We start from the raw sequence: 70,759 nt of genomic DNA on the forward strand, positions 1-70,759 counted from the left end.
TGTCTGCTTTTTCAGAGAATGTGCTTTTCCAAGTATAGGGTTTGTCCTGTTAAAGTAGGTGTCATCTAGAGTTCTCTTTTAACTTGGGGAAAGGGAATTCTAGTGCATTGCCATAACTTGGCAACCAGATTGTCATTCTGACTCTCACTTCTGTACCTTGAAGGTGCTTATTTAAAATACTGTGGGCGATGTGGGATAAACAGATCAACAGTTTAATAGCTCTGATCTGTGCAATGATCTTCATACTTACTGAACATGGAAAGGGTAAACAGAGAGAAATGTTACATTTGGTCTTGAATTTTTTCATTGGGAGTCAGTGAAGAGGATTATAAAACCTCACCAAATAAGAGTGACAAGAGCTTGCTTTCTCCAGGCAAGAAAATGAATACTTTCATCATGATATTCAAATGATTCAATAGCATACATAGTCTATGAGTCTTCTGAGTCTTCTTAGTAGATGAGAGGAAGGCTGTGGATGGGGGAAAAAACTGTCAGGATGGCCAGGCCCAGTGAATGATGGTGAAAGGAGTTAAATCCAGCCTGGTCACAAGTGATGTTTCCAGGGCTCAGGACTGGGGCCAGTCTTGTTTAATATCTTTATCAATGATCTGGAAGAGGGGACTGAGTGCACCCTCAGCCAATTTTCAGGTGACACCAAGCTGGGTGTGAGTGTTGATCTTCTGGAGGGTAGGGAGTCTCTACAAAGCGATCCAGACAGGTTAGATTGCTGGGCTAAGGCTGGCTGTATAGATTAAATAAAGTGAAGTGCCAGTCCTGCATTTGGGTCACATCAGGCATCACTGTAGGCTGGAGGCAGAGTGCCTGGAAACCTGCCTGGTGGAAAAGGACCTGGGCATACTGGTCAATAGTGGCTGAATGTGAGCTGGCAGTGTGCCCAGGTGGCCAAGAAAGCCAGGGGCATCCTGGCCTGGATCAGCCAGCGTGTGGCCAGCAGGAGCAGGGCAGAGATTGTCCCTCTGTGCTTGGCACTGGGGAGGCCACGCCTCAAAAGCTGTGTTGAGTTCTGTGACCCTCACTACAGGAAAACACTGAGGGGCTGGAGAGAGTCCAGAGAACAGCAGTGGAGCTGGGGGACAGTCTGGGCACACTTCTCTGATGGGGAGAGCTGAGGGAGATGGGGCTGTTCAGCCTGGAGGAAAGGAGGCTCAGGGGAAACCTTGCTATTCTTTACAACTACCTGAAAAAGAGGCTGTAGCCAGGCAGGGGTCAGTCTCTTTTCCTGACACAGGACAGGAGGAAATGGCCTCAAGTTGCACCAGGAATGTTTAGATTGGATGAATTTCTTTCAAGGAAAGGGTTGTCAAGCCCTGAAACACGTTGCCCAGGGAGGTGGTTGAATCACTATCCTTGAAGGTATTTAAAACATCTGTGGATGTGGCACTCAGAGCCATGGTTTAGTGATAGACTTGGCAGTGCTGGGTTAACAATTGGACTTGATGAGCTTGGAAGTCTTTTCCAACCTAAACAATTTTATGATTTGTAGTTGTAATTAGTCAGTCATATTTGTTTAGAAACTTTTTGTGTTGTGGGGAGCACTTGTAGAAGTACAGCAGGAACAATTTGCTGAAGTCATTTGTGGAGAATTTTTTAAAAATAGGAAGCTTACAGGAAATCTGTCATTTTCTTACCAGAATATAAATTGAAGGAAAAAAAAGTTATGTCATTAATTTATCCTAGTTTATCTAGATTATCAGATTTTGTATAATTTTTACAATGAGTAAATAGAATAAACAACTATTGTTGCATTGTCTTTTTTTTTTTGTTGAAGTTCAATATTAGTAATGCTGTGTGGCAGAATGTCAATGAGTAATTCACAAAATATTTTTTATTTTTTCCAGTGTAGGAGTTCCACATTTTAAATCTAATTTACATTATGCTATATCTATTTTCCCCATGTTTTCCATTTCATGTATAAAAACTAGAAGAGGCCTATTAGTTTGCTGAGGTGTATTCTGGCTGTCCCAATGTAGCATGTCTCAATTGCATAAATGGATTTTGTAATCTTTTGCTCTGTTGCTTGCACAATGTGGATTAAGTTAATTATTTACAGCTTGTCAGGGCAGCTTTTGAAGTGTCCTGTGCAGTGCAGAAGTTGTATTGCACAGGAAGCCATCCTACTCTGCCTTGTCAGTCTGAGCAGGGCCAGAAGACTTTTTAATTGATAGCTGAAATAATTTAGCCATCTTTTTCTTTTCCTCAAAGAATCTATTGTATTTGTCCCATCAAATAATTTTTCTTTGCTCACTTTTTTTTCTGAAATTTAATTATTTTTGTTAATTTTCCCTTTAAAAGTGTCTCTGGTATTTCCTAGCCATTTCTCTCTTTAGCCCCTGGTTGATTCAGCTTTTGGTGGTTATGTTACCTACATTTTTCTCATGGCCCTTGTTAGAAGAGCAGGTGCTCCCAGGCTGGACATGAGTCCATGGCAAGCTGGGAAGAGCAGCCACTAGACTGAGGTAGGGGTCACAGAGGCTCCATGGAGTGTTGGTCCTTGCTCACAATTATCCTTTATACCAGCAGTGGGATGCTTTTTGCAGGTGCTCTCTTCTTTTAATGTCTGCCTGTGAGAACATTCGCTGCATTTCAGCTGGTCTGCACCATGTCTTAGCCTGGAGCAGTGCTGGTAATCCCTATCCCAGTGCTGGTAATCCCTATCCCAGTGCTGGTGTCCCACTGAAGGCTGGGGAGTGACCAGAGCAGGGCAGGCAAGAAAAGCACCCTGCTGGTGCCCCATTAGCCATCGCTGCCTGCCCTCACTGGGAGCAGCACACAGGCACTGCCTGCCAGGCCCTTGACCTCCCCTCCAGTCCTGCCACTGACCAGCCCTGGGATCCTCTCCCTCTCCTCGCCCAATAGGGACCTGCTTTTTGTTAAGTCACTGCTGAGCCAAGCTTTTCATAAATAAGCAGACCCGGATCATGAAAGCTCTAAAATTGTTTTCCCCTTTTATTTATCCTGAACATCATGTCACCTTTCTGTATCCAAACCTCCCCTGATGTTAATGTAGGGAAGGGATCAGGGACAATTGTGGTTTTTTCTTACAAGGAATGCTGACATGAAACTGGTCAGGTTAGGAGATCTGAGAAACTCAAAGCATGGGAAAATCTAAAAACAAAGAGGTACCCCAAAACTGGTGGGTACTTAATTTTATCTGTGTATTTTTTATAAATTGTTTTATTTATCAATTGGTTTTTATTGAACCATTCCATTTATATCTTAGAAGACTGAAGCATTACTTGAGAGTCTGTACTAGAGCTCTTCTACCAAATAAGATATAACAGACATATTGGAGTTGTGATAAGAGAATATGCTTTGAACTCTCTAAACTGTCCTGCCCTTGGAAATTCACTGGATTATGCACTGTGGAATAAACTACTTTATAGTTGTTTCTTCTTCCAGAAAATGAAACAAAACACTCTTCCAGGAAAATCAGTAATTCTTTTGTTATTCTTCAAGCTTATGTTGTTTTTGTGCCTCTCAGGTCAGTGTGGAAAAACAGTCTAATATGTTTACTTTTGGTTAATTGATCTTACTTTGGCTTTGCATCATTTTTTTCTGGGGCATCAGTCCTGAGAACTGTAAACAAAGGGAAGATATGTACAGGTTCTGGGTCCAGATTCTAGTCTCAGTGAAAACAGTGGGTGGTTGCTCACTAGATGGAATTATTCAGAAAGCTTTTGATGTTTAAAAAAAAACCTTCTCTCCCACTGAGTGTAGTGAGAAAAGAGCTCAGCACTGAGTACTCTCAAACATTTCACCCTTAGTGTCATCACTGTTTGCCCTGCTGTTTGGGCAGGCTATCCAGATTTTGTACTGCAGTAATTTCTTTTCTGAGGTGGAACTAGCTTTTTTTATCTATATAGAATTGAGAAGTGTAATGTGTGTAAATAGGCTGGTTTTCTAAGAATCTTCCTTTTGTAAGGATGGCTTTGTACACTTGAAAGAATGTAAAAGGTAGATATAAAATAACAAGGTCTCTTTCCTTGTCTAAGTATTTGTTCTATTAATGGAAAAGTCAAGACTATTCAGCACGTAACTCCAGTAGATGGATCAAAGTGGGGGTCTGAAGGCCAGCTTGGTTAAGGTCTTCATTTTGTAAAGGAAGAGGCAAGTATAAGAAACAGCACCAGCCTTTGAAGAATAAAAAACAGGCTCAGGAGCAGTGTCTAGTGAAAACCTGTCTACCAGCACATTTAGCTGTTTCTAGAGTAATAATCATCACATCTCTAACTAGCTTCCACTCCTTGATCTTATGGGTCTTCTGCTAGTTTGTGGTTCTTCCCCTGTACTGCAGTTGCTCTGTCTAATGAGGTAGTGGCAGAGGAGGGAATAACAGACTGGGCCTTGTTCCTCATCTTTGCTCACCAGCGGTGTAAATGTGGCTGACAGCAATAACCTTCTGAATTAAGGAGATTAAATCAGAACAAGTAAATAGCAGGAACAAATATTTGCTGGCCAGGGCAACAGATCAATTCACTAAAATAAAGATCTGACTTTCTGACATCCACAGATGTGATTTGGGATGATGTGATGATGGAAAAAGAGAGGGTGTTTCAGATGACCATTGAAGTTCCTCAGGATGCGGGTATTTGGTATCAATAGCTTGGTGTTGATGATGCTGGATCCTGTCAGTTTTACATGTGGTATTTCAGCCCTCACTGCTGGCTACTGTTTACATCTTTGTGCTTAACATTCTGTAGGACATAGAATATGCAGGAGGTTGAATGTTACAGGCTCCACACTTGTCCCTTCTAAAAGCTATTATCTGCTGCAGTAATTACCACCATAAAAATAGTAAGAAAAGAACTAGGTCTTTCCTCTGGGCTATCTTAGCCCTTTATTTTCCTCAAGCTTTTGCTGTAGATCACAAGCTTTATGACACAGAAATTAAATTATCTCCCCTTATATCTCAAGTATTCTATTGTGGTGATAAACCAAATGATATTTTAGGACCAGCTCCTCTGGGACAGAAATGCTTTTATGTATGTAATTCAATTAGGATTGGAACCATTATGGTCTTCAAGGGGAGATGGATTTCAAGTTCTGAATTCCACTCCACTGTGTTTTTGTTTATATGGAATAGCTTATACTTTGTTCAAGGGAAGAAAATTTTTGAGTGTGTGTGTTGTCTTTAACAAAGTGAGTAATGTTGGCTCTTTTAACCACTTAAGTTGCTCTTGTAGAGCTGATTTATCTCTAGGAAGGATCACTGAAAAACTATTTCAAAGAAATCACAGGTTTGCTCAGCAGATGCCAGACAGGTGTGGTTGGATATTCCTGTATCGCTATCCTTAAGAAAACAGAACAGGAAACAACTAGCAGTCTGTTATCAATTTCTGCAGTCCCAACCTTGTTAACCCTTAGGACACGACTTCCCTTGTCCTTCTGGGAAAAGGAAAGCTGAGAATTTCTGTATATACACATCTTTATCTTTCTTTTTCACCATTTTTCTTGCGTATTTTTCTAAGATGTTTGGTTAAAGCCCATCTTGTCATCTTAATTTAACAAGGTTGTTAATATGTTTACATCAGCATACATCATCAGCATTCTCCCAAAAGTACAGGTATATCTGAACTCTAATGAGGTGTCTTCATTAGTCATGCTGGGTCTTTTATTGCAACAGCCTGTAATTATTTTGTCAGTAAATATCAAAACCTCACTGTGCCTACTTGAATGATGCAAAGTAGCATCCTGCCAAGACAAGAAAACTATCAGCCCTACCTTTTGTTCTCATATATAATAATATTGCATATAAAATGACAGAGGGGGAAGCCTTTTTTTATTAGAAAAGGAAGCCACTCCAATTCAGAAGGTAGATGAAAACTTTGTGATTAAAACTTTGTGATACCTGTCATCAGGTGGTATAAAGGGCAATCATGGTAAAGGACCAGAAATATTTGAGATCTGCAAGTTCATCAAGCAAGTATTTGAAGAAGCACAGTGAAAATAATCTATTAATCTCACATTTAACTGGTTTCTAATGGACTTCTTGAAAAGTGGAAGTAATTTCTTCTTCAATAATGAAAAAGCTTCAGGAATGATGGTATAATACTTTTGTTCAGTGCCCTTAAATGTTCATACTTGGGTATATCAATGAGTCTGACTATGAGGTGCTTCTGAAAATAATCCAGGCAATTAAAAATATATCTTCTGAGCAGTCAGGGATTCAAAGACATGTTTTAGATGTACATCATTACAGGCTTTCTACAGATAGTCAGCTTGCTTCCCTCTCCATTCTTAATAGACTACATTTGACGCTATGAAGGCTCTTTTACTTCAAGTTGAGACTGTAGGATATCAGGAACATGACTTGAGAAAATCTGTCTTGGGGACACTATGAAAAATTGGAGGAGAAACACAGGACTTGAAGTAATTTAAGCTTCAACTTCGGCAATATGTGCTTAAGGTATTATCCACTTTGTAGGCTGTTCAATTTTCAGTTTTTAAGCAATTCATCTTTTTTTCATGCGCTGCTTCTCTTGGAAGGGCATTCCTCAATGTTACTGCTATAATGTGTATGGCTTTTCTAATTTTCACCTTAAATGATGCATGCTGTGTTTATAGCAACTGCTCTTGAGCCAGAACTGTCTTTTTCTTTCCTGCCTGATGTTTATGGCCTGTTACTATTGCTTAGTGGAAAATTATTTAGAATGAATTTTTTTTTAAAGTAATCAAGAGGGTCTTGGGGATATGAGCTGACCATGATGGCTGCAGTATGAGACAACTGGCCTGTTTCAGTGATGAGGATGGCATCTGCTCTGCTGCACTGTGGTAATAACAAAACTCTCCTGAAAGTCTGTGTGGGACTGACTTGCCATGCTTGTCCAGTCTAGACAGGCCATCTTAATGGTGGGAATTAGGAGGAAATCACAGTACAAGGTGCTAAGATGTGCAGGTCCCTGTTTAGGCAGGTCTGTAGAGAGAGGCAGCCTGTTTCCTAGGCAGACTTACATAGTTGGGAGATGCTCACAAGCTTTTGGCATACAAATCCCTCCTAGATAGAACAGTCAAATATTTGGTTGGTTCAGGAAAACCTTTTTGGGTCTTTGTTAGCAGAAGCAGCTGTGGAGGATATCTTGTCTTTCAAATGAGCTGCCCATCAAAATACTGCATTCTGAAATGAGAAAAGGATTACCAGTGAGATACACAGGGCAGCCAGAGGATTTGTGCAGATGCCCAGGCAGGTTCAGGACCGTATATGAAATAGAAATTTACTTCATATAGCTGGTATCAGAGTTTTGACAATAAGCCATATGCCAGTCTGCATCCAGTGTATAGACAAGAGAGAAATAGGTATTACCATCTCCCAAACGAAATTAATTCATACCTTCACAAGGGCAGAACAAAACAAGCAAGGCTGACTTCTGTGTAGAGACCCTCTCCTGTGAAGAAAAGCAGTGGAAAGTTAGCTATGCATGGGTATGGTATGGCAACTAGTTTTTACCTAATCTGACCCAGAAGCTCCTGCTTGCCTATGCAAGAGATGCAGGGATCTTGGAATATCATGGGATTTTTACATGCCAGAGGCAGTGCTTTAGCAGCTGTTCAGAAGAATGAAGAGCCCCATGTGGTTCTTGCAGCTGCTTCCCTCCCCTTTTGTCCTTGAAACACCCGCTGGAGACAATGCTTCCACCTGTGACAGGGGCAGCAGCCAGTCTCTGCAAGTGAACTCTGCCTCTTTCTGGGACAGAGTTACAACATTTAAGTACAAAAGATGCTCCTAAAATGTCAACATATGAAGAGAAAGAAAGATGAAAGAGAAGGTATGATTTCATTGAGTTAGATTATCAGGAGAGGTATAGGAAGTTTCTCTCACATGGTACCTGGAAGCAGGTAAAAGACAACTGATAGGTGTCAAGTTTGGTGCTGCTGAAGACAAGGGACACACGTTAACAAGCCTGCTTGAAAAGAAGTTGCATTTCAGGTCAGATATCTGAAGCATCCTTTGTTTGGCCCACTGGAAGTAGGCAATGGAAGAAACACTGAATGAATTGAAACAAGTCATGCTTTGCTAGTTGTTGTGGAGAATAATGATAACCAGGACTCCTCAACAGAAGACTGAATCGGCTAACCTTGCTCATTTCTTGCTCTCATAAGAAGATAGGTGGTAGGACAAAGAAAAGACCTATAATTAAACTCCACCCATCTTCAAAAGGAGGTGAAGAGAACATAATTCATGCAATAAATCTGGACAATTAGACAATATTTGTACAATTAGAAGCTGAACACTGAATGATTAGTGATTCATGAATAATGAGGTAGCATCCACTCACAAACCTCAAAGAGGAAATCAAATTTATGTTTGCTTTGTGACAATGATCTTTTTCAAATCTCCATCTGTAACTAGAAAGGAATTTACATACCTCATAGGAAAGTGCATGAATATTTTTTTAGTTTCTGAGAAATGCCTTTGAAAAAATGTGCAGTACCTTACTTTTATAATCATATGGTGATTTTATGTGGAGATTCTTTGGGTTTTGGTGTTTGGTGGGGTTTTTCTTGGAGTGTTTTGTTATTGCAGAGTATTAAGCTTACTGTCTGTATTACAATCCCCAATGGTTTTGTTTCTTTAAGCTCTTTTTGGAGACTTTGGCAATAAAGTATGGATGTCCCTATCCAGTAAGATAAAAGGCCCACTTCTTTCAGGAACCTGTCTTCACCAGGAGCTGATAGGTGCTGCCAAAGAGAAGAACAAACATTCTCAGGCAACATACTCTGTCTTTACACTCAATCTTTAATCATTACTCTATGATGGTTTGGTTTTTTTAAACTCAAACAGAGCACAGTCAGAACAAAAACCACAACCACCAATAGCTGAGGCTCTAAAAAGCCATTTTTAAGAAGTAAGAGATGGTGTGTACAGCTCTAATTAACCTTGTATGCCCTCATGGCTGACCCTGATAACAGAAGGTGGAGACTTCCTGAGGAGTGTCCAGTGTGTACTTCCACAAAAAATACAATAGCCAACAGAAGAGGGATCACCAGCACTAAAACAAATAGGTTGTTTCCACTTCAGGGGAAAGATTCTGTCCACAGTGGTTCAGCAACAGTGGCTCCAGAGGAGCAGTGGGCACACAGAGTGAGTGCGCAGACACTGGAAGCTTGATGCACGTGGTATTGCATTCAAGCACTGACTTGGAACTCTGTTTTCTTTTGTATTTTCTTTAAAAATTGCTCCTCATAAATCCCTTCATAGAATTCTCTTCAGACCCACCTGTACTTTCTTGTTTCATGGAAGAGGAATATGAGAACAGAGCAATAAGTCTTCTCACTTCTGTTTGTTTTAAATCTTCTCCTTTATTACTCCTGGCATTGTTTCCTTGTTGTACTTTCATCCATTTATCTAATTCTGGCAGTAAACTCCTGGCAGGAAAGGTGTTTCCGTAAATTTCACTCTATTTATTGAGCTACATATGTGATCATCTGCAGAACAGATTATTATTATTATGATGGTGATGATGATTGCAACAGTCAGGTCTCCAGGATTAACTAGTCAGAATGAGGAAAGTCAGCTGCTTTTAAAAATATATATGTATTTTTGACTAATATCAACTGCTTTCTGAGCTGTTTAGTGAGTGAATGAGGCTGCAAGGAATTTTCAACTTCTAAAACTTTCTCATCTCAGAGTTATGAATGGGCAAAGGGATGATTTCTAAAATGGGAAACCTGCTAGACTTTATCTGACTGGTAAGTCAGAATACTTTGTCTCATAAGTATTTTTTGTTTGAGGAAAGTTTTCCATTTTAGCTCCATTAAAGGAGTTCTGTGTTGAGAGGTTTGTGAGTTGGCCTCTTTTAACTTTCTTTTCTCTGGTTCCTGGTAATCCTCTGTTCTGTTTCAGAGCAGGTGAGATTTCAAAAAATGGACAAGAGATTTCAGTAGCACGTGCTTTCATGCTCCAGAATTATTTAGAGCTCTAGGAAAATTCCTGTTCTGTATGTCTTGGTTCTCTGCCTTTGAAATGGGTATAGTAATTAGACTATCTCATCCGGGTGGTGAGAGAATGAGTGAATTTGGTGTTGTGTGACCAGTGACTCTGTTGAGATGAGGTCTGAAGTTTTAAAATACCATCTAATCTACATATAGAGATCATGATCATGGTTGTATTTATCTTTATTTTTGTCTTATGAGTATAGTAGGTTGATGGATCATAAATCAGTAGGTTGATGGACCAAATTCCTGTGATGGAATATCATAAGGTGCTGTTTACTGATTTAGCAGAAAGCAATAGCTTACCTATAATGTTATTACCAAGGCTATGCAAAAATTTGAGTATGGGCTTCTTTAAAAAAGTGATGACAAGACTGCAAACGTTCTTTAAACCCAAGAGCTGCATCATACATTATGGGAAACACAGATTAGGAAACTAAACAAGTTTGATTTTGGTGTTAATGCTGTAATGGCTAGTTGCTTTAAGATTGCTGTAATAACACGTTTGTTGTGGTTATATGTAGTAATTGTTATTTGAAATATTACAAAACTATTAATGAGTAGTAACCTTGTGTACACTAATTTTGAGATTGAAGCTTGCTACGTGAGGGTAGTGTTTATGTAAATTTTGCACATAAATATAAAGCAACAGAGCTTAAGATTACGTGGAGAAAAGTGTGTTTTTTTCTAGTAGTCTGATATTGCGAAGTGGGAGGTGCCTGACAATAGGTGTCAGCACTGGTTCAGCTATGCACAACTTCACTGAAAACGTAGATTAAGGCAGCTGGAGTTAAGCACAAGTTTGCTGTGAACTTTACGTTCAGCAAACTGGAATGTCAGTAAAGAAGGCTGAAACAGTGTTTGACACTTGTTATAAAATAGCTGTTTTAGGGTATAGGCTGGGAAACAGAATGAATGAGACAGAAGATGAAAGCTGGTAAAAAGGATATATGTTCTGTATTCACTGAGAAATGTTTCCATAATACTGAAGGAAAGACTGTTTCTGAAAATTGTAATTTTAATTAGGTTTTGTTATCTCATGAATTATTCAGAGAGGTTCCTGAGAAGAAGACTTTGATACATAGTGCTTTCCCAGGGGATTTCAAGAAATAATTAAAAAACCTAATCAAAACTAATTGAAACTCAAGAAGGAAAGCAAAATCACAAGAATCAGCATGGAGCAGACAAGATAAGGAACAGTGCTAGGAAACTTCCATGAGACTTTGGAACTGTGCTGTTTTGTGGTGGAATTTTAAACTGGATCTAGCAGTTTAGATATCTGGCTCATTAAACCAATGCATGTCATATGCAGGGGCCTGTGGATGACTCTGCCAACACCTTTGGAAGAACAAAACCAGGAAGACTTCATGGAAAATGTGTGGTTGTGTAATGGAGAAGCCAGAAGAAACCACCACCAGGGAAATGGAAGACAAAACATCCTTGATTTTCCTCTGTGTTTCACTGGCAACATGCACCTAGGAACCAGTGTGTAAGGATTAGGCCAAAACAGGTAAGACTAAAGGCTTTAAGAGCCCAGTGTAAACATTATGGTCTTAGTCCAGCACTTCTTTTGAGGTGCTGGACCAGAGTGCCAGTTCTCTAGAATTGCTTTTATGTGAACAAGCACATACCTGTTTAAATTATGTCCTCACAGGCAGAGGGTACTGTAGCTTTAAAACTGCGAGGAAAGACAGTGTCATAGTCTTGCAGTCAGTTTACCAGCAGATGTGCACATACCAAGGAGTTTTTAAAATAAGCAGGTGCTGTCATTAGAGATCTCTGTGTGGTGAATGCCAGGTGGATGGCTGTCCACAGAACAAGGTAAACAGCTTTTTCTTGTCAATATTTGGTGAGGGATAGCTGGGAGAACCACCCCCCACCCCGAAGTTTGCATTGCATTGCAAAACCCTGTGAATTCCCTGCTAGCAGCCGTGTCAGTGGCACACGGCAGTGCCCCAAGCCTGGCAGGATAATCTAAAGGGAATGCAGCTGAATTGTGATCCTCTGTATTAAAGGGGGCGGGTCACTGCGCTCCTTCCTGCTCCTTTTCTGTCATTAGGGCTGCAGAAGCACCAACCAAACGCAGCTGGCACGCCTCTTGGTGGCCTCTTATATAATATGGGGTTGCACGGGGCGCTGATGTAGAAATAAAGTCAAACGTTGAGGCAGACTCGTATTACTTGTGGTGTGGCTGGTGCTCACTCTGCTCTGGGGAGTGCTCTCACGGGGGTGGTGTGTGGCACTGCTTGGGTGAAGTTTGGGAGCTCTGCAGGATGGCTCCAAACGAGGCAGGGGATGAACTTGTTTTCTTTGTGAATGGTAAAAAGGTAAGGAAGATGCCAGTTTTCTGTCCAGCTTGCTCCTGGATTGTGGCTTGATTACTGACTTTCCTAGTCATCTTTTCCCTCCTCTGGAGTTTTCTGATAAGAACACGTATTCCATGGCTTTTAAATATTAGATTGTGAAGATTACATATTGCTTTGCTAAATGGCTTTTTCTCTTCTTTGACTTTACCTTGTGAATTATTCAAGGAGTAACACAATTACATAATATTCCTTTCACATTTTAGATTTATTGGCAATAATTTACTACAATTCTGAAGTAACTACTTTTAAATAAGTGCACTGCTTAATACAGGCATTTCTACTAGGAATAATTTCAGTACTTATCACTGATCTGGAAAATTTAACTCAAATGGAAGCATTCATATATAATTCATATGCTCAATAACTAATTCTAACATCTGGGTTTTGAAAGGGATTGAGAAAAATGTTTATTCCGTTTCCATTTAAGGAGCTAGAAAACGCTTCACAATGAATGCCCATTAACTCATACTGTTTCCTGACAATAACCTTAGAAGTGACTGTGTCTCACAGGAGGCTGGGGTGCTCATTGCACATGATGGACACATTTGAACAGTTTGTCCCAGGCCCCCCTTTCCTCAGTTTGGACTTTGCCTGGCTGTGAATGCAGCCTTGCCTCTTCAAAGGCTTGTAAACGGTCAAAGCTGACTCTTTGACCACCTACCGAGTTGATTCTGTTTCTGGGCTCAGCTCACTGCTGCCTTCCCCACCTTCCCCTTGCCTAGACACTTGGGCAAGGGAACTTCTGCCAAAGCAGCTTCCTGCTGGGAAGTCTGAGGAGGGGAGAGACTTGCATATCCATTTGTGTGGAACCAAAAGTTTGCAAACCTTTCCTGTGCACTACATAGGGGTAAATCATGTGGTATACTAAGTTTGGACTAGACAATAAAATTTTTTATGCCTTGAAGGATCACACAATACTCTCAGCTGGTTAAAAAGCTCTGTGCCCTGCCTTACAGACTGGCACAGGATTAGTATCCCTTTTGCTTTTGTTGGGCTTTCATAGTAATTTAATAAAGTGTAAATGTGGATGAGAGTCTGGCTACAATTAGGGATTTTAGTAATGAATTAGTATCCCAAATCGGATTGGAATTAGAACTTTCCAAGGTACTAGTGGATTTGATATTAATGTTTTGTTTTATTGATATAGTAACAGTTTACTGAAGAATTAATTTTATCTAGTATGGAGTGAAAGTTAATCATAGAGCTGTTGAATCTAATATTGATGTAGAGCCCAGGCTTGGTTCTGAGGTTTTATAGGGAAGGATGACATCTAAAGCTTTGCTCACACACATCAGTAGTGGTTCATTTGTGTTAATTGGCATATCAGCCATTCATTGTTTCTAGAAAGAGATGAAAACTTGAAACTCCAAGTTGATTGTGACTAGCTAATTGAGTCTGGTAATTGAAATTGTGGCACAGGATGATCTGTGAATTTTATCTGATGAATTTTCTGCTGTGGCAGGCAGCAGGTGGCACACCATGAACTTGTTGTCGTCATGCTCTGAAGGGTGAACTTGGAGCTCTTTAGATCTTGCATTAGAAGGTTGCCACAAACGTGTTGGGCAATCCAGACCCTGATACAAGCCAAGTGTCTTGTCTCATTTGATTTTTTTTTTCCTGGTATACCCTAATGAAAGAGAATTGTAGTTCTGGTGCCAGATCAGCTGAGGTTCAAAACCAATAGGCCTCTCATGGTAGGTATGAAGAGTTTATAAACAAATTCCTGCCTGCAGTTACAAGTGGTGCTTCAGCACTGGCTCGTGCTCAGTTATTACAAGAGCACTGCTCTGTGTAAACTTAGAAAAGTCCTTCCTGAAGAAAACTTTTTGGCTAACACATAAAAATGTCTGTTAGTCAAAGCCCAGATCTGGCCCTGTGGGACTCTCTTTTTGTGCACATGGGGTGAGGCAGAGAAGGGGAAAAATGGCAGCCTAGGCCCTGAAGGCCATCAGCAGAAGACAACTTGCTCATTTTGGGTCTTCTGTCTGTCCTTGCTGTGTCCTGCACATAATAAACCTGCTTTGAGTGACACTGGCCTTGTTGCATTTCAGCAATTTTTATGGAACTGCTGTTCCTGTTTACAAAAGTTATCTCTCAGAGCTCACAGTGTGCATGCGTAAAGGGGTTTATCATAGTGTGATCTTGGCAGCTTGGCTAAAAAAAAAAAACCCACCAAAGGATGATTTATATTACCAATGGCACCAACTCATTTAAACGTCAAAGCTCTCTCGGCATCCTTTCCCACTACCTCATGGAGCAGGCAGTGCCATTAAAGGAGCAGGTTTCACTTGCCTCCACCCAGAGCCTCCAGTGGCTTTATTTTTCTATTCCCTTCTTTGTATGTGTTGCTGAAGTGGCTCAAGTTACAACCCTGCCAAATGCAGGCTTAAGAGAGAGAATTGGACTCATGGGGCACTCCACTCAATGGCAGTCTGCGTGGAGTTTGTTGGGACACTGCTGCACGTGAAAGGTTTTGTCATGGAAGGAGTGAGTGATGGGAAGTGCCCGGAAGTGTAGTTCTGCTGGAAGAGCAGGTAGCCAGAGGGAAAGTCAAGAGGCAGGCATTAATATTTTTTCTCTGGTGGCCAGTGGCAGAACCTGAGGAAACAGCATCCATCAGGGGAGGTTAGGAAAAGGTTTTTCACCCAGAGGGTGGTTGGGCACTGGAAAAGGTTCCTCAGGGCAGTGGTCACAGCACCAAGCCTGACAGACTTCAGAAAGTATTTGGACAACACTCTCAGGCACCCGATGTAGTTCCTGGGGTGCCCTGTGCAGGCCCAGAAGTTGAGCTTTGATGGTTTTAGCGAGTCCCTTTCAAGAGTGTATATTCTATGATTCTAAGTTAGGATAAGGCTCTATCCGTCAGAGGCCCTGACTAAATGTTCCAGCTGGTTCACTGTGATAACATGGCCAGTGGGAAAGGTTACTGCTGTGTGGATTCATGACAGTTTGACATTGCAAATGGGCTGCTGATAATCTGTCACTCTACAAAACTACATGATAAGAGAGGGTTTGTAAGATAGGGACATGGATTGCAGCAAATTCTCTCTTGCATTAGCCCAGTCTGCACTGTTGTCAAGGGAGTTGCCTTGGAACAGCTGAGCATACTTTACATTCAGGACTGCTTATTTTAAACACTTGTTTACTTCACTGGGCATAAAGCTTGGCACACAACTAACTCAAAGTTACTTAATAGTCTGCCCAGACTAGAATGCAATTTAAAGCTAACAGTGGCAATTTTACTTTTTTTTTCTTGGCTGACAAGTCTTTCTCATTCATATGGAGCATGTAATTTTTGTTTAAACATGTGAAGTCAGTATTTCTATTCTCAATGCTGAGGGAGGATCTATGCTGGAAGCCACATTAGACCTCTTACCACTTCCAAAGTGTGTGGGTATTTGGTTGCTGATGGGACCAGCTAAAATACAGGATTTTTTCTGAGCTTTGTGGACCTCTGGGTTCTACATAAACAGTGACTTACAAGCTTTCAGTGTGCTGGTTTAAAGCAGAACAAAATGTTCTCAGGACCAATAGCAAATTTACATTGTGTGGTTAATATTCATACCCTAGGGGACCTTTACATGTGACTGGTCTGACTTGCTGTGTGGCAGTCTAGTTAAAGCCTTTCACTTTCTCTTCTTGCAACTTATTGAGTGACCAGGGATTAGTGATGGAATGGGAGCTTGTCCTTCAGGAAAGCATCTGCTTCTCATTTGTAGACCCCAACTGATGGAAAGCTTAGCACATTGTTTGTTTAACTAGAAAAGTCTGTTTTCTCTTTCCTTCTGTTCCTCTACTTACCTTGTTGAACAACTGTTCTCTTAAATGGAAAAATCTCTAACTTTTTGGGAATAATAATTTAAATAGGATGCTTTATGTTGTAAAGGCAAAGTTATCTGAATTAGTGAGAGGCAGGTAGAGAAGCTGGAAAAAAATATTGAAGTCAAAGTTTTGTACATAAAATTATGGGGAAATGAGCTTAACATTTCTCTGGACTAGTCCATGCTCTCTAAAGGTGTAAAGAACTGCTTCAGGACCTGCTCTGTGTGGTACTTAAAAGCACAAAGAACTGCAGGGGCAGACTAGGCTCCCTGCTGAGGTGGACCTGAGTATTTAAAATTCCTAGCGTCAGTAGGCAAACAGACATGTAGTACAAACACAGCAGTACAGAGTAAATTTGTTGAGAGTCATTGACTGTCTGTGCCATCCTAACGTTTTCAACTATGTTTCTTTCTGCATTTGATTAATAATTAAGCTACCAAATGCAGTAAAATCCAGTTTTAAATTGTCAAAATGTGGCTGCCAATGTGATATACCTGCAATGGGACATTTGATTTAAAAAACCAAAATAAAACAAATTATAGAACACTAAAACCCAGTAACTTATCAAGAGGGATATATTTCTTTAACTGTAGTACCTAAGTTTTCTGATCCTACAACCACTGAAGGCAATGGATGGAATTCAGTTTCTTTCTGTATAAGGACACTGGGGAAGGTGAGCAGGAGCTGTGATACTGAGCTGTGAATCATATTGTACTGGGCATCAGACAAGACATGTTATTCCCACCCACAGGGTTTTAAAATATTTTAAGAACAAATCACTGCAGGTGATTGCAACAAACCACTGGAGGAATGATATGTTGGAGGACAAACCAGCATCAACAAAAGTGAGCAAAAGGCAAGAGCAGCAAAAAATTCTTACTCTGTGCCCAGCAAGAGAGACTCATCAGCCAACATCCTCCCACCAGGAATCTGAAGTGAAGAGAAATGACTCTTTTGATCTCTGGTGTGTGAGATTTGTGTTAATCCAGAATGTTCTCCAAGCTCTTCGCCGTTATCTCCCTCAGATCCCCAGTCTCTGCCAGAATTGCAGACATACGGCTCTAGTGGAGTAGTTTCAAGTGACTGAAGTAGCAATCCAGGGCTGTTGGCTAGGACAGAGTGAGGGTGTGGATTGTCTGGGACATGGTGGGAGACACTTTCTGATAAGGTTGAGCAAAGCTTTGGGACTTCACTCTTTCTTACATCACTGAAAGTACATGGAGATGAGTGGTTAAGTGAAAAATGAAGGACTAGGCCTGTCTTGTATTTCCTGTTTCCTGAAAAGAGGCCAGTGGGCCAAACTTTATTTGCTTGGTTTGAGTACATAACTGAGCGCTTCTTGGACTCTTTCAAGAAAACCTCTGGAGATATTTTCTTTGCTATAAGCACAGAATAGTCTTTAACTGTTCTGAAGTTTCTTCTCTGTACCTGACTATCTTGGAAGCTGCTTTGGAAGGGTTTGCAATAGCCATTGGCACAGACATGAGGAAGAAACTCAGTGTGGCAGTGACAGTGGGAGTTGCTGAGGCAGGCTTTTTGCCTATGGAATGGCTCTGAAAGGCCATTTGTCCACTCACAGTCACAGGGATGTTTGGAATTTCCTACTTGTGTCTGTTTGCCAAGCTGCTGCAGAGGGACGCAACCAGATGGTCATGGAAGAGCCACTTCATACTTTTATTTGTTTCTATGCATCCAGGACGTGAGGGAATGGGGGCATTCTGCTCTGAGTCGCAGCAATGAGTGCTGCATCATCTACAGTATGACATTCCCTAACTAGAATTCCTGTAGATCATCCTCAGTGCAGGAATGTGATGTGCAAGAAGTGACCAGTTTTGTTTTGCAGCGGGAGTTTTATCAGTTCATTCTAAAAAGGTAAACTCGAACAGGAAGTATGAATCTCTTATCTCTGTAGAATAACCGTGTTACGTGTCAAAGGCATAAAACTGAAGAAGAACAGAGGTTGTAAAGATTTCTTATCAGTGGGAAAAAAAAGTTAAAAAATACTTGCACAAAGTATTCAATTTGCCCTTCAAACTAGGAGTGATTAATTTAAATAAACTGTAATTATTGTACTTAGGACTTGCATAAAAAAAGAGCCAGTAACGTGATTATATTCTAGCACACAGTGAATTTGGAAAAGTTTCTTGACACTTATTAATAACAGAAAAAGGGGCAGACAAGCCCTGTGGCCATTTGGAGGCAAAAGCACAACCTTGGTTTCTGACCACTGGGCAGAGGTTAAAGTATAACATTTACTGGCGATTTTATGTGTAATGGATAACTTCTAATAGTGTGGTTTACTAATAGGATGGAGGTGGCTCAAAATATGCCGCAACATTTTCTCCTTTCTTGTAATTTTGTATTCCCACATTTAGGATGGCTACTATTGTAATACTGATTGATTTAATGTTACAAGGGGAAAAGGAGAAACTTCAGAGGGTTGGTACTTGCTGTCCATCTTGCTGTGTCTGTGTTGTCACATTACAGTTTCCACTGCTGTGTTTTTCTCTCTGCAAAACACATTCCTGATGCTCTTTCTGTCATTCTGTTTATTTTCTGATTTTTTCTGTCTAATAGTGAAAGAAGGGACAGAGTTTGGTTATTCAGGGTCAGTAAAGATGAGACACCATTTAGTCATGTCAGGAACCCAAGATTTGAGTACAAAATGCAGTTCTTTCTCTTCTCACTGCTAAGTTTGTTTGCTGTTTTTAATGAAGGGTTTTTTTAGATTTGCTTCAGTGTGCCATGACTGAAAAACACCGATGTATGTAATGCATATACTTTGCTCTGACACAATAAATTCATGGAGATGTTGTGTCTGCATATATGACCAATGTTGCTGAAATAATCAGTCATTTTGGTCCCTGCTTTGGAAAAGAAGTTGCAGAAAGACCAAACTTACCCCTTGCAACTAACTTATCTGTATCGTATAACATTTTGTGTTTATCAATATCTTTCCTTTCTTGCAGGTGGTGGAAAAAGATGTGGACCCAGAAACAACTCTGCTAACTTATCTACGAAGAAAATGTATCCAGTGTCAGAAAAAACTGCAGCAGTCTTTAAGTGCCTACAGCATTTCATAATTGTTTACTGTTCTGTCACTTCAGTATTGGGCAGAGCTTTTGCACAGAGTACAAGCGAGGGGGGTGCTTTGCATTGTATGGTATTTCGTGCTAGCAAAGATTACAGCTGCCATTCCAGGCTTAAACAATAACGATTTTTAAATTATATACTTTAAGTTATTTACTCATACTTTAAAGGAAAAACATGTAATTCTGCAGAATTATATTTTGATGGAAAGGAAGGAATAATGAGATGGCAATAAAATTGAAGGAAATTGAAATTTGTTCCACATAAATCATAAAGAGTTTTCTTGCCAAAGCATCATATTGGCTAGCTAATATCCCATAAATTGATAATTCTGTGCTGTTTATCAGATGGCCTAGGGTGCCAGGTTCAGAGGTTCCCCTATGTACCCTGGGCATATTTACATGACCAGATGCAAGCAGTCATGTTTCACCCCTGTTTGAAACTGGTCAACAAGTGAGTCAGAACAGCTTCAGGAGCTGAGTAGCTATTGCTGTGATGACCAGGCTGGCTGTTCCAGGTCTGGTTCTGTAGGTAGTGTCATTCTGTGTTTTCTGACTTTTTGTCTGGCCAGCTGGGTGTGTACATCTGCCAAACTGTTCACAGCTATGTTGGTGTATCCATAACGTGCTGTCACGTTCCATTTGTCTGGGAGCTGAAGGAAGTACAGGGACATGAATCACACTCCTCTTTGAGGTTTCCAGCAGAATTATCAGCAACTCTGTTTATCTGAATATACCACAGATGGATAAAGGTCAAGAGGAAATGTAAGTGGCATGACTCTTGGGCCTAGGTGTGCCTGTCTTACCACTAGAACTTTAGAGTCTAAGCTTGTTGATAACTAATGCAAATAGCTTTGTAAATAGAGAATCTGAACTCTTCAAAACCTGCTGATGTTCAACATGAGAATTCTGGTTAACTTACTTTGTAGATGTCTGGTTAGGGTCAGACAAATACTTTGAGAAACATGCCTTATTGAGGCAGGTTAGCACTGTTTCAAGAGAAACATCAGCTGGCGTAGGAAAGCTGTATCTCAAGGAGGCACGTGGTTGTATGAAAAGCAGTGGTGGCTTTAAGGGCATAGTTTGACCATGGACTTGGCAGTATTATGTCTGCATTAAAGACATGGTTTAGTGGTGGACTTGGCAGCATTATGTTTATGGCTGGACTTGGTGATCTTGAAGATCTTTTCCAACCTAACAGATTCTATGATTCTCTAGAAATGGTCAGTGCCATACTGATTGCAGTGAAGTCAAGAAGAATTGAGATCCCTCTAGCAGGTCTCTTGCTTTTCCAAAGGCTCTGTGATATAGGGAAAGGCACTGATTATCTCAACTTCATGTGCCCATTGCCAATGAAATCAGCTGGTTTTTACCCCACCAAAAGTCTCTCAACACTGGCCAATCCTTTTTGCAATAAATAATAGTGTCTAATGACCTTCTAATGAGTGAAGGAACCTGCAGAAGTGACTCAAGGAATTCTCTCCTGAAGTCCCTTTGCAGAACATTTGATGTAATTCTTGATTTTACAGCATGGCCATGAGCTCAGCAGTCTTTGGAAGAATCTGCTTAGGCCAGGCCATACACTCTGTGAGCTCCCAGGTGTCTGTGCAGGGGTTCTGTGCATCTCCATGAGTTCTGGCTCTCAGTGTACCCCTCCTATGGTTTTATGGGACCCATGCTCCTGGGGAGTGTGCCTGGCTGGTTTTGTCACTGTCAGTTGGCAAGCCATTGGAAAAGAGATAGCCAGACCATGACTTTTGAGGTGCAAGTAGTTTGTGAACAGTTCAAATGCAGCTCCCAGCCAGTGTTAAACTGTGTAACTTGTAGCCCTGAGTGACTGGCTTGCCTTGGAGCCTTCTGGGTGTTAGGAGTCACCAGGTGTAGGAAGAAGTCAAGCCCCACCAGTAAGAGGTGATGACAAAGGATGTCACTGTGTGGTTCAGGGATGTAGCTGCATGCCTGAACAGCTCCTGCTCAGCAATTACCAATGCTTTGTCTCCCTTATGCCATTCCCTTTTCTGAGTAATGGAAAGTGGGCACTGTTGCAGTTGAGGATATTTGTTACATGTTTATTTCTAAGAGTCTGTTGGAGTGTGGGCTGTGTCCTTATGAGGGGTTTGGGTGTTGATCTCCATAGTCACATGCTAACTTTTGGAACTTTGCTTATGGTAAATTATTAAGCAGAAGAAATGAGTGCTTTGTTTCCAGCGAGAGCTTGTTGCTCACCCTTGATCGACAACTTGAGCAGGTTTCTGCCAACACTTTGTGTTTTCCTTAATTCCTGTTCTCTCAGTGGGTCTGTGTGGAACCAAACTAGGCTGTGGAGAAGGTGGATGTGGTGCTTGCACTGTTATGATATCCAAGTATGATCCCTTTCGGAAGAAAATCATGTATCCTTTGATCTGAACTCTGCAACAGAGAAATAAAATGGGGACAGATCCAGGTTCCTGACATACCAGACATGGTATTATTTTTTTTAAAAAGTTATATAATGAATGTTTCTGCCAAAACATGTTTTTTCACTTCGAGAACATAAGCTCAGAAGGATAAGATAAGAAAGTATTTTTCTTAAAGCATTGCACAATGCTGGTAGGGAACTATTTCCTTCTGCCCTGCAATATCTGCACTGATTCTAATGTAACTTTTTCCTGTGAGAATCCATATAATGATTATTGTGATAAAACCTTTATTGTTATTGTATCATGTCAATAATCTTGTTTCTGTAAGCCAGCAGATAGTAAATTTTTCTCTACTTGTATTTTAACCTTCGGAATTATTTCCTGAGACAAAATTTCCTCCTATTCTCACTTTAATTAATTGAAAAGGGAAACAATGGAATCAAACAAAATGGGGAATGCAGAGAGAGAGAGGATGAGATAGAGAGACAGTTTAGTTTTACTGTGGGGAACAGAAAGCATTGAAATCTTTAATATATTTGAAATAATGCTTGGTGATACTATAACTTGTATCCTCTGAATGGTTCTGCTTAATAGCATGGCCATGAGTAAGTTATCTGTAGGGTCATTATTTTGTCTTAATAGAAATAAGATAAAATAGCTAATTCTTATATGAGTTTTGGCAACATTATTCTCTTTTACCATCAGTCTAGACTTTCTCCCCATGTTTACCATCTAGAAGCAGCTTTCTAGCTGAAAGACTGAGGACTCCAGGCTCTTACGTAACTTTGCAAACATCCAGCTGCACAACATCTCGGTATTTGTAGTCTGCCCCTAAAATTATTTATATGGGTTCTGTAACTTAATGTGCAACAAAGATGTTTAAAGTTGCTATATCTAGGTGAAATCCTATGGTGTATGCCCAGATCAAACTGCAAGGGAAGTTGATTAGAACTTTGGATGACTGAGTGACGTAGGATTTGGCTTGTAATTAATTCTTGTATCACATCTTTTTACATGCTCCTATTGTGTCCACTGCTGGAGCTTCTGAGTACTCTTCACTGCTCCTGTCCCCTTTTTCCTTTGCTGAGTAGCACTGTCAAATGAAATTACCTTAATGTACTGTTTTAGCCACCATACTGCCAATGCTTGTCTCTTCCCTGTCTGTGCCCTGCATCACGTGGCTGTAACTACTGTTGAAGGCATAGGAAACACGAAATCCAGGCTGCACCCAGCCCAGGTAAGCTAATAATACTGGTAACTTTAAAACCCTCCATGCATGTTTTCTTATGCTAATTAAAGCTGTTCCAGGCCACTGGGACCTCCACCACAGTGCTATGCTAAAGCCACAAGGCTGAGCCTCCACACGAGCAATCCATACTTGCATGTATGGCTAAGTAACAGAATCAAACTCCTGAGGCAACAATACAGCTCTGTTCCGCCCCTAACAGGTTAACTGGTGCTGTCCTGGCTGAATTACCAATACTTTTTTCCTCGGGCTGCATGGCTGTATTTGGTCCACATCCTGGTCTGGGAAGGCTGATGTTGTGGGGAAAGCCAATATAATGACCTGGAGCTAGGAAATCTGAGATAGGTTTGGGCTCTCCTGTATGGCCTTCCATGAATGACTTTGTTTTTCTGATGTTGCATAGTTAGGAACTTTCCCTGCAGTAGTGAAGTGAGGTTTGGTTCAGCGATATTTCAGGAGTCTCAAAGTATTCTTGGTGAGAAGGAGTGGCAGGAACGTGCATCCTTGCTCTTCTAGCAAGGTGTTACAATGCAGCCTTGTCTCTCTTTGTCAGGGAGCTGCCCTTAAGGTAAACTGTGATTCATCCCAGATTGCACAGTGGGTAGGACTTGTGCCAGTATCTGAGGGAATAGACAACAAAGTGAGAAAAAGGTTTGATGTGTATGAATGGATTGCAGCCAGTCTGACTTTTGTTTGTCTTCTTTTCTCTCCTCCTATCTGAAGATTCTGACAGCTAAGTTTTGAAATTCAAACTCAGGTCTAGGCAGGTAGACCCAAACCTTCCTAGCATGATAAATCTGAAGAACTCCTGATCTCCTTGGAATCTTCTAGTGGCCTTCAGTCACATTTTCAGTTCTAAGCCGAGGTGCAAAATTTTTTGCCCTCCTCTTTGAAGGCTGTCTCACAGATTAATTGACAGAGAACATCTGATGATAATCTTAGCTCTTCTGTGATACTGGGTTTTGCTTTTAACAGAACTGTAATAGAAACAAGCACAACAATGAACTCACCTTGATATTATGGGCTAATAATGGTTTTTCCTTTCTCTCAGGAGAGAATAGCAAAAAGTCATGGGTCCCAATGTGGCTTTTGCACTCCAGGCATTGTCATGTCCATGTACACATTGCTTCGGAACAACCCCGAGCCCCACATGGAGGACATTGAAGATGCTTTCCAAGGTAATTCATAGACCTACAGGAGTGCAACTTGTTCTGCTTTTATTATATCTGCTTCACCCAGTGGGATGGAGGTGTGCCATTATTTAATGCATTTTGTTAAAGAGCTGATGGCTGGGAGGTGAAGAAGTAGCAGCTTTTCCACTCAGATTCTGGCCAGGTGCTATGAGGTGAACACTATAGTTCATAAGCAGGGCCAAGTGACCTCAGTCTGGGATTAGGAACCCACTAATCTTAACAACAGACCAAAAAGTAGCCTGTCCTTGAGGGGCTTAAAAGTGTCCTTGTTTATTCATTGCTGTCACAAAAACCTGCAGAGGTGACAGAGAACATGTCCTCCAGCCAAGGACCAACACAGAAACATGCAATGATGGAGTGGGGCAGAATCCAACTGTGTAAATCCTGTGAGAGGCTGCTGTTGTTGCTGAGGTTAGTCATTACTGTGCTTACAGCAGTGATCTGAGAGGAATGATGATGCTGGAGAAAGCATTCTCTTTGTAATTCAGGAGACAGACCAGTTGGTATACTGATTAGACTCACACAATTGAGATAAATGAATACTGAATAAGACTGAATTTGTTCTATATGAATTTCAGTTTAAATTTCAACAAAAAGGGATGGTAGGGTTATTGCAAGACTCCTAATGAAATTTTTCTCCTCCCAGTCTTTTCATTAGCTGTATCAAGATTTGACAAGCTTTTGTGAGAAACAATAGAATATTCTAAACGAAGAGAAGTTTTTAGCCAAATGACACTAAATCCTTATCCTTTTGCTCTGGCAATGCAGGGAACTTATGTCGGTGTACAGGCTACAGACCCATTCTGGAAGGATACAGGACATTTGCTAAAGTAAGTGGCTTCAGATGATGTTTTAAAAAACCTGGAAAGTTGTCTTTCTCTCTGTTGCTGAAATACACCATGAACTCAAATGGAGAGGAGGGAAATGTATATGCTCCAATAACCCAGCTCCAGCTCTTGACCTCTTTCTATATGATTCATGCATTAATTCAGATAGAGCAAACCCTTTACTCTCTCCACTTGCTGGGACACTTGAATAAGATCCATCTGATGGTCCCTTTTTGGATCTCAGGTAATCAGACTCTGTAACTCTTTTCTGTAAGTCTCAGAAAACTCACCCTCTCTGCATAACACAGCTTGCAGCTGGTCCTGGTGCAGATAAAGTGTAAAGGTATGGTGCACTGGTAGGGACACGTTGTAGAGGAATCTAGTGAGGAATTTGCTTTTTTGAAAGATCAACTGCAGAGCAGGAATAGCTCTAGAAAGAAGTTGAAATCACTATTCTATAGCTCTTGCCCAGAATTCTTCTGCTGGTTTGGGTGCAGTATGAAGCTTTGCCGTAAATTTTCTGTAGTCCCTTTGTACCTGAAAGAGTGCTGGAGGCTGTGAAGAAGAGTAGATCATCATGTACTTCAGTGATTACCAGCCACTTATGGGTCTACACTGGTATTAAATATCAGAAGGAAAGAATTTACAATGATGCCTTTTAATTTAACTTTATTATCCAGAATTGCAATCAACAAAAAAGAATACAAGCAGGAGTGAGATCCATTACAAATGGCTGATAAACTCAGTTGATTAAAGCCTACTTGGATTTCCAACAGGCTTTCCACAGTGTCTTTAAGGTTTTTAAAGGCAATGGATGTTAAGAGGGAAGATCTCTGTGTTGATGAAAGATTGGTTAAAAGGCAGTAGAGGAAAAATGATATATTTTTGCATTGGAATTCTTCTGGGACCTGTGGTGGGAAGCAAGGCTGTTGCACCTATCCCTAAATGTGGTTTAAAAGAGTGTGAGTAAAGCTATGAGAAAATAAGCAAACAGGCATCAGGTTAGTCTGGGTAGTGAATGCAGGAATTGGCTTTGAGGAATTTCTGAAGGATTTTATGAACCTGAGAGACTGGAGAAGGGAATGGGCTACAAACCAGAAAACACTTAGATGGCTCTTCCTACACTTGAGTACTCTGTGCAGTTCTGTTCCTCTCATCTCTACCAGGGTATAGCAGAATAGAAGAAGATTCAGAGAACTGGAACAAGGATCACATCTGTGACAATCTGACTTCCATATGGGGAAGTACTGGGGGCACCTCAGCCTCAGAAAAAGAGATGCCAGGGAAAGGAAGGGAGTCTACATAGCACACACAGTGATTTCTGTTGACCTCTGATAGAAAACAACATAATTGAGGTTAGCAGGTGGAATGTGAACAGGCATCTGCTATTTCCTGCCTCTCCCAGTAAAAGAGCATGTCAAGAAATGAAACTAATAGGAGTCAGATTGAAAACTAAGGCAGATGGTCTGCCTGGTGGTAGAGTACTGATATTGTATGGTATGTGCTTGCCCCTTTCAGTCTTCTCTGGGTGTCTCGTCACACCTGCAGAGATAATGGTTGAATGGTCAGAATAGTTCCAAACCAGAACAGGAGGTTTATTGGTACAGTGGGCGTGACACTGCAGGATGTTGCCTTCCATTGGCAAGAGGGACACCTACTTGGTTGGCATCTCTCTTCTGCTTTGGCTATTTCTCTCAAAAAGGAGATCAAACCTACTTCATTTCCTTGGAATATGCATATTTTCTCAGAACAGTTTCTGTTCCCACAGGACATGAATTGCTGTGGCAGAATTGCCAATGGCACTGGATGCTGTCGCAGTGGGAGGGAAAATACCACGGTAAGCTGAATGTTACAATTCATAACCTCAGTTTTCAATACAGCACTGGAGCTTTGATGTGTTAGTTAGCCATCTCTCTTGCTCTGCTGTGTTGCAGATTCTCAGAGCTGTCTGAGCTGTTTTTGTTGTCTGTCTCTTGAAAAATGCTGGGACTGTGTATGTCCTGATTAGCATGAATGGCCATCATGACATGGGATTTTAAAACAGTGATGTTCCTTCTGGGTCTGCAAGGTGCAACCCTTCTGTGAAATAGCATGGTGGCAACTGTAAGCAATGTGTCACCAACATCTGGTGCATTGAAGCAATACATCTTTCTGTGAAAACAGGTCTAAATTTCCCACTGGGATCTTTACCAAAATTTGCCATCCAGTGATGAATGAAGTAATTTCCTCTCTGTTCCAAAACTTTACAATTGGAATCTTTTGGAATATCTGGAGGGAAAAAAAGTTAATCACATTGTATGTACCAGTCTAGGTACAAAACAAATGAGGGACTAGAAAGAAGAAGTTGGCACATAAGGCAGTGTGAGTATAAAATGAACTTAGGAAACAGACTGTAATAAAATTCATTAACAGAAATTTCCAGGGGGTTTCTGTGGATCGCTTTTTAGGAAGCATCCAGTGTTGCATGGAATACTCCAACAGTCAAGACTGCTTGGAGTCCCTTTCAAGCCTGAAAAATATTACTGCAAATTTCTGAAATCCAGGCATTGATGAAATTCTGTAAAAGTTGCAATGTTCTGACCTTGTTTAGAATAGCTAAAATGTGCTTGTTTCTTTTTCAGAATGGGGCCTGCTGTGGAGGAAAAGCCAATGGTCCGGACTGCTGTGGAGGAAAAGCCAATGGTCTGGGCTGCTGCATGAATGAAAAAGAAAGTGTGGTAAGGTGCCTCTCAACTGGTTGTTTTTCCTTTATTTCTGATATTTTAAAGTCTTAGATCTGGCTCGTTGTCTGCCCAAGCCCAGTGCTTTTATTTTAGCAGTATTTATGGAAACTGATTTAGACTAATTTATATTTTATTGTCAGAAAAGCATACATCAGAAAAGGTATATTTGACATGATTTAACATGCCAATGTGAAAGGGATGTCACTTTTGATTGACAAAAACATATTAGTCTGTTCAGGGTTGAGGGTTCTGACAAGACGTGCAGGGGAATCAGAAAAATATAGCTGAAGAACTTTAAATGCTGAATCAGGTGGTATAATTTTGCTGTGTTTGCCATATTTTGCTCTATGAAATAGTGACAGGGATTTGAGTAGAAAGAGGAATGAGTTATGTTTGTACAAGGAGAGCTTTCTCCTCAGTCACTAGCCATTTGCATTTTCTCTGTCATAGACAATGACATCCTCCAGCCTGTTCAATTCCTCTGAGTTCCAGCCGTTGGATCCCACACAGGAGCCAATCTTCCCACCAGAGTTAATGGTAAGTTCATTCAGAGAGAAACAGCAGTGATTTGTTGGTTTAGTTGTTCTGTACAAGGTTTGAGTGACTCAGTCCTGAGGAAATGGCAGGGTAAAAATGGCTGCTAATGAAAGAAAAGGCATGGGTGTGAATCCTTCCCTGTTTTATAAAAAAGAGGGTGTTTCAGCCAGGGTGGTTTAAAAGAAATATGCAAGCCAGGTGCCTGCTCCAGCTGTTTGCCTTTCTTTCTGGTTCTCACCATATGTGTCTCTGCTCTTGGGTTGCCTTCCTTTCCAGTCACTGCCTGCCCGGGGTGGAACAGTAGCTACAATCCAAATGTCAGTTTACTAGGTCAGATGTGAACTGCTACATCAAATAGAGATATATCTGAGCTTGTGTCCCTGTGTTACCTTTATAGTGTAGGAAGAGAAGTAGGAACTACAGGATACAGCTGAACATGTATCTCAAATAGTTGTCTTTTCAAAAACTTCCCTCACTGTAGCAGGAGTATAAGTTGGGTGGCTCACAATGACATTAAGTTAGGTGAGATTAGTTTCTCTCCATGTTTCATTCCTGTCTTTTTTGGGGATCCTCCCCCTTTAGCAATGTGTCCCTGCCAGGAATCTAATCCAGCACATGATGCATTTACAGCTTCCTTCATATCTCAGAACTAAGACTGAATAATTAATTCTGCTGCTGTGTACCTACCTTAAATGTGTTGTGAGCTACAGCATGAGTAGGTTCTCTTTAGACCATAGCATGAGACAGCATATTCAGCCTGAGAGAGGGCTTCTCTCTTTCTTCTCCAAGATATTCTCCTGCCCAAGGGTTGATCTCATGTTTTCTTCAGCCATGGGATGAAGTAGTTAAAAAGGGAATCAGAACCTGGCCTAGCAGGTAATTGCAATTCATGAGTTCTAAAGACTGACATTTTTGGATTGAGATGAGAATGGGAAACCCATTGAAGCAACTGTAGCCACGGGCATGTGCCAGAACTTTGGTCAGATGGAGCTTGCTGGCTCAGATCTTGCTAGGGAGATGTGGCAGCAGGATGCACCTGGGAGTATCAGGAAGGGAGAACTTTTGTCAGCATGAGCAAGACTTTCATCACTGCTAGCAGAAGGATGGGGAGTGGCAAAATGCCAACAACAGCTTGTCAGTAACTCAGCTGAGATGCAGCCCAGTGTGGCACAGGCATGGGCAGCATGAGAACAGGGATTCTTGGCTCAATGTAGGGGCTGAGCTCTATCTGAATTCCCTTCTGCAGACTCAGAGTAACAAACAGCAGAAGCAGATGTGTTTCAAAGGCGAGCGTGTGATGTGGATCCAGCCCACAACTCTCAGTGAACTGGTGGCACTCAAATCCCAGTACCCCAATGCCAAACTTGTTGTGGGGAACACAGAAGTGGGTAAGAAAAAGAGGTGATGCTTATTATGAACAGTTGGAAAACCTTCCATTAAGTATTTTGTGAGAACAGTGCAAATGGAAACCTCTTTCATGTCATTCCTTTTAAAAAGCTATTTATTTTCAAGTTGTATGTAGGAACAGATTTTCTTCTCAGGTAGATTAATCTCACAATGAATGTTTTTCTCCATTCTTTACTGTGTCAGGTGAAAAAAATGCTAATCCAGATCTCTGAGCCTTTGTATATTTTGTGGAATTTTGAGAAGAGGGGAGTAACACAGCATAGAATATCCCCATAAACAAATTAATTCAGTTGTGAAAGCTGCATTTTGAAATACTGTTCAGTGAGAAAACTCTCAAGACTTGAAATCTTACTGACTTCTCACACCAAATAGATACCTTTGCAGTCATAAGTGCTGAGGAGGAGAGTTCAGGGACATTTAGTAATTCTGCTGTTTTGAGCAATTGATTCATGAAATAATCACTAAATGTTGTAGGGATTATTGTATTAATTTTTCTTTCCTGAAGGATTATGTACAACAGTAGCCATGTCACACAAGTACCAAACAGTGTCTTTTCCTTAAGGTATCGAGATGAGATTGAAGAACCTGCTGTATCCAGTGATAATAGCACCATCAGGGATCCCTGAAATGAATGCTGTTCAGCACACTGAAACAGGTGAGCAAAAAAGAGGCAGAACACCTGCAAGGTGAGTGAGGACTCCATGGAATAATAAAGAGGGTGTGAAGGAAAATCCCCAGATTAAAGATTGTTTTCTGTATGCATTGCACCTTTCCCATATAGGAAATCAAATGAGTGATACATTAAAAAGTGAGCTAGGGATGTTTAGCCTGGAGAAAAGGAGGTTCAGGGGTGACCTCATCACTTTCTACAACTCCCTGAAAGGAGAGTGTAGCAAGGTGGGGGTCAGTCACTTTTCCTAGGTAACAAGCGACAGGACAAGAGGAAACTGCCTCAAGCTGTGCCAGAAGGTGTTCAGATTGACATCAGGAAGAATTTCTTCACTTGAAAACATGGTCTAGCACTGGACTGCAAGTGTTCAGGAAATGACTGGACATGACTTTTAGTGTGGTGGTTTAGCTGAGGTGGTGGTGTTCAGTCAGAGGCTGGGCTCAGTGACCTTTGGAGGTCTTTTCCAACCCTAACAATTCTATAATTCTATTGCCCTTAGCTTTGTGATGGAAATGGGTCAACCTTACAAACAGAAGTACCTAGGACAATTTAGTGCATATGGCCCAAAGTCTGGTAGGATATTTCAAGCATGGAAACTGAAAAGGAGTTGGACTTCACTTCTCAAAGGACAAACTAATACTTACAAGAGGCCAATATTGTTAATAATACACCGATGGAAAAGGGTGGTGTGTTACTGTCATATGGGAGGCAGCGCCAGCATGAGCTGTGCTTTAAAGGTGAATTTTGTTCTGAGAGTATGATGTTTACATGAAGTGCATTCTGAACAGTCTGGTGTAACTGAGGGTCTAATTGAACTCAGTGGCTTCTAAGCTTTGCAGACACAGTAACTATCCTTCTGTACCTCAAAATTTTGGAGAACAATTTTTTTCCTTTGTTTGCTTATAGGGATCACTATTGGAGCTGCTTGTACCCTGAAGTCAGTAGAGCAGGTGATGAGAAAAGCCGTGGCAGACCTTCCTGCATACAAAACAGAGATCTTCCAGGCTGTCCTGGAGCAGCTGCGCTGGTTTGCAGGGCCACAGATCAGGAATGTTGCTGTAAGTGACCCGGGAGCCCCAGGGGCTGTAGTTGAAAGCTCAGGCTGAGGAGCTGCCCTGCCTCATGCAGTGTTGGTGTGCCCTGTGCATCTCACAGGAGAACATTTGCAAACCTTGGGAAAGAAACCAGGACACAAAAATCAACCCCAGAAAGTGGTGGGGTCTCAGCTGGTGTCTGTGCTGCACTGTTGTCACACATCTAGCAAGCAAGGGAAACATGGCAGTTGTCCAGGTCTTCCATTGCTGTTATCACCAAATGGGGGGAACTGTAGTGAGATTTGAATAATTTAACAAAAAAAGGTACTTAGAGTGCTGGACAAACTTCAAAGAAGCAGGTGTATGTATTATTGCCATAACAACTTGGGCAGTTATAGTGTTAATGTATCAGATCTGGCAAATTTTCCTGTGATTTTAAAGGGGAAGGTGTGTTCAAACTCCGTGTGTTCTAACAAAAAAATATCAAGCAAGAAGTTAAACCAACCTACCAAAGAAGAACTTCTGTTCCACAAGACACTGTGCCATACATTTGGTTTGGAGCCAAAAACCTCGGTTCCTGATTGTTACTGAAAATATTCTTTTTAGTTTCTTGGATCCTCCCTTAATAGCAGATACAGTGATTGAATTTTGGCATGGTTGTACATGTGAGGTTTGAGCATAAGGTGATCTTGATGCATTAACAAAACACTGTTCTAAATCTGTTTCAGGCAAATGTTAATATTGTCTCAGACAGCATCTCATTTCGTGGGGTTTGGGTTTTTCCAATTAATTAAAGGCAAAAATTTGCTTAGATTTTTAATATTTGTCTCATGCATTATTTTCACTCTAGGCTATTGGTGGGAACATAATGACAGCAAGCCCAATTTCTGACTTAAATCCCGTGTTAATGGCAAGTGGAAGCAAACTGACTTTGGTATCAAAAGGTAACTTACATTTCCCTGTGGCACTGAAGGGAGTGGGACAGTCAGCAGTCCTCTGCCATGGGTTGTTAGGTCAGGCCAGAACTTGAAAGGGGAAATTAACATTATTAGTCTGAGTCTTCAGTGTTCTCACACTTTTTGAGGCTAAAGTCCTAAAGCTAGACCTAAGGTTGGCTTCCTAAAGAATTTAGGAACTTCTGTGCCAGATGGAATCCCTGGCATTGTGTATATACTTACAGACATGTCCTTGTGAAGAGCTGGTTAAAGATGTGGACTAATGAAAAATAGTAGGCATGAAATAGTTTCTGTTACCATCATATTTTAATCCTTCTGATTTATTCAGATAAAGACTGAAAATTGTTTCTTTTTCTAAGAAGAAAGCCAAGCATCTCAGTTTTTATTTGTTGTTGGGAATTTTTTTTAAAAATAGGATCCTTGAAGTAAGTGGACTCTCTGATCAGTGGACTGAGTGCTGCTTTGTGTGCAGGTTATGGAAAGGAGAAAGAGTGGGATTTCATTAGAGCATTGGAAACTGGCTCACCTGGAAGCTAAGCTTTAATTAGATAGAGAGGGAAGGAGGTCTTTTTTTTAATCAGTTCCTGTGCAAAGAAAATTTAATATGTAGGCAGAAGCTGTGATAGATTCCATAAATACCATAGTAAATCTGAAAAAGATTTTCCTAATCTGCTGAAAGAGAGTGGAAAAATGAAGTCGGATATCATATCAAGAGTGATTTGTGTTGTTTGAAGGGTTTTCCACACGTACTACTGCCATTCTGTATTTATTCACCATTGATGTCTCTTTGCTCTACAGAGGGCAAAAGGACTGTCACAATGGATGAGAAATTTTTCACTGGCTACAGAAAGACAATAGTTAAGCCTGAAGAAATACTTCTCTCTGTTGAAATACCCTACAGCAAAAAGGTAAGCTTGTAAGAAAAACTTCACTGATTGTGGCGATAAAATGCTGTTATTTGAGTGTTGTTTTCAAAGTTAGGCACTCTTTCCTGGCAGCCCCCCAAATGCTTATGTAGTCCCAAGTGGGCGAGGAAGCAAGTGAATTATTTGGAGAAAATCCAGCAGCACACTGTTTTTCACAAGCAAAGGGATCAGGGCTCTATGATAAATATGGTAAACCCAAGAATTTTTTCTAGTGCAAGGAAGAAAAATTTCATTTTATTATCTGAAGCTTTTTGGGTGCATTTGGTAATGATGAAGTGTCACAGTGATGTTCCCAGAGGTAGAATTTCTGCTTGAAAAGTAGAAAAAGTAGAAAAGATTTTAGCAATTTCTGATGTAGAGTGACGTTAATGTGCCAAAGATTCCTGCTTTATTTCTGTGAGCTGAGATGGGAAAAGAAAAGGGGAAAGTCTGTATGGATAAAAGGGAAGCTCAGTTTCTACATTCTTGTCTTGCAAGATGTGAGCCACAAGGACAGACTATTAGGGCATTTTGGCCATGTGGATTTCCAGGTTCAAAAGAGGCTCCACAACTTTCTTCGAATGGGACAATGAGTGCTTTGCTGTAGCAGCATAAACCACAACTGATTCAGTGTCTAAGCAGTAAAACTCTGATTTTTCCTTTAGGGCTGAGAACATCAGACTGTAATTTTATGCTTGTGAAGGTACTTACCTTCCTTAGGGCTTGTGTCTCCAAGTCACAAGATGCAAGGATTTGCAGTATGGTGACACATTTTCTTTATAAATGGAAAACACAGATTTACTTGAAATGCCGTTGTATTATGGGAGAGAACTAACAAATCCCTTGCCTATCCTCTCAATTTCTTCTATTTAACTACTAAAGGAACAAATATATTTTATTTATGGTGGTTTTTCCATCTATTTCTGAGCGATCCTTCTTTGGTCTTGTGATAAAAGCATCACTGTTTGCCAGAATGAGAAACACACTTGAGGTTGTCAATGGGAAACACCGTATTCCTCCGTGCATGTGTCTCATGGCAATTTCACAAAACAAACAAATGTGTACAAACACATTTGGGCAGTGGCTTCAACCCTAGGTTATATGCAGCTCGTTGACCTGAAAAACTGAAACAACTTTTGAACTCTCAACTTCATGGTTTCTTGTCTGATCTTTGCTCACAAAAGGAGGCTGAAGTTTTTCAGGGCATGTCTGAAGGGGCTGGCACGTAGCAGGCAAAGTTTTCTGCAACTCTGATATTCCCATGAATGAAAGCAGGGCTGTTTCAGCACATATCTAGGTAGAATTTTTTGATTTATCTTTCTTTGAAATGGATGTTATGCCTTGCATTCATGTAACTTGTGACACCAAGGGTAAGACTGGCCAAACTACTGGAGGAATTAACCAGCTGTGTTGTTTACCAGGAGACCCAGGCAGGCATGTGATGTGATGGTTCATTTACCTACACTCCTAGTGAGGAAAGGTCATGAGTGCCTTTCCTCTCATAGGACTCTGAATGAAGAAAATTAAGGTGTCTTGTGAGGACTGAAGGCAATATTTCCCTCTTATTGCAATCATGTTATTGGAAATCTCTTGATTATGCAGTAAGATAAGAGGCTGCTTTTTCTCCTCTTTGAAAGCTAATTGTTTTAACAAGCAGTGTGGCACAATGTCCTCATTGGAAGGCTGCTATTGATGCTCCTCTGCTATTATCTGCTGCTGCTGAGTAATTATTTGAATTCAGGAAATGAAGCACACCCTTCAGTTATATCTCCAGTAACAAATCCTTGTTGTACAAAAGGGACCTCTTGTGAAACTGTTGTCATTGTCAACAGGAGAGAATTTGTTCTATGCCATAATGAAAGAATTGCTGTCCACTTCAGATTAGAAGTAATTAATGAAGCAGACTGCTGTGCTGTGTGGAGTCACTTGGCTGAGTTTTTAGAGAAGAAACTTGTTAGAAAATTCTCCAGAAGAGCAGTGCAAAGACATCAGATCTGATTCTTCTCTTAGTCTGAAGGGTGCCTGAACAGCAACTTGTCCTCAGCTGCAGTACAGGCAAGAGGACTGACCATGCTGTGACTCCAGGGTGTCACCATTACATGATGCATCCTGGTAGAGTGTTAATCTCATATTTACAGCCACTCTTTGTAACAGAGCTGCTGAGTTTTGTGCATTGTGGCTGCTTGTGCATTTACAAGAATTTCCCCCCTCTGTGGAGACCAGGATAGTAACTGAGAATTCTATTTCCAGTAACAGATTAGATTTTCTTTTATTAGTTAGTCTGATCTACTCTAAAACTGAGAGACATTTGTGACTACTGATTTCAGGTCTTGCAGATTTAAAGACTTCTGAAGGGAAGGGGTTTAGAGTACTGATTAGACTTCCAGCTTAGCAGTCTGGGAGAAAGAAAGACTTGCTGAGAAACTGTAATTTTGTTTATGCACAAACAATTTGTCTTGGTTCTTTCTTTTGAGATATGGAAAAATGTGACAGGTATGAGCAGATCTCTGTCAAAGCTTGTTTCCCTCACAGTCCCAGGCTCCGTAACTAAACTGATACATTAGAATTAATCATTGAATTATGTGAAAATAAACAGTGGTACCTGAACAAACATGTCCTGCTTGGCCTTGCACAATGAATCAACCAGATGCTGTTCCCTGGAATAGCTCATGCACACAGAGATAAGTAAACAGCTTCTCCACATTTACACTCCAAAGCATGCCAAGGTAGAGAATAAAGAAATATTTTCCTGTCTTCCAGGGTGAATACTTCTCAGCTTTTAAGCAGGCTTCCCGTCGTGAGGATGACATTGCTATTGTGACCTGTGGGATGAGAGTCCTCTTTCAAGATGGCACAAGCAGAGTGGAGGAGATAAAACTAAGCTATGGAGGAATGGCTCCTACCACTGTCCTGGCACTGAAAACTTGCAAGGAACTCACTGGCAGGTAGGGATTTTTCTATGATAAGAAGACTGTCTAATGGAACTGTGCTGATTTTTACAGGAGCAGTTTAAAAATCTAAAGCACACTAAATCCTCTCTAAAAGTACATCAGAGGAGAAAGGTGAAGAAATATAGTTATGCTTCTGCAGCAGTGTGTTTTGTGTAATGCCTTGTTTCCTCCAATATGCCTTATCCTCAAAGATCCATGGCATTTTCTCATTCAGAGAGCCATTTTCTTGCCAAATTCACTCATCAGTTGAAGTGGACAGAAGCTGGATGTGTTCATGACCTACAAAACTGTGTTCATTTCCAATTGGACAGAAAGATAACATCCCAAGATGAGAGCAAAGCACATGTGCTAGGAACAGATAGAACTGATGGCTATTGCTGGTGGGAAGCATGAAGCCTGTGTCAGGGGAGGTTTAGGTTGGATATCAAGGAAAAGTTTTTCACCCAGAGGGTGGCTGGACACTGGAACAGGCTCCCCAGGGCAGTGGTCTCAGCACCAAGCCTGACAGAGCTCAAAAACTGTTTGGACAACGCTCTCAGGCACATGTAGTGACTTCTGGGGTGTTCTGTCCAAGGCCAGGAGCTGGACTCAATGGTCCTGATGGGCCCCTTCCAGTTCAGCATATTCTGTGATTCTGTCTCAGAAGTGTTAATCTGCCCTAAAGGTCTGAACAAGGTCTGTCACCTCTGTTCCCTTGCAGAGACTGGAATGAGAAGCTGCTGCAGGACGCCTGCCGCTTACTGTCGGGTGAGATGGATCTGTCTCCTTCTGCCCCTGGGGGCATGGTGGATTTCCGACGCACACTCACCCTCAGCTTCTTCTTCAAGTTCTACCTGACAGTCCTTCAGAAACTGAGCAAGAGTGGCACTGTGAGTGCTCCTTGGGAAGGAGAATGTCTTTGTGCTGCCTTGGTGGGGAGGGCACGGGGAGGGTTCAGATTTGAGCAGAGTCCCACCTGATAACAAAATCCATGCTGCAATATCTGCCAGAGCTACTCTACTGCTTGCATAACAGTGACTTGTGTATCTTCCACTTGCTTCCTTGTGGCACTCTCACCTTGTGGTGGAAGGGTTGTAGCTCTGTGGGTTCACAGGATGATTTCTGGACTTCTCCCATTTGCTGCATTACCAGTGGTCTCGTGGCTCTGTGGTTATTCTTGGCACAGAGCCTGAGCCCTGTTTGCCTTTAACTCAGTAGGTTATAGATTACCTTAAGTGGGAGATGGAGAATGGAAAATATCCTGAGCTACTAGGGAAAGTGAGAAAGGAATTGGAAGGGAAGGTGATTTTCTTGAATATGTCTCTGGCAGAAAACTATGTGTGAGCCCGTCCCTTCAAACTACCTCAGTGCTACAGAGTTGTTTCACAAAGATCCCATTGCAAATGCCCAGCTCTTCCAAGTAAGTAGCAGCTTTCCCAAGTAAGTAGCAGTGTTGGCATGACATAGATGGAGGCTTTTCTGTAGCTCAAACTGTTCTTATCTTGTCTCCCTGAGTTCTTATCTTCTTGTCTCCCTGAGTATGGTCATCACATAAACTTTTATAATGCCATGCCTGAAGCTTGTATTTGGATCTCAATCCTTTCCTCACTTTAGGATACTATTCTTTCCTATCATTGCCCAAGACTATTGCTGAGAACTTTATAAAATCACTTTTCCTCCTGTAGACAGCTCTGTATCCAAACTGAAATTCCCCTTCTGCTTTCCCCAGTTATAGCCTGCCTTTCTTGGCATCTCTGAGGCTTCACACTCAGGATGTATCTTCTTTCTTAATTTCTCTGTTAGTGACCCATCCTCTTCAGCTTTCAGTGTTCAGTTTCAGAACTTGAACCTTCTTACGCAAGATGTGAAATCAAACCCCTCCCTTCCACAGCAATTCCAAAACCCAAACTCCTTTCACTTCATTCCCTACAGCTCCCCTCTGTGTAGCCACATCTTGTGGCATCTTGTTTGCCTTCCTTTCACACAGGACTGAGCCCCATCCCCTTCCCCATTCACTAGAATGTCTCACAGTGCCTTTTGCTCTCCCATCAACCCTTCCATCCCCTTCCACCCAGCCAGTAGTAGTGAGCCATGTGTTTTACTCCAGGAAGTTCCCAAGGGGCAGGCTGTGGAAGATATGGTGGGCAGGCCTCTGGTGCACGTTTCAGCAGCCAAACAGACCAGTGGAGAAGCTGTCTACTGCGATGACATCCCTCACTACGAGAACGAGCTGTACCTAACGCTGGTGACCAGCACTAAGGCCCACGCTAAGATCCTGTAAGTGTCGCTTCTGAGTCCCAAATGTTGGAAGTATCCAGTGCCTGGTGGCTTAGAAAACATCAATCTGTCAGAGTGTGGGTGAGGGAAAGAGTTTTGCTTAGGTGGGAACTCCAGTTCCTTGCACATTGTTACACGGAGGCGAGCTGTGTGTGTGTGACAGCTGCCTTGTAAGTCTGTGTCAGTGGGAATGTGACTGAACCAGCACCAAACTTCGGGCGTTGATGAAGACCAAAGGCTTTCAGCCTAGGCCAAACTTTTTGCATTTCCCATATCTTATACTCAGGCCTGCAGGATTAAAAAGGAGCAGGGTAGGAGAGCATCACAGAGGCTGAGATGTCATTTCAGTCACTCACCGGAGCATGCAGCTTGAAGATTCTCTTTAAATCTGCTTGAAAAATTAGGTTGTAAGATGCAGTTCTAGCAGCTCTCCTGCTGGTGAGTCAGCTGTGTGCACTGGGTTTTTCCCTGCATGGTGCTTGCCTGCACTGGCTGTGATCAAGCCCTCTGCCCAAAAGTCATTTGTGAACTGGCTTTAGCTATGAGGCAGAGCCCTGTTTGTGCTTGGCTGTAGCAAGGTGGACAGGTCAGTATTTGGAAGTGCAGCTGTCTCAGAAAGCATCTTGTCCATCCAGGGCATGACTGGTACCTAATTTATAAGAATGGCAAATAACCATCTCCTAAAGGCCAATCCTGGCAGGTAATGCCATCTGCATTCTCATATGAATTTTAATGCTGTTATATTGCAGGACTGACTGTGCCCACAAACCCCAATTTTGTTTATGTGATGGTGACTCTGCAGGCTCTTATCTGTCCTCAGCTGCTTTGATGTGGGACACTCTGCGTTACATTGGCCCGTGTCATCCTCAAACAGGCTTGCAATCTGCTGTTTATTCCTTAGGCAATACTTCCTGCCTAGTTAGGCTTCCTGTCCAGAGCTTTCCCACTGTGGCATGGGCAGCATGGTGGTCATGGATGCACAGATGGAGTAGTTGACTCCCAGGTTATGAAAGAAACTGCTGTCATCATAGTTAATTTTTAGGTGTTGCAATGTGCAATGCAGGCATGAAAGTGTTGTTATTACCACCAGGGCAGATGGGGAGATAGAGAAGACATCACATCCATGCTTGTGACCACAACATGCAGTGTTTTCTAGAAGTTTGTTTTACACTTTTTCTTGCATTTATGTTGTGTGCACATATTTCAGGCTGGGAGCCTGTAACATTCTGTAGAAGAAATAGTAGAATATTTAATCAGGGGACAAAAGTATCTCAACCTATGATTTTGGCAGTCGAAATATTGACTCTGAAAACTTCCACTTCAAGTCAGATTTTGAGCACAAAGTGTAAATCAGGCATTATCTGCCCCAGTATTTGTAACTAAGGGAGAGTGTTAGGGGGTTGTTTCTGAGCTACTGCTGCAGAAACACAGGGAAGAGAACTTTCCAAAGAAAAATAGCATTTTGAGTTCCTGCTGTCTAAGGGTTCATGTGGGAAAGTTAATTCATACATTTCATGTCTTTTTTTAAAAGCCTGTGCCTCACTGGGATGTAGTAACATCTGCTTTCAGGCACAGTTTCTATCAAAGTTTCAGGAATCTAAACAAGTTGCTGAAAAAATTGCAGCAATTTACAGAAGGCAATAAATCATCCAGTCAGCAAAATCAAAGCCACAGCTCTTCTATTCACAACTGTTTCTCTATAAAGCCAATGTACAGAATATTGCAAAAGGAACCTGAAAATCCTTTGTAATCTGTTTTTTCCTGAGTTCTATATATAAAAATGAATTTATATTGCCCTTTTTTTAGTTATTTTGTCACTGAGTTTTAAATCTATATATGATTGAAGCAGACAAGCATTTTGGTTAGATACTTCTTTTGCTGATTACCAAAGAAAGCCTTTCATGAAGGTTTTTGTCTTTTTGAGCATCACTTATTTTGCATCCTTTTAAAAAGCCTGAAGCTTCCTTATGATTGATCCTCAGCAATTTCTCCCTGACTCACCCATGGCAGATGATACATGTCTGCACTAAAATTTCATATTTATCCATAGACAGGGAATTCTTGCCTTCATGGCAAGAATCATGGCAGCTAGGAAGACTCTTCCTGGAGTAACACCAACTTGTCATCAAAGAATCTTTAGTACAAATGGCAACTGGATTAAGTTCAGGTGTGTCTTAGGAGAAAGATGTATGACATAGTCCAAAGAAGCAGGCTGGTGATCAGTCTCACTGTCAGGGTTAACATTTTCATATAGATCCCAAATTATTTTAGTCTCATATGTTATGCTTTCTGTCACAGTCTCACATGATATTCACGTGGCATAGTGAAACCTGAGGAAATCAGGCCTGAATTTGTATTGAAATCTCGTAATTGCTTACACACACACACAAAAAAAAAAAACCAAAACAAACAAAACAAACAAAAAAAAACCACCCAAAAACCCCCCAGAAATAACACTGTCTTTTGTTCTTTCCTTAGTTCTGTAGATGCATCTGAAGCTCAGAGTGTTCCTGGGTTTGTGTGTTTTGTCTCTGCCAAGGATGTTCCTGGCAGTAACATCACTGGCATCGCTAATGATGAGACTGTCTTTGCTGAGAATGTGGTATGTAGCTAAAAATAGCCTTTTTCAATCATGCTGCTCAGGAGATAACATTTCTAATACTGTCCAGTCAAGTCCTCTACCTTAAGCAGAGATAATTCTAACTGCACTGGAGACCTTGGTGCCAAATTCAGTAAGGCCCTTTCCCCTGTGCCATCTCTGTTATCCCCACGATTCTCCTCTGTGCTGCAGCCCCCTGGGACAGGCTCACTCACTCAGTTGCTGTCCAAATTTGCTTGTGATTATTTTCTCTGGGCTGATTTTTAATAGACTGGTCTGAACAAACTGCATAGAAGGAATAGATAAAGAGAATTATCCCGAGTCTCTTGTCACTGCAAACGCACACTCCAAATGATGGTGGGTCCCAATCTTGCCTGTAGGTCACCTGTGTGGGTCATATCATCGGTGCAGTCCTTGCAGACACACAGGAGCATTCCAGGAGAGCAGCTAAAGCTGTGAAGATTAAGTATGAAGAACTGAAACCTATTGTCACAATTCAGGTAAGATGGCTCTGTTCCGCATCTCCAGTTGGCTTGGGAGCCCCTGATGTCTAGTTCTGTTCTCCCATGTGTGGTTACTTAACCCCACGTTTTGTTTGTGCTTGTGGGTGCAACAGGATATGGATAGGAGGAATAATTTGTGTATTTAAATATAAAGAAGGTACATCTTTGGTGCCCTGCTGATTTAGAGTACATTAACTTTTTCTGTGCTATTTAAAGCTGAAACAAATAAACCAAGCTCAGGGAGATAGTATTGTGCTCGACAGAAATGTGTTTAAATGAACAAGGTTACTCTGAGTTACATTCTTACCTACAGAGGCTTGCTTTTAATATTCTCTGGTGTGACCCTTCTGGCTTCATTGATATCCATTCCCTCTTCATTCTCTCATTTATAACAAGCAATAGTAAGGTGTGAAAATATCTTTTCTAGCTCTATCACTGCACTGCTTCTCTGAGATTTCTGCAGACCACTTGTCTAGTTTCTAAGCTGGATAAAATTCATTTTCAGGAGTTCACTCCCTGCTGTGAACTGCATGGACACAGTCTTTAAGTGACTTTTCTCAAAGCTGAAGAAATTCATGTCCAAATGCATGATCATTTAATTTCATGCTTTTTTATTTTTTTAACTGGAAAATTTGTTCACAATATTTCCTTATGAGACAATAAAAGAAAATTATACTACACAGCTTTAATTTCTAGAAGTAGGAAAAAAATGTACTAAGCCATTTTTAGTGGAGAATTAGAAACATAGGATTCTAATGAAATGTTTTTAATAGTATTTCATACCATGTATTTTGTAATTTGAATTCTATTAATGCAAGTAGAAACAGTCTGTTCACTGTCACATACAGACATTGGTACTGTCGTCTAAGGACGGATTTTGGGTTGTTTGCGTCATTTGTGGATTAACAAACAATGTGTGAGACCTTTGCCTTTTGTGAGGCTTCTAGTTGTTTATTCAACCAGGGAACATGAGAGTGGAGCCAAAAACGTGCTGGGTTTTTTGGTTTGGTTGTTTGATATTTAGTGGGGGTATTTTTCATTATGGAAAGCTTCACTTTTGGCAAAAAGAAAATGCATTTGTTAAACTTCCCTTAGAAACATGATTGTATATTAGCTCAAAAGTGAACTACTTCTGGACTTCTTATCTGAGAGATTTCATTTTCTCTTTCTCTCTCTCTCTTTTTATTTTTTTCCCTCTTTCCTCCCACCTTATGGGCTACAGACAAGAGTTAATAGAAGTTGTAAGTTATAGCTCTGGTGGTTACAGGCCTTGAGGTTCTGGGTCCACAGTGTAAAACAAGTCACAAGGAATACCTTCAGATTGTCCAGTTATGGTATTGGTTGTGAAATTGCTTTGTTGCCAAAAGTTATTTTGTATTGCTTTTAGTCAAGCCTCTTGGCTACTACCGTGGAAAGTGTCTGATAAGTTCTTGTGCTTTTTATCTTCGATATTTCTTCTTCAGTCAGAGGAAGGTTTGATTTCGTTCCACTCACACAAAAATGTCATTGTGTTGTTCTGTTTCCTAGGAAGCCATTGAGAAACAATCTTTCTTTAAGGATATAAAGAGGATTAATAAGGGAGATGTGAAGAAAGGATTTGAAGAATCTGATCACATTTTGGAAGGTGAGAATAAGCATTAATAATTCTTTTGAAATAGTATAGTTTTTGACAAAAGAAATCAATCTCCTTTTTTATGCATAAGAGATAGAGAGTAAGGCTTGCAGGACTAAATTAATTTCATATAAACTTTCAGATTGGTATACTAATTTTATTGTTTTGAACAGACCTGGATGCTTCCAGCTGCGCTCCCACAAAACACTTTTTTCAGTGAAAGGACACATTTTTCTTGAGCAAATATTCTGAGAAAAAAAGGTGGTTTATTTCTTTCCTGAAAATTTTCCCTGTCCAGAAATAGTCTGGTCTAAATGTTATAGATAGTAAATTTCCTTTAATCTGGTGGATTAAAGGCATTTAATCCGCCCTATTCCTTTAATAGGGTGTATCTCATTAGGCAAATGGGATACAATGAAGAGATCAGGGCCGTAACTGAGAAGGGAGGTTGTTTCTGACATTAAATTGTGTGTAGCATGATTGGAAATTTTACCCTCAGCACTTTCAGGTAAGATGTCCTGGGAAAGAGCCACATGCAGTGATAGAGAGTTGATTCCCAGTTAGATAATCTTGAGGTATTTTGGGTTTCTGTTTTTGTTCTCCTGTTTCAAAGTTTGTAACCTTGTATTTTATCTACTCAGTTAGATTACACTTCATTTATTTTTATTCTTATCGCAGTGGTGTTATTGAGGCACTCTTGAAAGGCATCAAATACTCCATCTTAAGGGATGCTGGATCAATGGTATGGTGTGCAGGCTCACTTTTGAAATGCCAGCCACTTGTGTTTCAGAATGAAGATTTTTAGAAAGTGGAAAGGAAGCATGTTTGGATTTGTTATTGTCTTTTGTTGTTTTGTTTTGAGTTTATTTTTTGGGGTTTTTTTAAAACATTGAACCAGAAGTGTCAGTTTTAGAGCTAGTGACATCCAGTGCTGCGCAAAGCAAAGGGTTGTCAGTTAACACATGTACAAAAGGCAGCAGTTTGAAGACAACCTGTGATGGGAGACATAACACCAAGGATGTCCTTTTTATGCAACATTTCTTTCAATTTTCTAGGAGAGATGTACCTTGGTGGTCAGGAGCATTTCTACCTGGAAACTCACTGTACTTTGGCTGTGCCAAAGGGAGAAGATGGTGAGATGGAACTCTTTGTGTCGACCCAAAACCCAATGAAGACACAGGTACTTCTCATTAACCTGATGCCTAAAAGGCATTTGTTTCTCAGTTTCAGACTAGATGAATTCTTGCTTGATAGTTGCTCTTATTTTATTCTTCAATTAATAAACACATAGGCCTGGAGTTGGTTATGGGATCTAAAATCTTTGTCCATCCTGCTGGAGTCCTGAATCTCCTTCCAGGTGGCAGAGATATTTTTGGGAACACATCTTTGTTGAGAGGGATTGCACACTTAGTCCTTTCAGGAGAGGGTCCCAGCTGCTCAGGAGACACGATGCTTGAGTGACTCATCAGAAAGAGAGGTGGTGAAACCACTGGCTGTGCCCCAACTCTCCCCTTCCATGAGAGAGGCTGCTGGCACCATGGGGTGTCCTTGGCCTGTTCACTGGCTCACCAAGACTGTCCAAAGATCTCTCAATGAAGTGAGGGTTGTATGGATGTCAAACCCTGTGCTAAATGAGATCTGTGTCTTAGTAACCTCGTGTCAGTCTTTTCCTGAATCTGGCCTGTGTGCTGCAGCACTGTGCCTTTTCCCCTCAGAGATCACATGCTGGGCTTCCTCTCAGACATCAAATGCTGGGCTTATTGCCTCCAACTGCATCAAATCCAATTGCATCAAATCCAATATTTGCACTGTTGAAATGGTTTCAGGAAGGCAATGTGTTGGCATCTAGCTCTTAACACCAGCTGAGCTCCCTACATGTCCTGCTGTTTTGTTTGTCTTTAGGAGTTTGCTGCTAATGCACTGGGAGTGCCTTCAAATCGGGTTGTGGTTCGAGTGAAAAGAATGGGAGGAGGATTTGGAGGAAAAGAGACTAGGAGTACTATTTTGACATCTGTAGTGGCTGTTGCAGCCTTCAAGTAAGTTTGGGTGTGGGGAAAGGACTTTTTTTCCTTCAGACTGTCCCAGGTTGCCCCTTTGTGGAGCACCATTTGTGCTGGAGCACTTTCAATACTCTGCATGTCTTCTTACTGTACAACTTTTATAGCAAGCTTGGGATTTCCCAAAGGAGGTGGCTGATGGGTTTGTAGCTGATAGGAGTGATTGAACCTGCCCAGAGGGACTAAGTTTATGCAGGAATGTCAGCTTTTAATAGGAAAGGGGGAAAAACCTCAGTATTCTTTACTCCTTTGGTGCTCTTTGAAAACTCTTGTATCTCAAATTATTGGCCACTCCCCCTCACTTCACCCCAAACATCCAGCACCAGCCATATTAATTTATTGTTTAAGAAAATCTCTTCCTTGTTCAAAACTCTACTACACCAGTCTTGCATCATTATTTGTCTGCTCGTCTGCAAACTCCTTCTTTGGATTTTTCCCTAGGAATGGTGGCAGGCCTTGGAACCCACACTTTTCAAACCCCTGAAAGCTTAGGGAATGAACCTAGGTTGCAACCATTTGTGAAAAGTAGATTGTAAATGTGTTCCTGGTTTCTGGAGTTTGCTGTGGATGTTTAACTGTGCAGGTTTTGTGTGAACGTGGCCTCTGAGATGACATTTCTGGCCTGCCTGTACCCTGCCCTTCCCAGTACTGCCCTTGCTGGCAGTGCTATAGAGCAATCTTGCAACACAGCAGCAGTTTGATACAATGCCTTTGGACAAGAACAACCAAAATGAAACTCTGTTTTTAAACTGACTTTATTTTTTTTTCTGTTCTGAGCAAACAACCTGCTTTCTCTAATTAATCAGTAATATATTTGCATTCTTTTCTTCTCTTTATCTCTGCCAGCCAAACCACTGTTTGACATCCAGGAGGTTGCAAAATAACATCTATGACATTTACTAGATACTTGTACAACCTCAAGACAGCCACTTGGAAGGCAAAACTGTTAGAAAATTAAGAGCAAATTGTACTCTCCACCTTGTTTTCCTCCTTGATAATAAATAAGCAAATAAAAAAATAAGGTCAAATTGAAGACTAGTTAGTACTTTACTTCACGTTATTACATAATTCCTATGGCATTGTCTCTTTCAAAGCCAAAAGAGTGCCTTGAGAAATAATCTGGAAAACAGTGATTGCTTACTTATTAGCATCTATCTCTATAAGAAATTATCCTTTTATTAAATACAGGAGTCTTTGCAAGAATTTTCACAAACAGGTCCCTGCTTTGGAGATGTTTATTTTTTAACTCAGTCTTGCCATTTTCTTAAGAGTAAGTTATGTAAACCAAGCAGTTTACCCTTAACTGTCCATTGCCACCCTGGAAAGACAAAGAGAGGAGTCTTGTTCTGCAGGATCTGTATTGTACACTTCAGGTTTTGTCTAAGAAACTGTGTTCTTTAACAGAACTGGCCGTGCAGTGAGGTGCATGCTGGATCGAGATGAGGACATGCTGATCAGTGGGGGGAGGCACCCCTTCCTGGGCAGGTACAAGGTATGCACACACATGAGAGGAATCCACGTGGTCTCACTGCTGTCCCCTGAGACATCAGAGAGTAGTGAGAAAAATAATGTGAAAAAATGTGCTGCTGCTGGTCTCCCCTGCTGCAAATAGGCCAGGTCAGATGGGCTGTAGCATTTTTCCTGTTAAAGTGCTTCAGAAGTCATTCTGGCTCGGATAGTTCCCTTTTTGTGACCTCAGCATAAATAATTCTGTCTTCCTTGCCACCAAGACTTTGCCCCTGCTGACAATCACATTGCTTTTGGAGGCTCGCCCATTCCTTTAAACCACCCTTTAGACAGCAATGCACTTTGTTAACTTCCTTTCTGCTTCAATCTCCCTCCAACTGATACTGCTTTCGAAAGCACAAACCTGTTAAGGAAATTGTGGCTGTGATAAGTGGCCAACACTTAATTTAGAAGAGTTCTCTGGAGCAAGACTGACAGATGTACAAACCCTTTACTGGGAAGCTCCCTCAGCTGCTGGCTGTGCCTGCCCTGTGCTGCACTGGGGACAGTCAGCCCTCTCTGCCTGTGTGAGATCCATTCAGTTTCTGGAGGCAAGCACAAACCAGAACATTTTGTAGAAAACTGATTACTGAGGAGATACTCTCTTGACAGGTTGGTTTCATGAAGAATGGGAAAGTCAAGAGTCTGGAGGTGTCATACTACAGCAATGGGGGCAACTCTGTAGACCTCTCTCATGGTGTAAGTAAAATTTTCTGATGGCTAATTAAGTGGAAGGTGTGTTTCTGTGCAACCTTCTGCTCTGACTTCAGAGAGCTGTTGCCTACAGCATTGCCTCCACATGCAGCATGACTGAAAACAGATTTTGAAGGGCTTTTGGAGCTTCTACAAATGCTCTGTGAGCCAACTGACCTGCCTTGGCATGTGCCACGTAATTCTTATGGATGCTGTAATAACTCAGATTGAGCAAAGGGGTCAAGAATGTTTGCTTTGCGTTACAGAGAGCTGTGATGAAAAGTTGTTGCACAATGCAAGGGGACTGATAGATCCCCAGCACTGGGGAAAGATAGTTCCTTGGAAGAGGAAGCATCCCAGTCTATAGGCAGATCAGGGCAGGGTGCCTAAATCAACAAGCCTGTAAAGGTGTGGCTAAAGCCAACACTGTGCTCACAAGCAGTAAGGACAAAAAATGGGCCCAACTTCTGAGTTTGTCTCCAAGAAAGTTTTGCACTGATGAGTAAAAAACTCTCCTTTTCTGTCATGTGAGTGACTAACTCAATAGCCTAGTGTCACTCAGGTTAATTCTAGCTCACTTTCTCCAGTCCACTGAGTCTTGAATAGTTTTTTGCAAAAATGGATCCTTTTCCATAGGAAAGAACTGCAAGAGCTCTCTAGCAGAACCACATTTGATGCTGGTAATGTGGCTGGTGCTGGGCAGAGCAGAATGACAGGCAAGTGTCTTTGCATAAGCCGAGGGCCTGGTTGAGAGCACATCTATGTAATTGTCTTTTTGACAGTGTCTGAATCAGGGGACTGGAAAGTGCTCTGTGTAGAAATAAGGTTGGGTTGTGTGCCATGTCCTCTCTGTGCTGCTGCTGGAAGGGAAGTCTGGAAACACAAGCCTGAAAGAAGCTTTGGCCCTTTCCCGATGTGGACAATAAGTGGACAAAAATCTCAAATCTTGCAGTTCAGTAGTTACCGAAAATCTTTATTTCATATGTTTGCCCTTACTGCCATAGCCCAGTGCTGAATCATTTGATATCAGAAAGACTTCTTTTCCAGTAACAGATTATTCAATATAATGAAAACTCTGTTTCTTCCAGACAGGTAATGGGATTTAGTACCAGTTTGACTCAGCATGAGCTCAGGCCCAAAAAAGGACTTTGAAGCTCAATCTGTCCTAGAGCCATAAGTGTCAACAAGAGAAGTGTGCTCATTGTCCTGTCCTTCAGGAGGACACCACTTGACATTTCATTGCATGTGGGAGGCAGTTCTGGCTGCACTTGAGTGCTCATCCAGCTGTGCTGACTGCAGCACTGCAGGATGCAAGAGAAAGTGCTGATTGTTGTAGATTAGCTTCAGAGCTTCCAGTCTGGTTTTGGCACTGGTGAGAAGTCTGACATCCGATTCATGTAAAATGTGTCCACCTCCATTCCTTTTCTTCCCCAGGTAATGGACAGAGCCCTGTTACACTTGGATAACTCCTACAACATCCCCAATGTCAGCAGCGTGGGCATTGTTTGCAAGACCAACTTGCCTTCCAACACAGCCTTCCGTGGCTTTGGAGGGCCCCAGGGAATGATGATTGCTGAGTGCTGGATGGGTGACCTTGCTCGGAAGTGTGGCCTGCCACCTGAGGAGGTACAGACGCACTGACTCCTTCCAGGGTGGTGCTGCCTTTAAACAAGCTCTGAGAACTGCATCAGCCACAGGAAATTTTTAGGCATAAGAACTTTTTTTGCTGAGCTCCTAGCCAGATCTCAAACTTGTGTGACAGATACATTATAGCATGGACTATCTTCTGTTTAATTAAATTCCTCAATTTTGTAACATCTGCTTTAAGGATAACTATTAAAAGAAGAAAGTCCAAAAGCACTAGGTACCTTAATCTTACTGACAATATGCTGTAAGTCCCAGTCTCTGAAAATTTCCAGCCTTAATGTCTTAGTTCATGTTTTCCCATAAACAGATATATGCTTGTTAATTGTTTCATTCCTTGGCTCTTTGTAGAAAGGGCCAAGGAGTAAAATCAGGAACCAACACACTTTAGATCTCATCCCTCCTTTTCTGGAGCATTAAACTTGGCCTGTCCTTTCTATGTCTCTTTGGGAAGGTGCGGAAGCTCAATCTCTACCACGAAGGAGACACAACTCATTTTAACCAAAAGCTGGAGGGATTTACTCTACGAAGATGCTGGGATGAATGTTTGTCCAGCTCCAGCTATCATGCCAGGAAGAAACTGATTGAAGAATTCAACAAGTAGGTGCTCTGGAGTCTTGTCACTGGGTGCACCTGTTGCCTACCAACTTCTGAAGTTCTCTTAGCAACTCGAGTGATGTGAAATCACACCTTGTATTTGCAGTCTAACTTCTAAATATTTCTCTTTTTGAAATCCCTTCCTGCTCATTGTCAGAGGAGCCAGTTGTATCAGTGAGCTGGTAGCATAAATAAGGCCAGAATCAGACCCAGAATGATGTTATTTTGTAAGTGAAATGTAGCAAAGAAGAAGGGAGTGTGCTAAGTCCAGCTAGGATTTTCACATGACTATCAAGGCAATCTGTTCATGCTTTCCTCTGCCTTACATTTTAGTTGGCTTGTGTATACAACTGAACAGTTAATAGTATGGATAACTGCTTTTATAATGCTTGCAAAAAGCATCTTCAGTTGGAATTTCTTCTTATTAGAAGACACAAAGAAAGCCTTTCTTTAATATAAATTAGTGATTAACTCTGTCTATATCACAGTCAGGTATTTAATTTCTGTTTGATGCAAAGTCACAGGGAAGCACAGTGTTGATTTATGATAAAAGGCTCATGGGTATACAAATAATGTTCTTTCCTTGCAGGCAGAACCGCTGGAAAAAGAGAGGGATGAGCATCATTCCTACCAAATTTGGCATCAGTTTCACTGTCCCATTTCTGAACCAGGTCTGTAAATGTCATTTGCCCCTTCACTAGAGAAGGTGGATTTATGCTGCCTCCCCCAGGCCCTCCTCCATTTGTACCAAACTGGAACTTCTTGAAGAAGTAGTAGATTAGTTAAGAAAGAGCACACATTTTTCAAGCCAAAATGAGCACCACAACAGTTACCAGTATGTACTCTCCAAAAGATACCACAATATATCTACATTTTCAAGGTATTGTGTTAGGTTGATTGCCCTGCCTTTCTCAATAGTAGAAACACTGCTCCTGTGTTCGAGCTGGTTTGATGGACTGTCAGTGGTGTTGGAAAGCAGAGGTAAAGGGTGTATCTGTGTTTCACAGGGGCAGGATTGGATTATTCCTCCTGCTTTCTCAGCTGAAAATACTGACTGGGGTGTGTTATGTCATTGGAATTTCTAGTGAATTGGTGAGACTAAACCAAACTTACCTCAAGTGTAAACACTTGGCTTTAGTTGCATCAAAAAACAACCTTAGTCTAGTTCTGAATGAATTCTCTCTGTAGTCCGCTAAGTACTCCACTAGTTAATTTATGATGATTAATGTTCCCTGTTGTAGGCAGGAGCTCTGGTCCATGTGTATACAGATGGCTCTGTGTTACTTACACATGGGGGGACTGAGATGGGTCAAGGACTTCACACCAAAATGATCCAGGTAATAATGAGTTTGGGCTTAACTGAGTGAGACATCTTTTCAGGACAATTACACTCTCCCTACAGTATTGCCTCAGACACCTTGACACTTCCTCTGTGTGCATGCAGAGAGTAACAAATCAGGACTAATTCCTCTTCGTTGTTTGAGCAGCACTGCTAGATTTACAGAGTATTATCACAACTGAGTATTAGAAATTAGATTCTTCATCATCTTAAATCTCATTATGTAAATAATGCAGGTTATGCTTGCAGTTTAACTTCTCTGCAATTTCAGTTCACCTCATAAAGGTACAGTTTACATCCATTTTATACAAAAGTTAGTTGTATTGAAAACATATATATCTGCATATGCAAGTGCCTTTGTAGTTAAAAAGGCTTAAGAGAGCAACATTCCTTTGGCAGGAAAATGAAAGGAAAATATCATAGGGCTTTTAATCTGATTCTTTCAACTGTTGAGAGAAAAATTTAGTCTCATATTAGTGAAGGGAATGTCTGTCATTGTGGTAAAAGTGTATGTGTTCACACACATTCAGTCTGTGAAACGCAAATATAACAATGGTTTGGCTAGTTCTCAGTCCCTGGAACAACTCAGTCTGCAGGAAAACTGAAGTTTATGGTGGGAGAGGGTAGAGGTTGCAATGTGGGTCCTGGCAGTGCAAGCAATAACTGACAATGCTCATGGATAAGAACTGCTGTTTACCAATTGTTTACCTTTGCTCCACAGGTTGCTAGCAGGGCCCTGGGAGTCCCCACCTCCAAAATTTACATCAGTGAGACCAGCACCAACACTGTCCCAAATACCTCCCCAACAGCCGCTTCAGTCAGCGCGGACATTAATGGAATGGCCGTCCAGGTATGGAAGTTATTGAAAGGAGGGGGTTACAAGGGAGGGCTCCAGGGCGTGAAAAGCTGTCCTGTATTTATCCATTGCTTAAGGAAAACAACCAGCAAAAGGCTTCAGTTCCAGGTCTAAGTTCCAGTCTAAGGATGCCTCATAACTTTACCTGGAATAGCTACCAGTGGCATTAGCATCATTGTGAATGATATTTTTTCAATTTATTCAAAACTCTCCTTCAGTCCTTTGGTAGTTCTAAAAATAGACTATTTGAGATTGCTTAAAATTAGCAGAACAAAGCATTCATTTAAATAGCCAGTTTCTAAGAAATTAATTCAGCCATATCTATAACAAATGCATTTTGCTGCATGTGTTAATAGCGAATGGTTTGAGAGCTGTGCTCCACAAGCTCTAAGTGTTGATCAGTTCAGAGCAAATGTTCTGCTGTAGCAATGGCATGGTTGTGGCCGTCTGCCATGGTGGAGTTGCCAATGCATTTATTTGCTGGATATGTGATTTTTCCATTTGAAAAGAAGAATTTAGTACTGGCCATTCTCAGTTTATAAAAACAGGAAAGTGAAACCTGCAAAGTAAAATTATCAGGCGGGTTTTATTCTCTGCACAAATTATCTGAGTAGGTTGAATTTTTGGAAGAAATTTTTTCTTCTTTCAGTGTTTAAAGGATCATCTTCTAAGCTATGCTGAGCTGTCCTGTACAGATGGGGTACAGACAAAGTTAGCGTATAAATGAGTCAACTTCTTATATTTTGTGTCATGGTCCAGAAAGTTCTGTGCTGAATGGGATTCCATTTTGCTATCAGCACAGCCAATCTCCTTTAAAATCCTTTTCAGGCAACGTTTCTTCCTATGTAGCAGGACGTTCATGCCAGGGAACTTCGTTCCTTTTTATGATTTGCCAAAACCTTAAAGGCAATATTGGCTTAAACAGATGATTCTTTCAAACTTTTATAGGGCTCTTAATACCATAAGCTGGCTATTCAAATCTTAAAATATTTCTTCTTACTCTCTTCTAGAATGCATGTCAGACTATCTTAAAAAGACTTGAGCCAATCAAACAGTCTAATCCCAAAGGATCCTGGGAAGATTGGGTAAGCTGTTTGTATCAGTCATGAGACAAGTGGACACTGTCAGAGATTGTTTTAGTTGGCAAATCACGTGTGCAGGTGTATCCTCCAGGCCTTCTGCATCTTTCTAGTATAGAAAGTATAGATTTGAGCAAAGACAGTGAAACACAAACATGGCACTGATTTCCAAGTAATTAAAGCTTGCAAGAGGTCATCCCCAAGACATCAGTTATTACTAATCCTGAGATTTTTCCAAATTTTGGGGCCTGCCTATGACAAACTTCATCAGACAAAAGGCTTGAGTGGTTATGTGTATCTTTATAGTCAGGCTACAGTCTTGTACAGAAGGAAACCTGATTTTTAATGAATGGATTCTGTAGCATGGACCACTCTTGTTGTGCTGCCATTTAGCCCCTGTAGTGCTCCTTGTCTGCAATATATCAGTTTCCTCAATGGGAAGAGATGGATGGGCTGTAAGGGTGTCTTCAGAGCCAAGCGCTGCTCTTCATCCAAGGAGTTTTGACTTTGTGATTTGGAAGTCAGGATAGAATTTCCCTCACTGAAGTCAAGATGACCTTTAAACTTTAAACCTTTGACTCTGAGGCTAAAAGTCTAACTGTAGCTGAGACACAAAAAACAAAAGTAGATCTCATCCTCTGCCAATGGTTCAAGTTCTGCCCTTGGTAGCTGCTGACAGGGCAATTTGGGGAAGCAGCTGCAGTCATGGTTTGGCAGTGCTGGAGTTAGGTAGAGGGACACCTGTCTGTCATTGGGCGTTTTCTGCTTGAGGCCTCCTGGAAATGTTTTTGTGCAGTTATTATGAAGGGTTTGTTTGTACATTTCACTGTTTCCAAACTCTTGTTCGTGTTGCCAGATTAAAACTGCCTACGAGAGCTGTGTCAGTCTGTCGGCCACAGGGTTCTATAGGTGAGTGAGAGTTCACACTGCACAGGCACTGACTCGGTTGCATGGAAATTCTGGGAGGATTTAAAGCCCCCAGCCCCTTGCCACTGCTCTAAATTAAAGCTGCATTCCCTTTCCTAGCTCCAAATGGTAAACTGAGGTTAACAGTCTCCTGGCTGGGGAGAATAGATTCCTGATGGAGCACAGCTCTCAGGACAAGTAAATCTGGAGTAGATCTGACTTCATTCCAGCTGACCTTGGTTTGAGGAAGCATAAATGAAATCAGAGCTTTGGGGCTCTGCTCTATGTCAGCCTTGTGATCTAGTTTTGCACTTGAACCACCATGGGGGATAAGAAGAGGACAAGGATTGTCCTTGAGGAAAGTCCTGTCTCTTGTGGCATGAGCAGACACCAGTGTTTCCAGCATTGTTCTCCCACTTCAGACTCTTGCTGGACCCTGTGTAGTTCTGAAATGAGGCACTTCTCTTAGTCAGCTTTACTGCTGGAGGAAAGCAGAGATGCATCATCTTTAAGGCAGAGTGGTTGACATTAAACACAGTGTTGAGAAGAACCTATTTAGGACTAAAATACACTATGTGTTAATTTCTTTTGCATCTCTGACATATATTTTTTCTCTTAATCAAGTGACTTATCAGTATTTTAATAAACCAGTTTTCAGATAAAGTATAAGTAGTCAGACTCAAAATTTGCTGTGAACTGTGCTTAAAATCAGTTCTAAGCTTAATAGAGTTTCTGCTTCAGCTTGACTATGTTCTGAAATTTATCTGCCTTAAAGAAACATTCACCTGCACTCTAAAAGCAATTGGTTTTTACTGGATTGGTAGATAATAGTGGTGGTCATCACATGCCCTGAGATTTATGAACAAGTAATGATGGCTTAAACAGTTTGATACTTTCAATCAAGTCTTGGAATACAGAGCAGATTTAGCAGATTTCTATTTATAGTTGTTACACTTTTAATTTCTTGGGCATGGGCTTGATAGAAGGAATGAAACAAAAGTGAGTAAGGATTTTGATAAGTAGCCATGTAGCTGTATGTGGCTTTTTTCACAGAATGAAATGTGTTTTTGTTTCTCTTTGTATTAAGAATTCCTGATGTTGGCTACAACTTTGAAAAGAATGAAGGGAAACCATTCTCCTACTTCAGTTACGGAGTTGCCTGCTCTGAGGTTGAGATAGATTGCCTGACAGGTGACCACAAGGTGAGGGGTCAGCAGTGAAACAGCTCTCTGTGTTTTGGTGACGGGAACATTCACAGAGAGTTAGAACAAATACTGGGTGTCAGCCCATTCCTGGCTCTGTCATTGGTCTGGTGTGACCTTCAGCAAATTTCTTAACTCCCCTGTTCCACAGTGCAGCAATCCGTAAAGTGTAATAAAACAATAATTATCTACCCTGAGGGGATTTGGGGCTTAATGAATGATTGCAAAAGTTATTGGATTTGCTTGAGTAAGAGATAGCAGCACTGTGTTGGCACAAAAGTACAGAAACATCCTGGAATTGAGTTAATCATTAAAAAATAATACTGAAGACTTCTGGAACGAAAGAAAGAAAGAAAATAAAAAAGAAGAAAAAAAGTTTAATCAGGATCTGACCTAGTTGGTTATGCTCAGTTACAGACCACTGATACCAGCACCTTGGAATTAATATTAACTGGGTCCATTGGACCTCTGGGGAAAACTGCAGTGAGTTCCTTTGAATTACTATTGGGGTGAACTTTTAATCTGAGTTCACCTGAGATAAGATTTTATGGGTTTGTGTTTGGATACTGCTCCTCACACGAGACCATGGTGGACCAGTTCCAGAGATGGGTGCTGATTTACCCTTTTGTCCTGTTTTTCAGAACGTTCGCACAGACATTGTTATGGATGTTGGTACCAGTCTGAACCCAGCCATAGATATAGGACAGGTAAATGAAAAAGTATTGCTATTTCCATCATGTCAAAGCAATCACACTGCTCTCAGATTTTTCTATTTATTATCCCTCTCCTGGCTGTGCCTTTGCAAACACAACCTTTTTGACTTGGCACAGAATTACATGGGGAAGTATTCTGTTAGGGTTGGTTTGGGCATTTTTGGGTTGGATAGTAAGACTACAGCATATTGTCCAGTCACCACCCCATTGATGTTTTTCAGGCCAAATCCCACGCCTGATATTTATACTCCTGCCTGACAATGTTCAGTTTATTTAATCTAGTCAAAATTCTCCTGTGACTAAAGAGTTAAGTTGGCAGGTTCTGTCCTCCAGCTGCTGCTGTGTAGAATTCTCAATAGGAAGTTGGACCAGTCACTTATCTCACAAAGTTCTCAGGCAGGCACAAGATTACTTCAAAATTTTATGCAGTAATAATCACAGTATCTCTTAGCAGATAAAGGTAATAAACACAGGGTTGTTTGCCAGACCAACAGATGAACTGTTGGACGTATGCTTATCTAGCCATCTTACTTTGCTGGCTAACTCTAGATGTTGATATGGTGTAACCCCAATGAAACTGCTCCAGGATTTGGGATGACAGACAAGCATGAGTTGCAAAGCTCTGCTATAGCTAAAATGAAATTTCCTTGAAAGCAACATTTTTTCTGAAAGAGATTTTTTTTTTTTAAGTGTCCAAGGGGAGAAAAAGATTTTCTGTCTTTGCAGTCTGTCGCTTTAGGTTTGGGATTTAAGAGATGGGCTAAATGGAGCCTGTCAAAGGGGTCTTCAATTCCTGTGTCCTATTCCATTAATTGCTGTGGAGGATCTGAGGGCACAGGAGAGAAAGGATGTGGCATGACTGCAGAAATACAAGTACACAGAGATGGGTCAATGAATGCTTGTGCCAAATCTTTAGACTGCTCTGGCTGTCATATATCTCAGTGGGCACAGGGAGCACAGCTGCTTTGTGCAGAGTTGTTCAAGAACGTCCTCCTCTCATAATCTTTTTTTCTCCTAAAATTTACAGTAGAAAAAAATATGGAAACAAGTTTTTTAGTACTTGAGTGGATATGGGAGTGTTTTTGCAGGTGTCTGTGCTGCTGACCTGGTAATTCGCAGCACTTAAGAAAGCATTTATACTGAAGTAGAAAGCATAAAATAGTTTGTCTTTAGACATTCCATCTTTAGTCCTTTCAGTCTGCTTGTTCTTTGATATATCAGCAAGTTCAACTCATTCAGTTGAACTGGGACGAAATCAATATTATTTTTTTTCTTTCTGTTGCTTCATCAGAAAATTCCTGTCCAGACTTTACAGAAAATCTGTTTGCATGTATTTGTAAATTGCTTCACCTGCCAGGGAAATGCAGCCACATTCATGTGCGAACACAAGGAACTGTGCAAAGATTGTGCCCGACAGAAGGGACAAGGGTTTAGAGATAAAAAGCAGGATCTGTGTCAGGTGGGGAGGGTTGAAGGCCCTGGTGGATGTTGTCACTGTTTGTCCCTGTGCAGAGAAGAACAGCAATGAAGACAATGTAACTTTGTTTGGATGTGTTTGCAGATAGAAGGAGCCTTCGTCCAGGGCATTGGGCTCTTCACCATGGAGGAGCTGCGCTACTCTCCTGAAGGGAACTTGTACACTCGAGGGCCTGGCATGTACAAAATCCCAGCATTTGGAGACATCCCAACAGAATTCAACGTGTCCCTTCTCCGTGACTGCCCCAATAGCAAGGCAGTTTACTCATCCAAGGTATGCCTGTGAGGTCTGTGGCCTCCTACTGCCCCACAACACTGTGAGGCTGAGTGGGATGAAGTCATGATCCTGTGTGTCTAAACAGTTCATCTCATTACGCTGTGGTTACTCTGAGGTCAGGATGTTTTTCTGTTTCTTATGAGAAACGTGTGTACTGTCCTTTCTAGTTAGACAGAACTGAAATAACCTGCACATTGCTGCCCCCATTGTCCATTAGACAGAACTGAAGTGCCTTGGCAGTGTGAGAAAGCTTGTGTTTTCTTCCTGTTTCTTCCTTAAATGGACTGAGGGTTGATTTAGCTTAGTGTTTCCTCACTGATCACACCTAACACAGTGGAGGCTTTTTTAGCATCATGTTTCCTCACTGAGCACATCTGGTAGACTGAGGTTCCCATCTGGAAGGCAAAGGCTCACTCTTGCTTGTGCTCTGTCTAGGCTGTGGGAGAGCCCCCTCTGTTCCTGTCTGCCTCAGTGTTTTATGCCATTAAAGATGCCATCTACTCAGCGAGGAAGGACTCTGGCCTGACAGAGGCCTTCAGGCTGGACAGCCCTGCCACCCCAGAGAGGATCCGCAATGCCTGTGTGGACATCTTCACCAAACTGGTAACAGCCCCTGGCCTCCCAGTCTGCTCCCTGCCCCACGGGGAGTGTGCCTGCAAGTCACAGGGGCTGGCATTAGGGCAGGATGGGGAGGCTGTGTCCCTGCTCCAGTTGATGGGGTTTGTTTCACAGGTGTTATCCTTCATTTAATGTGCCATCAGCTGAGAGCCAAATCCACAGCCCAGCACTGCTCCAGGGCTCCCACTGCAGGAAGGCTGCTGTACAGTATCTCTGAAGTTCAGTCCACTCCCTTCTCCAAGTGTTGTGTGTGGAACAAAGGCACTGACTGCTTGTCCTGATGCTCCTGACTGTCTCTCAGAGAATCATCACATATAGTGAGAGCCACGGTGTGATTTAGTGGTGTCCCTCATCAAGGGAGTGGGAGGAAAGTGTTCCTTCAAACACTCCCTTCTCCTGAATAGCCACAGGAGTCTCCTTAGAGCTGTGGACTTGATCTGAAGGAGCGCAGGAGTTATCCCTGTCACTGGTTTCTCGTGGGCTGCTCTGTCATAGTGTTCTCACAGGGCTCTGTAGCAGTCACCCATCAGGCCTCTAACAGAAATGCCATGAGACGGACATCTCTGTGTTTGGAAAAACTGGGATAGGAGCTCCTATCTTCACATGTACAAAGTCCCCCACCTGAAAAGCAGCACTGTGGGACATGCTGAACCCTGGACAGGACCCTCACTTGTTGCTAATTCAAATTCTTTTTTCTCGTTATAGTGCCCTTCTGCTGAACCAGGGACCTTTAAGCCATGGTGTGTGCGTGTGTAGGAGGAAGGTTTGAGGAGCAAACTGCTGAAAGTGTGCTTACACCAGAGGAACCACAAGGCAGTAGGACTACAATGGAGAAAAAAACCCCAACTGTGTCCATGTGGCTCACCCACTGATTAACAGAGCTTTCACATTTAATTGTCCAATCATTGTTTTCTCTACGAGAGGGAACTGCTGCCAGATTATAGCTGTGATGTAAATTCAGATGAAGAGTAAGTTGAAGGTGATGTTACCCAGGTGTAATTGAAAAATCTTACAGGTTTCTTACAAAATTGCTGCAAGGATGCTTCTTACCAGCCAATGTGAAATAGCAGGGTTGTTTCTTCTTTTTCCTGCTATTGGGAAAAGATATATCACCTTGTGATGCTATGCCGAGAAGGATTTAAATGGGTTGAGCCCAGACATAGAGTCCTCTAGCTGAGATGGGGGAAGGTGTAAGAGATGCTTGGGGCTGGACCCTGTTATGTCATCTTTGCACACAAAGACAGCTGTATCCTAGAGGGAGGTGAGCAGGACTTTTGATGCTGGCTAATGAAGATGGTCTTACCTGTGTAACAAAAGGGTTTCAGAGGAAAAGGCTAAAATGTGACCAATAAGTGATTTTCCCCAAGATTAATGACTGTTGCTTTGTCTGCACCTGGGCTTTAATGAGATTTTAGTTCAAGTGCTACCTTGTCTTCTCTGATTAAAAATAAAAACTAAATATACCAAGAGTACTTCCAGCAAGATGCTGCTTTGTTTTACACAGACTTTTCCCATCCCACACCTCCACATCTCTCCCCATCCTTTAAATAGGAAAGGACATCAGAGACCTTGGAGTAACAGTAATTTGCCCATCGATGTTCCCAAGGCAATTTATGCCAGCCTAAGCAAGGGGCATGAGGAGGTTGGGCACAGCTGGGGATTAGCTGGCTCCAGGTGCCCTCTAGGGTCAATCCCTTGCTGTCATGGCCTTGCCTTCTTTTCAAGAGGGTTCTTCGTTTTGCTGAATGTAAGAGAATGGGTACATTTTGCTACAGGGACTGCTTGTCTAAAAAATGCGCCGACTATGTAATGATCTGGTGTCATCTGGATCGAATATATTTTTCACGTTGGATTTAGTGCTGGGCATCTCTCCTGACAGGTTTTGTCACTGTCAGATTCAACACTGGAGCACCATGGTAACTCTAGATGGTGCCAGCCACATACTGTGCCTGCTTATCATTTGCAAACTTTTATCTGTTTTTCTGGCTTACTGCTTTATGAAAATGTCTTTTTTCTCTTTTTGCACTCCCAGGGCCATCAAAAACATATGGTGCAAGAGGAGGTAACTCCTTATATAAAATTTTGCTCATATACAAACTTCTTAAAATTTGCCTTCATCTTAGGACTGGACAATGTATGCTCAGTGTGAAATACTTTTTTAAGCACTCCAGGGTATATTGCTTGGAAAAGAGTAGATTTATTTCTCAACTTGAAATATTATGGACCTACCATCTATAAGAAGGGAATTTTTATATGTGGATTGCAGGAAGTCTTTTGTGCCTGTTTGGCTTGCTCTGTAATTGTTTTATTAATTGAAATATGATACTGGTGTTTCTTAAGCTCTGAGGTACTAGGCAAGAACACATTTTTGCTTTCTCCTGAAAGTTGGTGATCCGTAAAAAATCTTTTAGAGAAGAAAACATGATAATTCATGTGCAAGAACAGCTATTGGAACCTGTCTGTCCACATTCTTGGGTGTCCAGGGAAGGATGCAAAAAAAAAAGTCTGTAAGGTAGATTGTAAAAAAACAGCAAGATCAAAAAAAAAAGTCTGTAAAATTGGTATCAACTGTTTCTGTGAATTCCACCTTGTGGAATTGCTGGAAGTAATCATTCAGACCAGGATGAGAAGAACTACAAAGGTAATAATGTGTGTTAAAGCAGAGCATGGAGACACAGGCAGAGTAGGATATCGAGGAGTTCCCAGTGTCATCCCAGGGGAAAGTTGCCAGTGTTCACAATAGGCCTGCTGCCTGCGATGGTCCTGGGAGATGCTGGGATGTCACCAGCAAGATGAATAAGCTCTTTCTCCCCCTGGTTTTGGAATTTTCATCATTTCAGGATGGGTTTGTGAGTGTCTCATGCAGTTGCAGTGAATGCCTGGTTGGGTGAATTTTTTTTTTTATTAGATGTGTCGAGTCTCTGTTGTGCTATTTGCTTGGTGAGTTAATTGGGACATTTGCCAAGTTCTGTGTACATGCAGTGGCCAGAGCAGGCTGTTCAGAGCAGACCTGTGGAGCCAGTTTTGCTGCAGCATCAGTGAGCCACTCTTTCCCAGGCAGCAGCCCTGGCCCTCGTACCCAGCCCAGCTTGGGGCCCTCTTGGTACCCGTGCCCAGCTGATGGAGAGAAGAAACACTTCCCTTTTGGGGTGCACTGGAATGGACTGTAAATTATATCAAACACCTGGGAGAGCAATGGTATAAAGTCAGTGTTGCAAAGTAATGACAGCAACTGATTGTGAGGGTGTAGGGAAACGGGAAGCTTAGAGGCTAACAGGAATTTACAGAAAGATCATTGCACCACTGGCCTGTGCTGTGGGACTCTAAGGAACACGAAGCTGAGGTTTTCATATCACTTCTCAATTTCTGAATATTTCCTACATTGCTTTCCTGTGGAACTAAGTGCCAGGCACCTTAGGAAAGGACTGGGACCCACTGGGGAGGGCTGGCAGGAAGAGAAGATCCCTGACAAGGGGATGTGCTCTGCACTACAGAGCTGTAGGGGAGCAGCTCTCCTGCCCTGAGTGCCCAGTGCTGTCCCCTGCCAGGTGCTGTGTCCCATCTCCTCACACCACATCTCGCTGTGTGGAGCCTCAGCTCGCTGTCACTGGAGGGAAAGCTACTCATGAAGAGAGAAATGTTCCTTTTCTAGTACTTTCCAATGAAGTAGGGCATGGATACAAGACTAATTTAACGGCATATAATTGGAAATTTGCTGCTTTTCTTCTTCCAGAAGTCTGTCCTCAGAAGAGGAACTATGCCATCTTGCTAGACTGTAAAGTACGGCGCACAGTAACGGCCCTTAAATAGTAATTACTGCAGCTGGAGAGTTTGTGGGAGTGTGAAAGGAGCCCAGCTGATCTGATGTTTTAGTGCTATTAATTGCGTGGCCGTCTGTGAGAGAGGGAGGCCAAGATTTTGGTAATTGTTTTAGGTCAGTTGTAGTCAACAGTTTTCATTAACATTCTTTAATGAGCACTGTTACATTGGTATCATGAATGTATGTGGAATTCTTTCTGAATGTCACAACATTGCAAAATAAAGCTGCTAAATACTCTTGAAACAAGTATGCTATGGTCAGAGTCTGTCAGGATTTGAAATCTAGACAACTTCAGCTCATCCTTGGTGTGCGTTTGACAAAGCTGGACCCTTCCCAGGGGCTGTGAGTCAGATCAGCTCAGTGACCAAAGCTGGGAGAGGGCGGGTGATTGCTCTGTGCTGCCCAGCTGGATGAAGCCGTGAGCCAGCTGGAGAGACTGGGCCTCTGTCTGGCCATGCTGGCAGCCAAGTCCAAGAGAAAGCAGGGTCAGTCCTTGTGCTTCTCTGCCTGCAGGAGCTTGTAGTAGCCACATCCTGTTTTCCAGAGCAGCACAGTGATGCATTCTGCTGCTTCTAGGCACCTCCACAGGGCCCACCATTGCTGACAGAAAGTGGGAGTCAGTCTGTCCAGTGCTGTGGCTGTATCTGGTCCACACTGACACTTGTGTCAGGGCTAGTGCACTGAGCTGAGCGCTGGCCTAGGCCCCTTGGAGTCAGCCCTGAAAGGAGGAGAGCCAAACTCAAAACCTGTGAATGGAGCAAGCATTGGCTCCCATCCCCAGGCCCACTTGAGCCCACACCCATAGGAGATGAGATCGTAAAACAGGAACAATTCACACGGAACAGAAAATGATGGGCCAAGCTTGACCCTCCCTGAGCATGAAAAGGTTGGGAACACGGCCAGTGGTTCCCCAGCAGGGCGTGCCACCCTGTGTCATACCTCAGTCTCCAGGAGACATGCTCCTTTGGGAGCACTTCTTGTATCTGCATGGGAAGATTTGTCATGAAGAAGCTATTACCAAGCCTCTTGACCCAACATGGAGCCCAGAAAAGGAAATGTCAGTGTGGGCACAGCACGTGTGGTTTGCAGCAGGTCCAACCCACCCTACCCCAAACTGCTGGGTTTATCCCATCCCAGTTCAGGTCACACAGTTTTCCAAGACCCAGTGCCACAAGTTTCCCTAGTGCCTGCTCTTGTGTTTAAACACGATTCAACTGCATTGATCCCTCATCCCTGGCAGTGGTCTGTCTCAGCTCTATGACAAATCTTTTGGACTGTGACATGGGAAACCTCACTGCAAGCAGCTGGGAAGCAAAGGCGTGTCAGTATCTTGAAGCACTTGCCTTTGGATGAACGCTCCCTGAAACAGTTCCTCCATGCAGGCTATTTCTCCCAGGTCTCTGTGGTGCTGGGGCGCTCTGACAGGAAACTGCTAGAAAATGGGAAAGCAGCAAGGTCCCAGCGGTAGAAACGAGACAGCCGCTTCCTCTGTTGGGCAGACAGCTCACTGAACATCTGCTCTGACAACCACCTGTAGGTCCAGTGCACCTGGCTGTCGGTGAGCTCGGGGAGGAGGCTGCCCGCAGGCAGCCCAGCCCGGCGCAGCAGGTGGCCCAGCTCCTGCCTGAGGAAGCCAAACATCACCACATAGTCGTACTGGACGAGGCAGGGCCGGCACAGGCTGACCAGTGGTTTCCAAGCCACGCTGCTGTTGTGCAGTCCACTGTCCAGGACTTCCTGGACGAAGCTGCTGAAGGATGGGCTGATGCCCATGCCTTGCAGGAACGTGGCGATCAGCCTGTGGAAAGGGTCCCTGACAAAGAGCACTTTGGTGTAAGACCCCAGCATGGCCTTTCTCTCCGTCTGGTTGAACTCGCTCAGCCATGACTCCCTGGCGTGCAGCCGGCGGTAGGGGAGCGGCACTGGCAGCGTCACGTTTTCCTCCTCGAGCTTCTCCAAAAGCTGATGCCATTCCTCCGCCCCTGTAGATGGCACTTGGCAGTACAGGAGGTCCAGCTTGGTGTTCACCCTCAGGCTCGGGAGCAGGGAGGCTTTCTCATCCCGGCTGTTTGGCAGCGTGGTGAATTTGCCTTCTTGGTGACAGAAAGCTCTCAGTCTCCTCTTCCTGAGCTGCTGGACGTGAAGGAAGGTGTCCAGTGTCAAAGTGAAGCCCTTCTCTGCTTCGAGGACCAGGTCACCTGGGAAACAGCATTTGGACACGGGTGAGGAAAGAACAGCGCCTCAAGTCAGACCCCAAGCACATAGTGCTGTTGAAGGCTCTTCTCTAGTTACTCCAGCATGGAAAGGATTCAGCGTGGACAAAGATGGGTAGGAGAAGGGAGACCAGCTCTGTCTGGCAAAAAGCTTGGATTTGCTGGGAAATGGGTTTTTGTCCCCATGAACATGTGAGATTTTTGACACTCAGACCCCTCTTTTCACAAATCACTATGCCTGAGGACTGATCTCAACCACAGATTTATTCCACGGGCCCAGTTCTCTACTAAATCATAATCTTTGATTTTAACTCCTTGCTTGCAACTGAACATCACAGAGGTGAGTTTACCAAAGAGTCAAAAATATTTTGAGAGACCAGGCAGCAGTAAATTGGTTTGCAGCTACAAATACATGATGTCCTGCAAACCCTTTTGCATCTGTTAATAGGTTAACATCGGCTATCAAGTATATGTGAAAGTAAGGGATTATTCTTAATGGCTTGGGGTGACTTAGGGACCCAAATGACATCATTTCTTGCATCATCCCCATATGTAATTTTTTTCTCTTGTTGATAAAAAGGCAAAAGCAAATAAAAAGTAAAAAGCAAAGAGAAGTGAGACAACAGCAAAGCAAATATGAAAGGCAAAAGCAAATACAAAGACTCTATAGGAGTGAGTTTAATTTCTCAAATTTTGGTTTTGCTTTTTTTTTTTTTTTTTTAATGTGAAAAGGCCAGAGTGGGTTTGAAATGTGGAAGATTAATGCCTGCCTTGTTAGTTTATTTTCTTTAGCAGCAGCATATCTGCCTTGTTTGCTCAGTACAGGCATCTGGCAGCCCTGGGGAGACAGTTGGATGGTTTGTTCTGGGTCCTCGGGAAGTTAAATATTTGTGAAAGCTCTTGTACAGAGCAGCATAGTTAAAAGCAGAGAAACATAGTTAAAATTAGGCAAAAATCATCGGGAACACGGGAAGAAATGCAGTGGTGCCTGAAGCTATCCCAAGCTGCTCTTTGACTCAGCCAGCCCCAGAATGACAGTGTTGGCAAAATCTAGCAACGACTTTGCCCTGGAATGATGGGAACTGGAGGGGAAGGATGCATTTTTTAGGCAAGAAATGCAATAGTCCCCAATGTCCCGGCTCCCTCCTGCCTTCCCAACAGCATTTCACAACAAAACAGCAAAAGTTGTCCTAACAAAAGGTTTGGGAGTTACCTCCAGCAGCCTGCCACCCGTTTCCCCCAGCACACCTGAGATCAGTGACCCCACTAAGGACACAGAGCCGCAGGGCCCCTCAGCAGGGGGGTTCTCCACAAACGCCGTGCCAGGGGCGTTTTCTGTCCTCTAGGCAGTCTGCCCACGCAGACCCTCTGGAAGAAGCTCCAGGTGGCTTCCCCGTGGCACAGGACAGCCGTGGTGGCCAGGCCTTACCTCCGCGTGTGCGGGCCGGCGCCGGGAGCAGCAGCCTCCAGCCGAGGAGGGCGGCGATGGCCAGGGCGGCCGAGAGGCCGAGGCGGGGAAGGAAGCGCATTTCTGGGGTGTGCTGGGCGCCCGGCGCTGCTGAGCGGCTCGGGACCCGCGGGAAGGTGCTGGGGAACCTCCTGTGTTTATTTAAACACACCCAGCCAGAGCTGGGTTAAAGTACTGTTTGGGCAGCAGCTCGGCTCGGGGCAGGGAAACAGCCTGAGGCGCAGCCGGTGCCTCCTGCCTTTACAGCGTGACACTGTGAGGCAGAATCTGCCTTTGCGCTCCGAGTCTGTGCCGCGCCAGGTGACAGAGCTGTGAGGAACAGGCCCTGCGGAGCCACCTGGGCAAAGATGTCCCTGCCCCCGACACTCCCTGTTCTCCGCTGCTCTTGGCACTGTGAGGCGCTACTCGGGAGCCGTGCTGTGGGGACGGATGGGACCGGGCAAGCGCTGGGCCACGGCTCCCGCCTCTGGAGCTCTTTTAAACTGTGAGGGGAGCTGACAGGGCACGGCCGGCCTCATGGGGCAGGGCGTGATGAGCCAGGGAGTGCTGAACCGCTGTTTGAAATCTGTGACCGGCCAGTGCAGAGGCCTCAATATTAAGAAAAAAAAAAAAAAAAAAAAAGGGGGGGGGGGGGAAGGAGTGTTAGGGCCGGTGAGCTCCCACGCTGGTAGACAGACGCCCTTCCCCTCTGGCCAAGGCTCAGCCCCAGCCCTCAGGGGCTCTCCCGGGCCGGCTCTCCCGGGACAGCCGGGGCATTCCCAGCAGAGGGTGCTCTGTGCAGCCGTGGCATTCCCAGCAGAGAGTGCTCTGTACAGCCGGGGCATTCCCAGCAGAGGGTGCTCTGTACAGCCCTGGCATTCCCAGCAGAGGGTGCTCTCTACAGCCCTGGCATTCCCAGCAGAGAGTGCTCTGTACAGCCGGGGCATTCCCAGCAGAGGGTGCTCTCTACAGCCCTGGCATTCCCAGCAGAGGGTGCTCTCTACAGCCGTGGCATTCCCAGCAGAGGGTGCTCTGTCCAGCCGGGGCATTCCCAGCAGAGGGTGCTCTGTGCAGCCGTGGCATTCCCAGCAGAGGGTGCTCTGTACAGCCGTGGCATTCCCAGCGGAGGGTGCTCTGTACAGCCGTGGCATTCCCAGCAGAGGGTGCTCTGTGCAGCCGTGGCATTCCCAGCAGAGGGTGCTCTCTACAGCCCTGGCATTCCCAGCAGAGGGTGCTCTGTGCAGCCGTGGCATTCCCAGCAGAGAGTGCTCTGTGCCAGCCGTGGCATTCCCAGCAGAGGGTGCTCTGTGCCAGCCGTGGCATTCCCAGCAGAGGGTGCTCTGTGCAGCCGTGGCATTCCCAGCAGAGGGTGCTCTGTGCCAGCCGTGGCATTCCCAGCAGAGGGTGCTCTGTGCAGCCGTGGCATTCCCAGCAGAGGGTGCTCTGTGCAGCCGGGGCATTCCCAGCAGAGGGTGCTCTGTACAGCCGGGGCATTCCCAGCAGAGGGTGCTCTGTACAGCCGTGGCATTCCCAGCAGAGGGTGCTCTGTCCAGCCGGGGCATTCCCAGCAGAGAGTGCTCTGTGCAGCCGTGGCATTCCCAGCAGAGGGTGCTCTGTACAGCCGGGGCATTCCCAGCAGAGGGTGCTCTCTACAGCCGGGGCATTCCCAGCAGAGGGTGCTCTGTGCAGCCGTGGCATTCCCAGCAGAGGGTGCTCTGTACAGCCGGGGCATTCCCAGCAGAGGGTGCTCTCTACAGCCGGGGCATTCCCAGCAGAGAGTGCTCTGTGCAGCCGTGGCATTCCCAGCAGAGGGTGCTCTCTACAGCCGTGGCATTCCCAGCAGAGGGTGCTCTGTGCAGCCGGGGCATTCCCAGCAGAGAGTGCTCTGTGCAGCCGTGGCATTCCCAGCAGAGGGTGCTCTGTGCAGCCGGGGCATTCCCAGCAGAGGGTGCTCTGTCCAGCCGTGGCATTCCCAGCAGAGGGTGCTCTGTGCAGCCGTGGCATTCCCAGCAGAGGGTGCTCTGTACAGCCGTGGCATTCCCAGCAGAGGGTGCTCTGTGCCAGCCGTGGCATTCCCAGCAGAGAGTGCTCTGTGCAGCCGTGGCATTCCCAGCAGAGGGTGCTCTGTACAGCCGTGGCATTCCCAGCAGAGGGTGCTCTGTACAGCCGTGGCATTCCCAGCAGAGGGTGCTCTGTGCAGCCGTGGCATTCCCAGCAGAGGGTGCTCTCTACAGCCCTGGCATTCCCAGCAGAGGGTGCTCTGTCCAGCCGGGGCATTCCCAGCAGAGGGTGCTCTGTGCAGCCGTGGCATTCCCAGCAGAGGGTGCTCTGTACAGCCGTGGCATTCCCAGCAGAGGGTGCTCTGTGCCAGCCGTGGCATTCCCAGCAGAGGGTGCTCTGTGCAGCCGTGGCATTCCCAGCAGAGGGTGCTCTGTACAGCCGTGGCATTCCCAGCGGAGGGTGCTCTCTACAGCCCTGGCATTCCCAGCAGAGGGTGCTCTCTACAGCCGGGGCATTCCCAGCAGAGGGTGCTCTGTACAGCCGTGGCATTCCCAGCAGAGGGTGCTCTGTGCCCGCCGGCCCTGCCCCGCTGCCCTCAGGGAATCGACCTCGCTGCTGCCATGGCCACATCTGAGCCTTTTAAAGCCTTTCTACAGCGGGCAGGAGATGTTTCCTCCAGGTCCTGTGGCTAGACCCTGCTGCACGTGTCCCTGCAGCCTGGGAGAATCTGGGAGAATCCCGGTACGGCCGGAGCTGGGGATGTTCGCGGGCGGGTGTGAATGGCCATCATTTGTTTATACATTTCAGCAGGGACTATCCCAACCACAGCCCCACACAGCCGAAGCGCAGCTGCAACGGGTAGAGAGAAATGCAGCTGATTTTTATTTTACAGTCAAAGTGAAAGCAAAGAGACGTTCTTTGTCTGAGGGCAGAAAGAAATAGTGGAAACCCCCTTTGCTTTGCATTGCAAGGAAACAGAACTTCCCAAGTTACATCAGGGTTTCGTCTCTCCTCCGTCTAACTTGTATCTGCCATTTAGATGGTGATTTTTAAATATTTTTTTTTTCCCCTTGGGATTTCTTTTGAAATTTTTTTTTTTGGGGGGCGGGGGGAGGTGCTGAAAAGTTTTCTCAAGTGTCTGTAGACACTGACTGAAACTCACTGCTGGGCTTCCTCTGTTTGCCTTCCATCCACCACTTAGCAACAGCCAGCAAGGCTGAGACTGCAGTTCTTGGACTGAAGGGCTTCCTGCTCTACACTTGTAGGGAGCCTGCAGCCTTTTTGGGCACAGAGGCTGAGTCAAGTGTGGAAATGCATTCACATCCTACTATTTAATGCAATTACACAGGGGAATTAGTTGGGGAATTCATATGAAGCTTCCCATAAATTAGGAAAATCCTCACTGCCATGAATGTGAGAAAAATTCTCTTTTTTCTTTACACCAGCAGCAGTTTGCCTGAATAAGGATTTTTTTTTTCCCCCCACCAATATCTTGAACAACATTGCCTTGGGCTCCCTTTTTCTCCTCACAGGACGCAAACCCTTTGGAGATATTCTTATAGGTTAATAAACATCCTCCTCTTCAGCCTTCCCACCTTCCTCCCACTTCCAAATTTTGCAAAGTATTGTCTTGTGTGACCATGACCCGTGGGCACTGGTGTGATGGTTCCCCGCCTTGTTCCTTCTCATGCCTGCCTTGTGGGAATGTGAACTTTGCAAAGTGATGGCAAACACTGTCTCGTTTGGCGAGGGATGTTTTTACACTGTGAGGAAAGGAAGAGCAGAGAGGAAACCTTCTTATCCCTCTTCTTGTTTGGAAACTTGCATATGACATCTGTGTTTTGCAAGCAAATTTGGGCCCATCTCTCAGCAGAAATGTGAGAGCAGTTGAAGAAGGAACAAAGTTCTCTCCTCCCAGAGCATCATGTAATATGGAAAATCCCTGGTCTTTGGGAAGGATAGTCCTGAGAGCAGGGCTGCCAGGCTGCTGGCTGGGGATGCATTGCACTGAGTGGACAAGGATTCCTTGAAATCAACCCAAAAAGTCAAGGGTGGGAGCAGGTATTTGTGAATAAACTGGTGGTTCTGCAATGACCTCTTTTCCATCCTATCTCTGGGTTCCCAGAGCTCCTCTCTGTGCCTGTGGAACATCTTGGCTGCCCAGCTTGCCTTGAGGGTGGGGCACACACCCCATCACACACCCACAGGGCTTTCTTATTCTCAGGGATGAGGTTTAGCACTTCAGTGCATGAGTTGGAGCCTGTGTATAAGCATCAGCTCCTTCAGTCTTAGAGTCATTTCCAAATTTGGCCAACTCAGCTGCTTTCTGGTAAGATTCGGGATTTTCTTCGCTCTAGCTCCTGCCAGGTGTGGGTGAGCCAATCTGCCCAGCATCCATCTCCATCTCCTCCAGTGCTTGCACTTAGCACTGCCACCGTTATCAGTGGATTTGGAAGGTGGACCTTTGTCCTTGTGCATTGGACGGGGAGCACCAGGCTGCCTTTGGGCAGGCAGGGAGAAGCCAAAGGCCACAGAGACTGCCCCACACAGCAGCATCCTGGGACTGAGCAGCGCTGGACCAGAAATAGTCATGCAATGTGGAAAGGAAGGGAAAGCAAGTTCCCATTGCACCCATGGAGTGGAGCAGGTAGGACAATGTTTGGAGTGGTTGTACAACTCTGGCGCTTCCTGTTTTCCCGTGGGCAGGAGCTGTGATTGTCACTTCTTATTCAGCTCCTCATCCTGGGAGGAAGACAGCATCGGGCTGTCCAGGGGCAGCAGGATGTTTATGTGGCAGGCTGAGTCAAGGTGCTGCTTTTAATACACCCCAGAGCAGAGTCATTGGGGGAAATGTACATTTTAGATTTCTTTTTTTTTTTTTTTTTTTTTTTTAAGGCTCATGAACATCCGAAGTGCTTTGCAATTGCCATCGAGCTGTGTGGCTGAGTGCCAGCATTGAGTGTCATTGTTTTCTAAGGCTATTACACAAGGATTTTACAGGGTGCCATGAACTACTGGTAATTTAGGGAGGATTCGTCTAATTAGTGATGCTGTATTGAGAGGCTTTGCTTAATTACTCCATAAGCTGTTAAACTTTGCATTGTCTCAGCCAGGCTCACATCAACCAGAGCACCTAACAGTGGTGGAGAGAGGATGAGGCAGGATGAGAGGATGGCAACCTCTGCCGTGTGCCCACCCAGAGGAGCCCTCTCTCCCTGCTTTCTTAAGGATAAGGGCATTTTCCTGGAAGGGGAAACCAAGGGATTCAA

At 43.1% G+C, this 70,759-nt stretch overlaps 2 protein-coding genes across 2 annotated transcripts; one reads left to right on the forward strand and one right to left on the reverse strand.

Annotated features, from left to right (window-relative positions):
• Positions 1 to 12,092: 12,092 nt before the first annotated feature.
• On the forward strand, positions 12,093 to 59,481 carry XDH (xanthine dehydrogenase). The gene is made up of 37 exons (XM_066316312.1): positions 12,093 to 12,278; positions 19,109 to 19,166; positions 21,522 to 21,618; positions 22,756 to 22,864; positions 23,925 to 24,051; positions 24,835 to 24,896; positions 26,662 to 26,730; positions 27,515 to 27,610; positions 28,067 to 28,153; positions 29,400 to 29,541; positions 30,123 to 30,215; positions 31,137 to 31,288; positions 32,115 to 32,208; positions 33,019 to 33,128; positions 35,886 to 36,070; positions 36,777 to 36,945; positions 37,386 to 37,475; positions 38,163 to 38,332; positions 40,811 to 40,934; positions 41,312 to 41,431; positions 42,962 to 43,058; positions 44,102 to 44,226; positions 44,949 to 45,082; positions 46,508 to 46,595; positions 47,222 to 47,308; positions 48,737 to 48,928; positions 49,401 to 49,546; positions 50,133 to 50,214; positions 50,785 to 50,880; positions 51,604 to 51,732; positions 52,749 to 52,823; positions 53,674 to 53,726; positions 54,811 to 54,925; positions 55,567 to 55,632; positions 57,200 to 57,388; positions 57,827 to 57,994; positions 58,715 to 59,481. Exons 1-37 carry the CDS (start codon positions 12,225 to 12,227, stop codon positions 58,763 to 58,765), a joined length of 4,101 nt encoding a protein of 1,366 aa, XP_066172409.1. The 5' UTR covers positions 12,093 to 12,224; the 3' UTR covers positions 58,766 to 59,481.
• A 3,431-nt stretch (positions 59,482 to 62,912) lies between these two features.
• Positions 62,913 to 65,571, reverse strand: LOC136358569 (carbohydrate sulfotransferase 8-like). The gene is made up of 2 exons (XM_066314446.1): positions 65,472 to 65,571; positions 62,913 to 64,069 (listed from the first exon to the last, which is right to left on the reverse strand). The coding sequence occupies exons 1-2, from the start codon at positions 65,569 to 65,571 to the stop codon at positions 63,213 to 63,215; spliced, it is 957 nt and encodes a 318-aa protein (XP_066170543.1). The 3' UTR covers positions 62,913 to 63,212.
• Positions 65,572 to 70,759: the final 5,188 nt, after the last annotated feature.

Source organism: Sylvia atricapilla, chromosome 3, assembly GCF_009819655.1.
Source record: "Sylvia atricapilla isolate bSylAtr1 chromosome 3, bSylAtr1.pri, whole genome shotgun sequence".
Classification (NCBI taxonomy): domain Eukaryota; kingdom Metazoa; phylum Chordata; class Aves; order Passeriformes; family Sylviidae; genus Sylvia; species Sylvia atricapilla.

Bases quoted from the DNA above. Each gene is read 5' to 3' on its own strand.
- XDH (XM_066316312.1), top strand. From the start codon at position 12,225: ATGGCTCCAAACGAGGCAGGGGATGAACTTGTTTTCTTTGTGAATGGT. The intron at 38,333-40,810 runs GTAAGTGTCGCT...TTCTTTCCTTAG, and splicing joins AAGGCCCACGCTAAGATCCT to TTCTGTAGATGCATCTGAAG. The intron at 50,215-50,784 runs GTCTGTAAATGT...TCCCTGTTGTAG, and splicing joins CTGTCCCATTTCTGAACCAG to GCAGGAGCTCTGGTCCATGT.
- LOC136358569 (XM_066314446.1), bottom strand. From the start codon at position 65,571: ATGCGCTTCCTTCCCCGCCTCGGCCTCTCGGCCGCCCTGGCCATCGCC. The intron at 64,070-65,471 runs GTAAGGCCTGGC...GTCTGACTTGAG, and splicing joins GCCGGCCCGCACACGCGGAG to GCGCTGTTCTTTCCTCACCC.